At 34.6% G+C, this 58652-nt stretch overlaps 1 protein-coding gene across 1 annotated transcript; it reads left to right on the top strand.

Annotated features, from left to right (window-relative positions):
• Nucleotides 1–14048: 14048 nt before the first annotated feature.
• LOC114759721 (senescence-induced receptor-like serine/threonine-protein kinase) lies at nt 14049–55791 on the top strand. Its single transcript, XM_028948959.1, has 13 exons — nt 14049–14366; nt 34429–34981; nt 46862–47363; nt 47547–47656; nt 53033–53105; nt 53193–53198; nt 53386–53438; nt 53527–53602; nt 53926–54258; nt 54410–54536; nt 54623–54685; nt 54812–55001; nt 55268–55791. Exons 1-13 carry the CDS (start codon nt 14243–14245, stop codon nt 55665–55667), a joined length of 2610 nt encoding a protein of 869 aa, XP_028804792.1. The 5' UTR covers nt 14049–14242; the 3' UTR covers nt 55668–55791.
• The last annotated feature ends 2861 nt before the right edge of the window (nt 55792–58652 follow it).

Below are 58652 nucleotides of genomic sequence, written 5' to 3'. Positions count from 1 at the left end.
TATCTAGATTCTTATGTTATGGAGTCACAATTCAGGAAGATATTAATAAATAAAAATAGATCCTTACACCAAATACAAGTAAATGAAAATATTGAACAAATTATCCTCACACCAAATACTGCTAGGCACTATTTGAATTTGAACCTAATACTGTTTGAAAAAAAAAAAATGGTGTGCGGGAGCAGAATCTTATCTTCTATTATTAAAAAGACCGGTTCAACCAATTTAAAGACAGTCGGTTCGAGTGACTTACTTCATGGCTAATTTCGTGGTTCAGATACTATTAAGAAAATTAAGGCCACAAACCATGTATATAATATAGTTAAGTTTAATGAAAGCATTAAAGTAAATTCATCCCGTGCGAGGAAACTCTAGTTAGATTTAATTCTAAATATAATATCTTACTACTTTGTTTTTTGTATTTATTTTTTTCCAAACTAATTTATTCTGACTTACAAATTAATATATAATATAATTGTATCCAAGATTACATTTTTTATAATTAACCAATTTACGTAATTTCTTTAATCTGCCTAAATAGATTAAATAGCTTTTATATTAAGTATATGAATATATATATATGTTTTCTTTATTTTATGATACTACTTCCGGTCTTTAATCATTAGTTTGACTTTTATTTTGATGATAAATATAAGATCTTAATCTATTTTATTTCTCATATTTATTTATTTTTTTAAAGATAGTCTTTATAATAATGGTACTCCTCCGGTCCTTAATATAGGACCCAATTGTGAGTTGGTTTTGGTCCTAAATATAAGACCAATTTCTCATATTTATCAATTTTCTCTAAATTACCCCTATGGATACTCTTTCAACTATAATCAAGTAGAAGAAGAAAATGAGGTATTAAAAAAGATGATTATGGTATTTTAGGAAAAATGTGTCACATTTCTTATAATTAACTAACTTACCTAACTTCCTTAATTTAATCAAATTAGTTAAATGGGTCTTATATTAAGGACCGGAGGAGTAGTTCTAACCAATACACTTGATTAGCAAGAATATTTTTAGTCTGGTAAGGAAAAAAAAATATTTTAAGAAAAACCATACCTATTTATTACAAATAACTAACTTAACTAATTTTGTTAATATACTCAAATTAGTTAATTGGCTTTTATATTAAATATGAGAAGTGGTAAGTTGGAGAGGAAGACGACTCTGCCGATCAACTTCAGTGATAAATACAACTTGTTGCAGAAGATCAGATCAAACTGTGAGTCGGCAAAAGTCAAGTTGTCTCTTGCGTTCTATCACACAAAACCCGTCCCCCCACTTTCTCGAGCTCCATAAACACGCTAAATTATAAGAGGTTGACGAAAATTAAAGGTTGGCTGTGTGGCTCGTTTCGGTTCAACTTAACGAAGCTGGAACACTGCGTACAAATCTCAATGACCGTAAGGTTGGATCCAAAGCTTTTAGTCAACTATCATCTTTTCGGTAGCTACGCACCAAAATATGGGTTATTCATTTCATAGGATTTTCACATGAATCAAACTGGGCCTGTTTGGTGCGAAGCATTGAAAATAAAGGATAGAGATTGAAATTGTAATTAAAAAAATCATTAAAATAATATTGGGGAAATTGCAAATAAAGACCCTCTAATATATAAACTAGCTATCAGGGACCCTGAATTTGGAAAATAGCTTCAAAGGACCGGGTCCCAAATTGCAAATATGAAATGATGGTAGAATGTCCAAAATGCCCTCTGTTTTTCTCTCTTTCTTCCTCTCCAGATCATCTTCTTCCCGACCTTGCCTCCTCATTTTTCTCTCTCTCTTCGTTCTCTCTTTCCTCTCCAAGTTTCCTTCCCTCTCCTCACTCTTTTCCCAAAGTATATGGAACTCACAATGTCTTTCGGTGGTCCTCTCCTCATTGTCATCCCTCGTCACTTTCTTCTTATCTTGCTTACCTGCTCTTTCGTCAAGAATGAAGTCTCTTCCATCATTCTCTCTGTTGCTGTGGAAGGAGAGGAGAGTCGGGAGTTTGAGGGAGAGTGACAGTCATTTGCAATGCTTGTAATGTTTGCTTGCAATGTGTGCGGTGATTGCTTGGTGCTGAGACAACACCCAATAAATCTGGATTTTTATTCTTCATTTCTATTTTGATTTTCAGCTTGTGTTCGTAATTGAAAATAACGAGTTTGATAAGTTGTTGAAAATAACAAGTTGACAAGTTCTAATACCCAATTCACGACAAGTTCAGTAATGCGAATAACAAGTTTAGCAAGGCGAATAACAACTTCTGATAAGCAATTCATAGAAATTCGAGTTTCTCTGTTAAAATGACAGCATTTTCAGATTTCTTTAGCAGATGACAAGTTCTGATACACAATTCATGACAAGTTCAGTAAGGCAAATGACAAGTTTAGTAAGGCGAATGACAACTTCTGATAAGCAATTCATAGAAATTTGAGTTTCTGTGTTAAAATGACAGGTTCCCAGTAGGTTTTCATACTTTTTCCTGTTAAAATGACTGGATTTCCACATTGATTTATCAAATGACAGGTTTACAATAGAAAATGACAAGTTTTCATAAGATTTTTATGCTTTTTTTTTTGCTGGAATTACAATTTGCACATTTCTGACAGCAACAACTTCTGATAAATACGAAATAACAAGTTCAGAATGAAAAATGACAAGTTAAGTATAGCAAATGACAAGTTCCCACAATGTTTTCATACATTTTCATGCTTTTTCTCCTAGAATTACAATTTGCACATTTCTGACAGCACCTACTTCTGATAATTGCAAACAAGCTCTAAATTGTGGAAATCAAGTATGATGATTGTATTTCGGTGGAAAAATCGATCAAGGTGTGGTATGTGAGGAACAAACGAGCCCTAAATACAGTGCTAAACGAATAAAGTTCTCGCTTTATATGTAGAATTTGATGGTTTCTTGTTCATATGATATGGCAATTTATATTTGGGATTTCATGGTTGAGGATGCACTTGTGAGTGGATATGATCATCGTAGAGAAACTCGAATTTCTATGAATTGCTTATCAGAAGTTGTTATTCGCCTTGCTAAACTTGTTATTCGCATTACTGAACTTGTCGTGAACTGGGTATTAGAACTTGTCAACTTGTTATTTTCAACAACTTATCAAACTCGTTATTTTTAATTACGAACACAAGCTGAAAATCAAAATAGAAATGAAGAATAAAAATCCAGATTTATTGGGTGTTGTCTCAGCACCAAGCAATCACCGCACACATTGCAAGCAAACATTACAAGCATTGCAAATGACTGTCACTCTCCCTCAAACTCCCGACTCTCCTCTCCTTCCACAGCAACAGAGAGAATGATGGAAGAGACTTCATTCTTGACGAAAGAGCAGGTAAGCAAGATAAGAAGAAAGTGACGAGGGATGACAATGAGGAGAGGACCACCGAAAGACATTGTGAGTTCCATATACTTTGGGAAAAGAGTGAGGAGAGGGAAGGAAACTTGGAGAGGAAAGAGAGAACGAAGAGAGAGAGGAAAATGAGGAGGCAAGGTCGGGAAGAAGATGATCTGGAGAGGAAGAAAGAGAGAAAAACAGAGGGCATTTTGGACATTCTACCATCATTTCATATTTGCAATTTGGGACCCGGTCCTTTGAAGCTATTTTCCAAATTCAGGGTCCCTGATAGCTATTTTATATATTGGAGGGTCTTTATTTGCAATTTTCCCAATAATATTCAACATAAGTAAATACTTGTTATATGGGATTAGGTAAACCCATAGAGGTACCCATGGTATTTTTCAATCTCATATACATGGGTTTGGCTAATCTCATATAATAAACAATTATCCGTGCTAAATACTTTTTTAATTGATGTTTTCGATCCCAATTCCTACTCCTATCCCTAATTTGTTAATGCATCTTACCAAACAGGACCAATGAGTTTGTTTGGTTGAGGATTAGAAGGGGTGAAAGTAACTTTTAGAGAGCAAGAGTCAGATTGAGTTATTTTATTATATGTCTGACGTCATGTTTCGATATAAGCCATTTTGCTTAAAAAGTCACTTTGAGTTACAAGTTAGTAATTTTTATGGTTTATGCCTTATCTGACTTGCGCAAAAGCTACTTTTCAAGATCAATTTAAAACATTTTAATCCATATGTTTATGTTCTCCTTATACTTCTCTGTACATAATCAATGGCGTCCCAACCATTTTTTTAGTTATTTATTTTTAATACTCTTCTAAATAAAAATAATTTTTAACAAAATTTTTATAATATTTATAATATTTTTTATTTTAATATAAATTGCACAAAGTCATCCAATTAATTATGTAATATTATTTGGTTAAAATATTTTCACATTATTACTATAATTTTTAATTTAAATATATTTTATTTATTATAATAATTTAAAATTATTATATTTTTGTAAATTATTTTTAATTATTTTTAATTATTTAATAAAAGTCATACCCATTTTAGTCATTCTACAAACTAAATTTACTTATCCAATCATAATTCAAATAATTTTTTTATTTTAGAAACTAACTCTTGTAAAATTAATCCAAACATAAATAACATTACTCAATCTAATTTTTCTAAAAGTTAGATTGGAAATAAGTTACTTTTTATAGCAACCCCAACGAACCCTATATCTGAGCCACTCAAAATTTTAAAATCAAGTTTATGAATTTTTTTCATCTCCTACGTATACACACACATGTATATCTCAATAAACTGAGCTTTATTTGACACTTTACATCCTAACAATTTTTTTCTTAACAGCACAAATGAGCTTCCTAAAAACGTCATAAACGGTAAGTTTTTGCAATATGTGAATCCTTGGGCTAATTAACATAGACCATAAATTCATACTTGAAAATCTATACTAGTTGGTAAATGCTATAAAAAGAAAGAAAGAAAGAGAGAAAGAGAGAGAGAGAAGAAAATATATTTTAAAAAAAGAAAAACAGAAAACCTAGTTTAAATTTTAAAACTAAATATTAAAGCTGTGCCAACTACGTATGTTTTTTTTTTTTGCATGAAAATTTTCGTATTAATGTAAAACCATTAATATTTTACTATAAATTTTCTTCTAATTTGTTGCGTGATAAGAATAATGGAGGTAGTTAAATGTCAAGAAGTATTAGATTCCAGAAGTGTTAAGCATTTCATCTGACAAATGAAAAAACAAAGATTCGAAGTCCTTTAGCGTGTGGAGCAAGGGTCTAGATTATACAGATCTAGGGGAAATAATCCGAGTACACCCGGCAAATATTCAAAGTTTGATGTGTTGACTGAGCAAGTCAACGTTCCAGCCAAGTCAGCCATAGAGCTTTTCTTTTCTTCTTCACTTTTTTGGGGGGGGGGGGGAGAATAAAAGCAAAGCCCCTTAAGTTTTCTTCGTTTACTTGGACCATGTCAACCCATATATATGCATGCATGGCTACCATAACAAGCAAAGCAGGTCATGTGCGATTATTATTTTCCGCTACTTAGTGTGCTCCTTTAAGTTTTTTGGTTTCATGTTACAAACTATCCAACTAAAAAAAAAATAGTTTTGATATTAATAAATAATTATTTAATTACTTTCACCCAGCAAACTATGAGGTTTTTATAGTTTCAAATGTGACAACTAACAAAACACATACAAACACAACTACATGATTCACACAAAGAATATTGAAAATGATAAGCCTCCCATACACTCAAGTCAATCTGTCTGTTAGATAGAAAGAGTAAAAGGGAAAATCATACACCAAAAAAAAAAAAAGATATTGCTTCATTTATATATTATTTTTGTTATTATTATTTAGACTTGCATTGTGGTCTTGAGACGGATGAACCCCAATCCAAGCACTTTTGACGTTTTTTTCTTCCTTTTTTGCCAACACTTTGACTTATTATTTAGAAGTTGAAAATCAACATACTACTTTTAGTCCTCAATGTAAAATCTGTTTGACTAACTTAGAAAGATTAAGAAAGTTATTAAATTACTTATTAAATCACTTTTACTTGGATGAAGTCGACCCTGCAACTGCATGGCTACGATAATAATTAACCAAAGGGTACCATTATTATTATCTCTAAATGCCACTACTACGTTAGAAGTTGTCAAATTAAAATTATAAGAAATAGATAATTGTAGTCTGCTAAATATCTAAATGATGATTTTGATGGTTTCAAAAATGATACTAAACAAAATGTACCCACAACTAGAGCTGATAACACGGGTTGCAGGTTGGCCAATGACGGGTTAAGATTAGGCAATATGGGTAAAAAATGCCTATGTTGTAACTTCCCAAAATTTCTGACTCAGGATGAGCAAAAAAAAAAAAAAAAGAGAGAGAGAAAGTTCATTAAAATTATTTAATGGCTCAATCACAATTGGAAAAAATTATGGAATATTGATTTTTCAAGGTTTAGAAATATTTTGGAGAAGTTCATTCCCCAAAAAGTGGCTTAAATGATTTTATAGCTATTTTCATAGCAAAATGGGTTATCTTCTTAGAAAATACTTAGAGGTTTCTAATTAACTAGAAAATTTTAGGGAAATTATCTTATGAGGTAAAGAAGTTATTTGAGGCATAAAATCCTTAAAATGGGTTAAGGATTAATTTCTGGAATTAAGGGTTATTTTCTTGAAAAATTCAAGAAAAATAGTTATGAGTTAATTTTTGACCCAAAATTTTTAGAGAAATTATTTTATGGATCAAAGAAGCTAATGGAAAGAAAGCTCCATATAACACATGGTGGAATAATTTTTGGGTTTATCTATTTATCTCAGAATTATAGAGGAAGGATGAAAATAAAAGAAAGCATTGAGTGTAAGGGCAAAATGGTCCAAGAACTTTGTAACACACGTGCTGCCTTTTCTTTTAGCCACCTGATTCACTCCTCCATTTAACAGCTGATCACCCATGCGCTTAATTCATTTCGTTCAGTGTCCAAAAGAAAAGAGGGATAGAGACGGAGAGCGAGAGAGGGAGAGCACGGGAGAAACTGAGTTGGCAGAGCTGGAGGAGTGACCGGAGGTGGTATCCATTGCATGCAAGATTGGATCTTGCACAAGGTGAGCTTCACGAGTTTATTGCTGTCTTCATTTTCTGGTTTTGGTTCACGTTACCGGCGAAGTTGACGAGAGAGAGAGATGAGCTTAGAGAAAGAAAATGAACCAGTGAAGAGATGGATCGATGGATTCGGATTCTATGGGTAGATTGAAGTGTATGATGCTTGTTTTTGAGCTTGCATGTCCCTTTCTTTGCCTCTGCGTTACTGTCTGAACAGAGTGTGTGGGGGTATATGCTCTATGGTTCATAAGCTTCGAGTTTATGGAGCTAAGTTGAAGGCCGAAACTGATATAAGGATATAGACGTGCATAACTCTTTTCCAAACCGAAACAGGGATTAAAATGAGCCTCTGGTTGGTGTTGAAACTTAGAGATGGAAGAAAGTAACAACATGGTATTTATGCATGTGCAATTGCTGGCTGTATGCGAAGTTGCTGCTATGTTTCGAAAATGGTGATTCAAAAACAGAATTTAAGTTGAAAGTTGATGCTGGGAAAATTCCAAAACGGTGACGGAATGGGGTTGTTGTTTTCTGAGAGCGTGTCTGATAGGATAATCTATGGGGCGCTAGAACCGTGAAATATATAGATATATATGTGATGCTTGTGTCCGAATGCTTACCGTTGGATATTGCTCTATGATGGTCGAACAGGAGTTTAAGTTTCTGAATGCATAGGTGTTGGGAATGATAAGTAAGAATAAGTTTAAAATATCTAGATGCAATACAGTAGGTGTTTGTTTGTGGAAGTAATGGTTAAACTTAAACTTCCTGTTTTGTTGAGTGTGAAGTCGGGTTTTTAATGGATTGTTAAGTTGGAATTTAGTACTATGGGTTGTGAACAGGCTAGAGCCTGGGGTTTTGAATGGAGATATTGCAGAAAGATTTTGGGAAAGGATTAACAGAATAGTAAGGAATAGATCAATCGTAATAGAAAGAAAACAATAGGAAGTTTTAAAGATTAAATGATTGAACTTAGGAATTAATTTGGTGGCTGTTTTGAGGATGAAGGGAATTAAGCTAGGAATTGATTTGAAATTCATTGTTGGGGTTTGTTTGAGGTTTCCAAATAATGAATGGACATTGTAAATGGGCTAATGTTTATGATGTTTGGAAATTATTTTAAGGTATGGGTTAACAAGTGACAATCAATAGAAGTTATTGGAAAGGTGGTTGGAGGAATGTTAGATCAAAGATTTAAGAAGATCAATAGAAGGTTAGAAATTGAAATCTCTTAGCTTGGAATCAAATGATAAGTATTAAGTTAATTGTGAATAAAAACTAAGAGAGCTTATGGAATTATTTTGGAAAAAAATGAAGTTAAATGAGGATTAAAGTAATACACATAAATATGTGTGTGTATATATATCTTTACTTTTTCCATGATACCAACCACTTAATAGTAGAACTTAATTTGGAATTGGGGACACGGAGTTACCCTTAAATGCAATAATTAAAGATAATATATTTGATCAAGATGACTAGTTACTAAGTAAAGTAGCATTATGGGTTGAGAATGGGTTAAGATAAGGGAGGAAGCATTCCAAAGATAATGGTTTAAACAAGGAAAAAAAAATTGTCCAAGATGACCGGCTACTACGAAAGGGTAGAGATTAAAGAAGATTTGAGATTTAAAGAGTTACTTAATTTATGAGATACAGTTGGATTAAGTGTTAATCTACCCTTACCAATATGATAGGTTTATATATTTGCTCAAGCCCACCAAGAAGTAGAAAGAAAGGAGAACGGTAAGGTTTGATTTGGAGGGAAGCGGCCTAGGTAGTAGTTCTTTCCTACCTTACACTTGTGTATGATTACTGCATGTCTGTTTGTGCCATATTGCTATTTAAAGCATGAGAACATGTAATCCTTAATTCCTTGCATGGATTATTTAGCCGCGATCACGTGTAGCTATAGACATGGGGCAGTATCTGCCAATTATTTGCGCATTATTTAGTCAGCTTGTCTATCTGTCATAGCGCAAAAATGTTTAATTGCATTAGCTTGCAAGGTTATGTTCCACTTTGGCTTGTTTTGCATGCTTTATGTAATATGCACATTTGTTCGATGGAAATTACTATTACGGGTATTCTTCGGAATCTCACCCTCCAATTTATGAAGAATAGTGAAGGCTAGTAGCTCGAAGGACAAGGAGGTTGTTTAAGAAGAAAATGGGCTGGTTGAAGAGCAAAGATACCTGTTATAATTCTGTAAATTGTATAGCAAAATATATGGGCAAGTAACTTCACTTGCTTTATGTAAATATTATTTTATATCCTTCATAAGTGGAAGAGCACTACCAGGTGCAGGTATGTGCAGTCAACCAAAATGGTTGCTATATTTTTAATATAATATTATAAGATTGTACAGTATGAAATTATTTTAGGTGATAATAGATTAAGTTGAAAGCAAGGTTGATAGTGGATCACTCTTTAATTATTCTAAAGGTTTGCAATTTTTGATCAATGAATTTCAATGTTAAAAAGAAAAAAAATTCCCTATCTTTTTCCTAGGTCGGAAACCTGGCATTAGTGATTTCACAGACATTAAAATGATCCTATTAATATATAAAAGTTAGGTGTTGTAGCCGGTTGGCTTTTAGCTAACTCTAGCTTGCCATGGGGATTGACGACCTGTCAACTGTTCAACTATTATTTACTTTTTAAGAAAAAAATTGATTTTTTCTTTATATAATGATATAGGTATTTTTTTAAAAATTTTTTTAAATATGATATAAAATATAATAACATAATTATAATAATTAATAAAATAAGAAATAAAAAAATAGATACAGGTTAGCCCGCGGGTTGGTTGGTTAACCTGAGGTGGGTTGTGGGTATTGGCATTGAAAATGCTAGTTTGTTATTGAGTTGACTTTTAGTCAACACTAACTTGTCATTTCTTTGCGGATTGACGAGTTAGACCTATATTACCAGCTCTACACACAACCATGTAATTCTGCACAAGTAAATTTAAAATGATGAAATTTCCATGAGTCAAGTTAATTTGTTACGCTAGGAGGAGTGGAAACGGAAAACACACCAAGAAAAGATATTCTTTTATTTAAATAATTTTTATCATTATTTTGTTGTAGTATTATTATTTAGACTTGTTCTTATTCAACGTTTTTGCCTTTTTTTTTTAATTTTGAAAATAGTTATGTGGAAGTTTCACAGGAAAAGTATGTACAAAACTATAAATAAATATTTTTTTTACCAGCAAATAAATTTAAACATTATTTACCAGGCATATTGAACGATGTTATATATAAGAATATTTTAAATTAATTTATTATTTTTTTGGTGAAAATACTTTTGCAATTAATATCAATGTAATGTAATTTTTGTCAATTAGCAATGAGCTAGTCAATTCCAAATACCGTAGCCAAAACGCTACTTCCTACTTGCATAAACACACAACTAATCACACCCCACTTTGCCAAAACGCTACTTCAGCTTTGGAGTATTGCTACTAGAGATTGTCAGTGGCAAGAAAAATGTCAGTTTTGTTAAATCTGAACATTCAATCAACCTCATCGGACATGTAAGTATACATAACATTCTTCCATCCAATATGCATCTCTACATGCAAGTTCAATGTTTGTTGATTAATATACACTGAATATGAGCTTGTTTTAGGCATGGAAGTTATGGAATGAGGAAAAAGCCTTAGAGCTAGCAGATCCCTCACTAAGGGGAACATGGAATGCTGATGAATTATTGAGATGCATTCATATTGGTCTCTTATGTGTGCAAGATCAAGCTAAAGATCGACCTGATATGGTAGATGTGGTTTCTTATCTGTCAAATGAAACCATTTTATTAGCTGAACCTAAGCAACCAGCCTTTTTCATTAATGCAAGAGAAAAAAGTGCCACATCATTTACTAATGTCGCAGAAAATTGTTCTGCGTGTAATGTGACAATTTCAGATTTTAACGGCAGATAATATATGTAAATCTTCCCAACTGTATGTTAACTGTTAGACATGTTAATTTGGAAAATACATCGTCAATTTCCTAATCTAATTTTCATGTCTGATTGTGTCTTCATAGTAAGTTATACATTATATCAATGTTAAATGAAATGGGTAGTGTAAATTTGTTGTTTTGACGTGATAATTAATTAAATTATCCTCTTAATATATAATTTTTGAAAGAGAATTGGTTGGCAAAAAAAAAAGAAAGAAAGAAAGAGAGCAGTAGCGCTACAAGTAACAATCATCTTTTATTTCATTGCCAGTCGTTCTTAAACACTACGGATATGATCACATCAAACTAAAAGGCCTAACCATATTATGTACAAAAAGATTTTCCGTTTAAGCAATGACAGTGCTTTCAAGCTTATAGTATATATAAGCCTTAACTTCTGGCTTGAAAAAAAATATAATATCAAATGAACTCTGTAAACCACGTGAAATTTTGTATACTCAATAGTCAACCATAATACTAAACTCGGTAGACATACAAGATAATTTATAATTTGAATTAGAAAAAGCAATAAATTCATAAATATATTCCATGTGTTATTTAAAACCGTGTAATGAAAATGAGTTTTGAAATTCCAAGGGATTGGCCTGAAATTTCAATGGATTCAACGATTGGTATAGTACATCTGAATTAGACTCTTCCCAAATACCAATGCAAAATTCGTGTATAATTAACATAAATTAGTAAAAGGAAATATATATATATATATATATCACAATCAATAAAAAATTTATGGTTCTCGTACATCCTTCGAGCGGAAGTTTTTGTTTAGAAGTTGGGGAGAAAGAACATTTCCTTGCACGCGTCTTTTTTTTTTTTTTTTTTTTGGGATATATTGAGATTCTTCAAAGGCGAAACTGAGCTCAGAGTCTTCAATCCTCACTAAGATTTTTATTTCAAATTTTATGACAAGTTGGAAACGATCAAACATTCAGTGGTCAATTAAATTTTATTTCTTGTATTTTATGATAACGTTACCCCTTTGTTTTTTTCTATTTTTATGAGCACCACAAACACCTAAAAAGGCGTACGAAAATTCAAAGTTGGAATATTTCGCTCTAGTGAAATATGACGGATAGAGAGAGATACTTGGGGCAAAAGGGATAGATGGAAAACTACAAGTGTTAATCTTGTGTTAATATAAACAAAACATGATTACGTTCCATGTGTTAATCTTGTCTATATAGTATATAAGCACAAGAACAAATAATAATGAAGTCAATTTTCCTTGAGGTTGATTAATTAGCTTATTATTTAAGGCTTGTGAGCTCAATTTACCCGTCATATATAGAAGCTGGTGAATATTCGAAGTTGATGTGTTTATTTTGGAAATTATTGTGTGGAAAGCTAGAGGTGTATTATGGCATTATTTGTGGTAACTGAACATCTATATTGGAAAATGTGCATTATTCTGAAGGGCCCGTTGTGGACGTTGCCTCTGGGGAAAATGAAAACACAGTTGATGGAGGGATTAGGGTGTTGAGGATGAGAGTTCAAGAACAGTCACAACGTGACGATGATTCTTTTTGATGTAGCTTAAGCTACTTTGATGTAAGTGAAAAGTATTAATCGATTGACTGAAATATGAAATTAGTAATTAGTCCGCAAATAAAGCAAATAAGAGATATAAAGTGAGAGAAACGCAGTAAAAACTTGTTCATCCCATTCTATGGATATATGTGTGTATATAAGTGAGCTTGATACCATATCTTAATCTAAAATCTGAAGTTTATATCTCATTTATAGATATATATATATATATATATAATAAATCGAACTTTATTTGATGTGAAAGTTCTTATATCAAGTAAAGTAAGCACTTGACATCCGAACAATATTTTCTTGGAAGTTTTGAGTCCATTACTGACAATATTGACAATATAAACGAACTTACTCATACTGAAAATGCCACAAACACCAACACTTCACAAATATGTGAATCTTTAGGCTAATATAGACCGTATTCATACTTGAAAGCCTAGGGTTGTCAAAAGCCATAAAAAGGAAGGGGGAAAGAAAGAAAACCAAAAAATAAGAAGCATAGGTCAAATTTGAAACCATTCGTATTTTATTACACATTTTCTTTTGTTGCATGACAGGAATAGTATAGGTAGTTAATTAATGTCTATAAATATTAGCTTCCAAGTGTTAAAAGACTTAAACTTTCTACATACATATATAGGTACACAAGAACAAAGATTCGAAGTCGTTCCCTGTATTAAGGATCGACGGTCTGGAGATTATATAGACTAGCTAGAGAAAATAATCCGAGTCCACTCGAAACACATCGTGGAATTTTCATCGGTCACACTTAAGCCATTGAATTTGGCTGGCGAATATTCTGGGTTGATGTATTCTTACGGGAAAATTGCAAGAAACTGCAACTATCAAAATTAAAGGGGAAAGCTACAGCAGTCAATTATGAAGGACCACAAAGTCGTCTCTAGTGGCACTGTGTTTGTGTTGACTGGGCAATTCGACGTTCCAGTCATGTCAGTCATAAAGCTTTTCTTTTCTTTTCTTTTCTTTTTTTAACTCTCTTTTTTCTTGGGGGAATAAAAAGACAACCCTAATCTTGAACAAAGCATCGTAACCACAAGAGTTTGCTTCGTTTACTTGGACCAAGTCAACCCATATGCATGCATGGCTACCATTATAACCAAATCAAGTCAATTTGTTTAGGGTTAATCAACACGGCATATGGATTCCAAAAACAAGCGCTAGCAACTAAAGGATCCAAGTGACCAGACATCCATTGGCCAAGTCAATTTGTTTTCGATCGTTTGTCCCCTTTTGAAGAGAGATGTTGTCTCAATTAGCATTTAAGAACTTGATAGGATATTTGAAAGCTTCAAAACCCCGCAAAGAGGTTCATTGATTTTCTTTGGTCAGCGAAAAGGAAAATATAAGGCCCATTTTAGGTGTTGCGTATTCCATTATTCATGCACAAGTGACTTGATTGTATACATATACCCCCCCCCCAATCCACACCCACCCTCATAAACACAATCAAAGACAGACTCATACTATTCAATGTAGAGCTCATGTTTGGTTTCAGTAAACTTGCCTGAATTTTTAAGCTTCTAGCGAGTTCATCTCTATATTGTTCTTTTTCTACGTCTTTTACTAAGTTGTTCATCTTCTGTGTGTGTTGACCATGAGTGATAACTGATGAATTAGAGCTAACTTCCTTATACATATATTTGCAGATCAGATCAAATGGAGGGACCAAAATTGAATATGCTTTTAGGCCTGTGTCTCGTTTTCATCAAACTCCTGTTTCATGTTGGCAGCACAGTGGGAGATGGTCCGAGGGAATTCACCACAAACGACAAGAATTCCGGTAAATTAGCTAATGCTTTTTACATAGTTTTTAATGATCAGTGAAGTCATTCACATGCCTTTATAAACCTGATTTTTCACGTAAGTTATAATTAAATTACATCAAGAATCCATATCCCCTCCCTATCCTGTCAAGCCTCTTGACTCTTCCATCTTCATCCAATTCTTCATCTTCACTCACCCTTCTTCTTCTTAGTACCCTGTCTCCTTCACACACAGCCACAACTTCCAGCTGCATCTCATCCCATATTTTCACGTCCTCTTGCATATCAGGAGTCAACTTTGCAAGCAGATTTGCATATGAAGCTTCAGATCATACCTTCAATGAGTTTATTTCGATCAATTAAACATCTGCAAAACAGGTCGATCATGGTCTCTGTTCTTCTTCTTTGCCTCAATCGTCGATCCTCTCTCACACTTTCTCTTAGCTTGTTCAACTAGTTACGACGTCGATCACTCTCTTCCCTTGGAATCGGCGGCCTTTAGACCGACGGTGGGTCCTCCATTGGCGAAGGCAAGATGCGACACATAAGAACATGGGGAGCAGTGAGAGAAGAAATCAAAATATGAAGAAGATAGTAATTAGATCTGAAAAGGGAAGCTCTGTTGAAGCTTCTTTCTCGTTCTATGGCTCCTATCACAGATCTGAACTGGGAATATTTTTTATTACGCATTGTTTGCATTAACGGACGTTTTCATGTCTGTTAGTAAAAGGGTGAAATGTTCCATTTTTATTAGTTTTGGAGCAAAATTACACAAAGAAATAGTTTAGGGTGCTAGATACACCTCGAAAAATAGTTTGAGGTTTTGAGTGTATCTTTACTCTAAATTTAATTAAAACATTACTCATTATATTGTTATTTTTGGACTACTTTTGCTTAGGATTCATCAGCGTCGATTGCGGTGCACCAAATGATTACTTAGACAGGGCGACGGGCATATGGTATCAGACAGATACAAACATTGTAAAAACTGGTACAATTTCTAAGGTTCTCCCGAGCGTAAACGTTGATTATTCTTACTTTGGGGGACTTCTAAAGACGTTGAGAAGCTTTCCAGAAGGAATAAGGAATTGCTACACTCTCAAACCAAAACAAGGCAAGCACCATGCTTATCTAATTAGAGCTTATTTTACATATGGAAATTATGACGGCAAAAATCAAACTCCAACCTTCGACTTGTACGTTGGCGTCAATCGTTGGGAGACTATTACTGTGGAAAGACGTTATTACATTGCTGAGATTATTCATACTCCCACAATAGACACAATTCATGTGTGCCTTGTGAAAACTGTGGTTGGAGTACCTTTCATTTCTGCATTGGAGCTTCGACCTCTTAGCAATTCTGTATACCAAACTCCATTACCTTCTCAATCACTTTTAATCAGCCGAGGTCGCTTTGATGTTGCCTCCACCAGTTCCGCCATACACAGCAGGTCACTCCTACTTCCCTCTTTTTCTTACTATCTCTTTATTTCTGCATGATATTCGTTGACTCCAAACTGGGATTGTCTTTTCAAATTATATTTGATAGTTCCTTTCTTTTTATAAACACTAAAGTACATAACTTTATCACTACTGGTCAGATAAGCATTTACGGCATCATATCAATCAAGTAAGATTAGTGGAAAAACTAATTTGTTTAGGAGGAGACTAGGTTTCTCAATTTTTGATTTGGAGGATCAAGCAATAAATTTTGTTATCATGCATGTACCTAGATTATAATTTATTATAACAAGAGAAATCCTCCAAAAATTCTTGGAATATTAAAGAAGTATAAAAAATAGGATGCAATCTAATTAAAGCTAATGAATACTAAGGTTTGAGCTCTATATGGAAGAAAAAACGTTGAAAATTTTTTTTCACTTCAATTAAGGCGACTTCGAATCTAGATAAGTCATCATTAGTACTTAATTATAAATAATCAATATTCTAAATGGTTCGTCGAAAAAAGTTAAATGAATAGTAATATATATGTCTCATAAATTTTCATAGGACTGTAATAAAAAAATTCCATGCACAGCCACCGCCAATCTCTCGTTGTATGGAGAAGTAATAATGACAAGAAATAACTATGTTTACATATATATATATATATATATATTTGAGTGTGTGTGTATGTTTGCATGCAAGTGCAGGTACAAGGATGACATCTATGATCGAATGTGGCGCGAAATCGATTTGTCATGGGGTTGGTACCAGATTAATGGGGCTGTAGGTATTGATCCTTCAATCCCAAACAATGATTATGAGTTGCCGTCAGAAGTTCTGAAATCTGCAGCCCAATCATCCAGTCTCTCCTATGGATTAAAATTTGACTATGAGTCTGGATGGAAAGACCCCGACAGGTCTTCTGAATATTACGTCTATTTTCACTTTTGTGAAATTCAGCAACTTCCCCCGGACCACAAAAGAATACTGAGTACTATTATTACTGTTGATGATGAATCCGTTTACACCCAAACTATAGTTCTTGAATACTTGGAACCACAAACCATTTCTCCTAAAATTAAAAATCAAGGTTTGGTTCTTGTTAACATCACCGCAACATCAGAATCCGATGCTCCTCCAATCCTTAATGCTTTTGAGGTTTACCGGTTCATATCACCTCTACCTTCCCCAACAGACCAAACAGATGGTACAAATTTCATTTGTTCATTCCTTATCCAACCATTTCCAACGTAATTCCTTGAAAACGTTATTTTTTTCCATGTTTTGTTTTGTCTTCTAAGACCTTAATTACTTATTATTCGTAATAATAGTGGATGCTATCATGGGCATTAAAAATACATACAGCATCTCCAATCTAGATTGGCAAGGAGACCCATGTGTCCCAAAACTCGCTTGGGTTGGACTAAGCTGCACTTCTGGTATGAATGGTAATGATGCAAGGATCAGCTCAGTGTAAGTCATTTACATCTCAATTAATTTAATGCCATTGGATCTATACGCATTACCCTTGTTTTTATTAATCATAAGCATCCTTAGCCACGGTGTAAATTTGTGAAGCATGTCACTCTATATGTGTTCTTGACGTTTGATACTCAAATGGAAAAATCATATAGTTCAATTTTACGTTTCCCAAGGTCATTAATTGGCTATTATTTAAGCTATAACCATCCAAAACTTCATATCACTTGCCTTTAGTTGATGTTAAAGTTTATGACTAGCTATTGAAAGCCTGATTCACTCAAGCAGGAACCTAAGTGCGACCAACTTGACGGGGCAAATAGCTACTTCATTTTCACAACTGACAGAATTAGAGTACTTGTAAGCGTATATAGAGTGATTTAATAATGAAAAATCAGTTTCAGCAAAAATATTTCATTAACATGTGAATTACTGCTTTGTTTCAGAGATTTATCATTCAATGACTTGTCAGGTTCGATACCAGAATTTCTAGCTTTCCTGCCGAATTTAAGAGTTCTGTAAGTTACGTTGAGCACCACATAAGTAGTATCTATACCTTTATATATTCAGGCTCAATAAGAAGTAAATATATTTCACAATATTTTGTAGTAATTTACGTGGTAACAAGCTCGTGGGTTCCATTCCCAAGTCTCTTGAAGAAAAGTCACATGCAGCTTTGCAATTGAGGTTTTTCTTCAGTATATATTTCTGCTAGTTCCATTGTAACTACCCTTGTGTGAATCAAAATTAACAGCAATGTATCTTATGTGTCCCTTAGTTTGGCAGATAATCCTGACCTTTGTCTTGGGCATCGATGCAAAAAGCATAAGTTTGTTATTCCACTTGCTGCTTCTGTTTCTGCTTTGGCCGCAATCTTTCTGGTTTCTTTAGGAGTTTGGATCTGCAAACCCAAGAAACTAAAAGGTACATATAAAATTATTCTCATTATTGAGCATCGCTTAAGAGCCATAGCAAACATTTCTTAAGAATTTTATGCGACTGTATATTTTGTCATTGATTAGAATCTCACTCTCATTCTTCGTCCATTCTTTGCTTTGTGCTAAAAGCATCTGAAAGTTGGTGTAACGTAGGCCCCAAAAATTTAAGAAGTAGCGAGCTCAGAATATGAGATACTTACATCCCTTAAACCTAAAATATACTACTCAGGTCTTTAATATAAAACCAGTTAACTAATTTAAAAAGATTAAAGAAGTTACTAAATTACTTTAAGGTATTTATATTTATCTTGTTTTCTAATTAATTTGCCTCACTTATAAATTGAAATATAATCTAATAATATATAGGAGCATTTTAGAGAGATTACGTAACATATGCTATAATTAAATAATTTAATAATTTTTTTAATCTTTTTAAATTAGTTAACTAAGTCTTATATTAAGAATATGTGCATGATAAAATTTCCCACACAAATATGTACGTGCATACAGGGAAAGGGGCCTCTCCGATCTAAAGTCTTTGGATATTTTAAGCTTCTCATAGAAATTTTGGCAAAATTTTCCTATAAATGGGACCTCTCAAAAATTCTATAATCACAATATCAGCAACATTTAGTCGGGGGGGAGGGGGGGAAGCTTCACCCCATACTGATAGATATAAGAAACATTCCAGGAGCACCTAAATAACAAAAATAAATTCAGAAGTTTATATTATAAACTTCTGATTTTATTTATAAGTCAATTTTAACATATTTTACATAAACTAAAAAACATTAAATTTCCTCAACTTTGCCTTAAAATTTAATTACTTTTTACCTTTATTCCTATTTAATATACATTATACCTCATGAGAATAAAATTATAATAATAATTAAAGTATAATTATACATTTATATAAAAAAATTCAACGTTGTGATTTATAAATAGGAAAAAAATTCCTTCTATCAACCACAAGAGTATTAAAAAGGAATCTTTTACATTAATGATGCTTCAACTTCAAGACAGCAATAGATGCCTTCAATGATCAATTGGAGGAGCACGGTGAACTACACAATCTAGAGCCAGATTTTTTTTTCCCCTAGTGAATATTGTCTAATTAAGAAATGGTGAAATACCGAAAGAAATAAATGAAGCAAATATACCTTTACACATTAAAAACATTAAAATTTCCTTGTAAAGATATGTGCCCACATTTAGTATCCCACAGTGACTATAATAGGATTACTTCAATAGGAAAATAACTATGCCTAACCAAAAAAAAAAAAAAACATTACAATTATTTTCGACTTTTAAAGTATATGATTGTATACATAAATGGAATTATCTAGAGATTATTAAATGAAGAAGATTAAATACATGACAAAACATCTTATTGATACAAAAATAAGTTCACGAATAATCTAGAATAATCTAGAAACTCATTCTTCAAGAGGATTTACATTTTAGACAGAACCGAGCAACAAATGTTGACAGCCAGTCCATGAGATAACCAATGAAGTGTTGCCAAATAGCACCAAAAAAATAAAATAAAAATTTTCCCTTTCCTGGTTGAACCAAAGATGTAAAGGGAAAATACCTTCCCCAAAGCCTTCAGATTTAAGTCGGGTCGGCAAATAGTGTACCTTCCACTGCAAGAAAGGAATGAAGCTTAGCCCGGCCCTTACAAAGCCCACATAACGTACATGGCAAAAGAAAGCAGAAGGAGAGAGAAGTTTTGATAAACAGCACCCACACAGACACGGAAAACGAAGGAGAAAATTCGAACCTACCACCCTCACCTCGGCGCACTAAAGGAGAAAAAAGAAGACGAGAAGATTCTGTGATGCAGAACCGAGCCCGATCTTAAGAAACAGCAGATCGAACACGCATTCACCCGGAAAGAAGACGATGACTTTGGACAGGGAAGGGGATCGAATCGCCTGAGAAGTCTCGCTAAAAATTTTCTTCCCTCCGCGTTGCTGGGTTCGCCGATGGAGAGAGGGGAAAAGAGGGGGTGAGGGAAAAAACCTGATTGGGATTTTATTTTTATTTTGAGAGAAAAGAACTATATATGCTAATTTTATAACAATAAATCAAAATAAAATACACTTTGATAAATAAAGAAAATTCAAACCCAAAACCGAACAGCAAACAACCACACTAGCACCAATAATATAAAAGACGATACCACCACCAGTTCAATATATATATATATATATATATATAAATGTTTTTATGACAAATAACTAAAACATTAGTTAAAAACAAAATAATTATTTTATATTATTTTTAGGGACATTACACAACCCACCAACATATTAAGATCAAAACTTATTTAACTAATCGCTCATAAATGAGATTGATTTGTTTTGTATCCTGCTCTTTTGATTTCTTCCTTCATACCTGGTGATGAGTAGGGCCAAAAAGATTGAAACAGAAGAAACTATTACATGAAATTGGAGATATTGCGATCCCATTCGGTGCAAGCGGCAAACAGAAGTTTGGTAAGAGCGATAACACGGGCCATGAAATACAAATATTCGATTTCAAAAGCATTGTTATAGCATCAGAAAACTTCTCCTCCACAAATAAGTTAGGTGAAGGTGGCTTTGGACCTGTGTACAAGGTAATAGCTAAACATTTCTCATTGTAATGTTACCTTGGTAATGCCTAATGACGATGAAAATGAAAGGGAAAAAATGAAAATGATTAATTGATTAGAGTGTTTTAATCTTCAGGGAAGATTGCAGGATGGTCGAGAGATAGCGATCAAAAGACTTTCTAAATGTTCAAAACAAGGCCTAATTGAATTCAAGAATGAAGTTAAATTGATCGCTAAACTGCAACATACTAACTTGGTAAGACTTTATGGCTTCTGTATCGAAGGGGAAGAAAAGATGTTGATATATGAATATTTGCCCAATAAGAGTTTGGACGTCTACCTTTTTGGTAAGCGAATTTTTACCTTTAAATTATAATAATGCTTTACTATCAAAATGGATATGTCATAACGTGCTCCTCAGAATTTCATTGATATAGACCACAATAATAGGATTTTATTGGATTGGAAAAGACGGCTCAATATTATTGAAGGCATAGCTCAGGGACTTGTCTATTTACACAAATATTCAAGGTTGAAAGTGATTCATCGAGATTTGAAACCAAGTAATATTTTACTTGATCATGAGATGTGTCCAAAAATATCTGATTTTGGCATGGCAAGAATATTCGAGTTAAAAGAATTTGAGCAAGAGAATACGAATCGAGTGGTTGGAACATAGTAAGTAAAATTCTATTACCAATTCGATTATTTGATATCACTTGATTGATGAAATGCTAATTACTTTTCTTCCTTTATATCAATTATTATCTTAGCGGGTACATGTCCCCGGAATACGCTCTTAGCGGGATTGTCTCAGTGAAAACTGATATTTTCAGCTTTGGAGTATTGCTACTAGAGATTGTCAGTGGCAAGAAAAATGTCAGTTTTGTTAAATCTGAACATTCAATCAACCTCATAGGACATGTAAGTGTATAAAACATTCTTCAATTCCATCCAATATGCGTCTCTACATGTTGATTAATAGACACTGAATATGAACTTGTTTTAGGCATGGAAGTTGTGGAATGAAGAAAAAGCCTTAGAGCTAGCAGATCCCTCACTAAGTGGAACATGGAATGCAGATGAATTATTAAGATGCATTCATATTGGTCTCTTATGTGTGCAAGATCAAGCCAAAGATCGACCTGACATGTTAGATGTGGTTTCTTATCTCTCTAATGAAGCCATTTTATTAGCTGAACCTAAGCAACCAGCATTTTACATTAATGCAAGGGAGAACAATGCCACATCACCTGCTAATAATATAGCAGAAAATTGTATATGTTCTACCTATGATGTAACAATTTCAGATTTCAAAGGTAGATAAATTATGTAAATCTGCCCAAATTGTTCACTATTAGACATGTTATTTTGGAAAATACATTGTCAATTTCCATAATATAATTTTCATGTCTGATGACGACGTTCTCGTAAGTAACATATACATTATATCGATGTTAAATGAACGGTGGGTAGTGTAATTTTGTCATTTTGACGTGATAGTTAATTAAATTAACTTCTTAACTATATATTTTTCGAAAGAGATAAATTGGGGCAGTGATGAGAATATCACCGTTCACCAAAAAAAAAAAAAAGGAAATAGAATATCACCATGCAAAAACGCAAACTTTCCAGTCAGGCCAACCCAGATAAATTATCCATGCTTACCGTAATAGCCAATTGTGCAAAGGCAAGTAACATCAGCGAGGTCGCCTTTTGTTTTTTTTTGTTGTGTTTTTGGGGGGGGGGGGTTGTCGTGGGGGATTAAGGAAGTTGTGGATGAGAATTTAAAATTGCAAACACAAAAGTCAACTTGTGTTTGAAATCAAAGAAAGCAACCATTGGTTTTCTTCTAATATGAGCTCATCAATAACAGAAAAAAAGTGACGAAAACACAAGGGGGAGGAGAGGGCATTTTCTTTGCGACGCCAAGCAACACATTTTTTTTTTAAACCATATTTTCAAAGATTCATAACTTATTTTCCCTTGAAATGTCTAATTATGAATTCTATATAGCGGTATGAAAAGCTTAAAATATCTAATTTTCAAGGTTAAATTAATGTAAAAAGAATTACTCAAAATCTTATTATTTGTTCCTTGAAATTAATAGTTTGTAAGACAGCTCAGAAAAGCCTGAATGGTTAAAACTTATTTCCAGTCAGGTCAACACTCATTCGGGTAAGCTTATGTAAGACACTGTTGAAACCTTAATACTACTAATGACTTGCCTTTAAAAAGAAACCAAAATAAATAATTTTCAATGAATATGATGAAAATAAAATTATGAAATTTTATAGTCTAAATAAAGATTAATAAAATTTATAATATATTTAAAAGTTTGAATATATAGATAGTAGAATTACTTTTTTAGTTTTATAAATTATTTTGGAAAATATAAATGTTTAAATCATTATTATGTCAAAAAGGCCATTTTGGTCAAAACAAAGTTTAAAAGCTAAACTTAACGGTCAACTAATAGTTTAGATGAATGGAAATAAAATCTCAAATATATACAGGGGTTTGTGTAACATAAATTTTGATTTTAACATAGCTTTATATATGTTTTCAAGATAGAAGAAAAGTTTCTATAACTGAAGTAAAATAGAGCGACAGTTAATATATTTTACTCTATTATTATTAAAGGAATATATATAGCACTGATGAATTGATATTACAAGCAAAATTGAATGCGACCCCCACTTATTGAGCAGATTTCATATCATTAAATTACAAGCCCATTAGTAGCATGTAAATATCTTTAGAAAAATTACACACAGGTCCCATAGAATACAATTAATTTTGAAAAGTCCTTCAAAATCCTCAAATGCTTCCTTGGTCCCCAAGGACCTTGACAAACTCAATTATTTTTATATATTTTGGTATCTTTTATATGAGTTTTGTCAGCTTAATTGGTCCTTTTTTGCCTTAATTGATTTATTTTATTTTATTTTGAATTATTATTTTATAGGGGCAAAATTGTCATATTTTGATTTAATTGTGACTAATTGATTTTTGAGGACAATTAATGCTACCTTATCCTTGAATTTTGCTTGCAGGTTCTAGGAAGATTTAAAAATTAAAAAAAAAAGGAAAAGAAAAGAAAAATAAAATTAAAAAAATAATAATAATAATAATAGGTGGGGCAAAACGTTGCGTTTTGCCCCACCCTAATAATCCAATATTCATCATCACCAGCGCGCGGAGGGAGAACACGCAAGCGGCGCTGGAAAAACAGAGCAACACGCACACACGCAGAAGCGGACGCCGAACGGAACAGGGAAGCGAGCTGGGGACGGTGCGAGTCCAAGGAGCATTCCTCATTCTTCGCCGTTGAACCTTCCTGGTGGCAGGGGGCGTGCGACGGAGACGAAAACACACACACGCGAGGCGCGGCTGGAGACGAAACAAAGAGGAGGCCGAACGGAAGCTGAAGACGCACGCCGGACGGAAGCAGAGACAACAAGCTGAGGCGGCACGCACAGAGCTCGACGGCGACGGAGGAACAGAACAGAGCGGCGGCGTGCAACGGAGACAAATCCACGAGCAACACAAGGACCAGCTTGCGTTCCGTCTTCTTCCATGGCTGACCGTAGCAAAATACTATTGGAGGCAGTATTTTTTATGGCAGTCCGTGGCTGAGGTTATGTGATTCTCTGATTCAACAACAATGGCAGGAGCTTGGATCATCAAAGGGGAGTTCTAGTTACTTTAATTTCCTACTCAATAATTGTTTAACAATTCCTAGGTCTTAGGATAGTTTTTCTGATTATTGGGATAATTGTATTGCTTAATCTGTTTATTATTTGGGGATTATTGTGACTGAATTATTGCTTAGTATTTGACATTGGGCTGTTTATAGTTTTGATCTCAATTATAATGTTGTGGTTATGACATTTGTATTGATTTTGGAATTAATATATTGTGATTTTCTAAGGTGACTTAGAATTTTGGATCATATAGTCTCTTGCTAGCTTTAATTCTGTTATTTTGGATTTAAGAGTTCTAATTAAGCATTGGTTTTTAGCATCCTTAATCCCATTTTACTATTCTGGTTGCAGTTAGTAAGTTGGGATTTTAGGAAAATATTTTGTGGCAACTCGAGGTGGCTCGGTTGTTGGATCAAAAGCTTAATTATAATTCTTAATTCATTGTTTTTAACTCCCACATCTTTTAGAGTGATGATTGCCTGCGTTGTTGAATTGGAGGATTGATTTTTATCAGTGTTATCTGTGTCTCTCATTTTCATTTCTTTAATCTTCATTCATTTTAATCACTTTTATATAAAAACAAAAAAAAAGTATTTTAATTTCAATTTGATTCGTAGTATTTAATTAACAGCTTTTCAAAATCAAAAATCTCTTTTTATAGTTTAGGTTACTTGCATTCATTTACTAGGATTTAATTTCGTTTTCGGCTCCTCAAAGTGAAACGACCCGAGTTTTGCACTATATTGCATTAATTCGGTTAATTTTTGGAGTAACCCCAAAGCGACAATTAAGGGCAGTTCAACTTCAAGCAAAAAATTAAAATTGTGAAATTACCTACTTGCCCTCATTGACTGAAAAGGTTGTGATTGGCTGCTGTGTAGGTTGTGACTGTATGCTGTGCATGTTGTCATTCGATTGAATGTGGGTTGTGATTGGTTTCTGTGCATGTTGTGAATGGCTTATTGATTAAAAAGGTTGTGATTGGCTGCTATGTAGATTGTGACTATATGCTGTGCATGTTGTCATTCGGTGAGGGCAAGTAGGTAATTTCACAATTTTAATTTTTTGTTCTGAGGTCCTTGGGAACTTAGAAAGCATTTGGTAATTTCGATGGATTTTTTCAGAATTAATTATCTTCTGTGGGACCTGTGTGTAATTTTCCCAATATCTTTTTGTGGTAAAAGCATGTAAACACTTTGCTTGTAATTCTTTCCCCTTTTTTTCTCAGATAAGAGCGCAATAATTATCTATGATACGTCATTAGTAAATAGGAAATAGTTAGTGTAATAGTGATAATTAATGTTTTGAGATGATAATGTAATTCCCCAAGTTTGTTTGTGCAAGTTGTTTTGAGGTTCTCATGCAACGGTAGATTGAAAAACCATTTTATGAGAAGTGGGAGAGGAAGAAGATTTACTGGTCCCATGTTGGATTAATTAGTACTATTAAATACTCTTCCCGTCCTTAACATAGGACCTAATTGGGGAGTTGATGTTGTCCTCTATATAATACCTAGTTCACACATTTATCAATTTTTTTTCTAAATTAAATCTATTGATATTCTCCTAATAATAATTAAGTAGGAGAGGGAGGGAAGGAATTAAGAAAGATTATTAAGGTGTTCTAGAAAAAACACATCATATTAACTAATTTAACTAATATTTTTAATCTATTTAAATTAATTAATTAGGTCCTATATTAAGTGAGGAGTATCTTGAAAGAAGAAACCTGACAAACTCAATTATTTTTATATATTTTGATATCTTTTATATGGGTTTTGTTAACTTAATTGGTCCCTTTTGGCCTTAATTGATTATTAATTGATTTAATATGTTTTATTTTAAATTATTATTTTATAGGGGCAAAAATTATCATATTTTGATTTAATTATGATTAATTAATTTTTAAGGACAATTAATGCTACCTTATTTTTGAATTTTAGTTGCAGGTTTTTGGAGATTTTAAAAATAAAAAAAGAAAAAAAAGAAAAAAATTAAAAAAAGGGGAGAGCAAAACGCACGTTTTGCTCCCTAACCTAATAATCAATTAAAACTATTCATCATCTTCAATGGAGAGCAACACGCGAGCCGACGGCGTGGGAAAAGAAAAAAAAAAAAACAAAGAAAGAAAACGGGAGGGGGACTTGGCGGAAGGTGAGTGTGACGGCATTATTCATCTTCATTCTTGAACCAGAGGACGCGAGGAGAGAGGTAGACGGCGAATTCCTCCTTTTCATCCATTATCATCGACTTCTTTGTTCCTTCTCCTCAGCGTGACAGAGCCAGCCACGAGCAGGGGCAGAAAACATAGTGCCAGCAGCGTGAAAGATCCAGCGTGAACAGTATTCTTCCATGGCAGACCGTAACAGAGTATTGATCACAGCGTTTTTTATGGCAAACTGTGGTTAGCTTCATAATTCTCTAATTCAACAACAATGGCAGGAGCTCGGATCATCAAAAAGGGAGTTTAGTTACTTTAATTTCCTGTCTAATAATTTTTTAACAATTCCTAGGTCTTAGGATAGTTATTCTGATTATTAGAAAATTTTTATTGTTTAATCTGATTATATTTGGAGATTATTGTGACTGGATTATTGTTTAGCATTTGATATTGGGCTAATCTGATTATATTTGGAGATTATTGTGACTGGATTATTATTTAGCATTTGATATTGGGCTGTTTATAGCCTTAATTTCAACTATAATGTTGTAGTTATGACATTTGTATTGATTTTGGAGTTAATATATCATGATTTTCTGAGGTGCTTTGGAATCTTAGATCATTTTGTCTCTTGCTAGCTTTAATTCTGTTGTTTTGGATTTAAGAGTTCTAATTAAGCATTGGTTTTTAGTATCTTTAATCTCATTTTACTATTCTGGTTGCAGTTAATAAGTTGAGATTTTAGGAAAATATTTTGTGGCAATTCGAGGTGACTCGGTTGTTAGATTAAAAGCTTAATTATAATTCTAAATTCATTATTTTAACTCCCGTATCTTTTGGAGTAAAGATTGCCAGCGTTGTTGAATTGGAGGATTGATTTTTATCATTGTTTACTCGCATGTTTACTTTCATTTCTTTAATCTTCATTCATTTTAATCATTTTTACATAAAAACAAAAAAAAAGGTATTTTAATTTCAATTCATGGTGTTTAAGTAGAAACTATCAAATCAAAGATCCTTTTTATAGTTTAGGTTACTTGCATTTATTTACTAGGATTTAATTTCATTTTCGGCTCCTCAAAGTGAAACGACCCAAGTTTTGCACTATATTGCATTGCTTGGATTTATTTTTGATTGGGAACTCCAACGCAAATAACAAAGGCTCTCATCAAAACCAATGGAGCTTAGCGTCTCCTCAATAAGATTGATATATGTCTCCCATATTTAGTGATAGGTTGGAGAAGAAAGCGACTATACTTGTCAACTTCATAGCGATAAAGACAACTCAAAAATGATATTGGAAAGTTCCAAAGGATGAAACTTTGAGTCGTCAAGTCAATCTGTCTCGTGTTTTATCACACGATACCTATTCCCCATTTGCTGAGCACCACGAAAACACGCTAAATTATCAGAGGCTGGCGAGAATTTAAGGTTTGAAAACTACGTATGTACTAATCTCGATGACCATAAGAATAATATATATAGTCATCAGCAACTTAAAGCTCACAGACGCCCATGCCCAAACGAAAGACCGCACGCCCTAAGGGTTATTCTCGCAACAGTTTGTCAAGGATACATACATACATACATATATATATATATATATATATATAAAACACGTGACCGTCCCATGCCATGGGATTCTCACATGAATCAAACTAGGCCAAGAAAAAGTTTAATTTCGAAGTCGTTCCCCATAAGGATGGAGGATCTAGATAGATTATATAGACTAGAGAAAATAATACGAGTCCACTCGATCGAAAAATACAGTGGAATAGTTTCATCGTCTCAGTTACGCCATTGAAGCTGGCCGGCGAATATTCAAGGTTTGGTGCGTGCATGTAGTCTCACTGGAAAATTGCAGAAAACTACAAATATCAAACGAGGAAAGCTACAGCAGTCAATTATACATGAAGGACCACTGTTTGTGGTGACTGAACAATTCTACCTTTACTTGGACCAGTCGACCCTGCATATGCATGGCTACCTTAACAATTAACCAAAGAAGGTCATATACCATTATTATTATTATCTCCAAATGCCACAACTATTTATGGCTTTATTTAATTTTACGTTAGAAGCTATCAAATTAAAATTAAAATTTCGGTGGAAATAGGTAAGTATAATCTGCTAAATATATAAATGATGATTTTGATGGTTTCAAAAATAATACTGATTAAATAAAATGCACACATAACTAGAGTTGGTAATACGGGCCAACCTGTGAGCTTAACCCATGGCGGGTTAGAGTTAAGCAGTGTAGGTAAAAAAAACCCATGTGATGGCGGCCTAACTTTTAGCCAACCTCAACTTGTAGTGGGAAATTGACATGCTAACCCGCCAACTATTATTTATTTTTTTAAAAAAAATTAATTTTTTTCTTATACAATATAAATAAAATATAATGAAATTTTTGTTTTCCTTCAAATGCTTGATTGAAAACACCAAAGAAATAATATAGGTATTTTTTTAAAATTTTTCAGATAGAATATAAAATACTATAATATAATTATAATAATTAAAAAAAATTTAAAAAATACGGGTTAGCTTGCGAGCCGGGAGGTCAACACATGATGGGTTGTGAGTTTAGATAGCGATGCAGGCTGAAAATACTTGTTTATTAGCAGATTGACTTTTAACCAACTCTAACTAGTCATTTTTTCATGGGTTGGCGAGGCAAACCCATATTACCCGCTGCCCCACGCAAAAGCACACAATTTTACACAAGTAAATTCGAAATAATGAAATTCCAATTGGTCAAGTCAATTTGTTATGCTAGGAGGAGTGGAAAAGGAAAACACACAAAGAAAAGATATTCTTTTATTTAAATGATTTTTCTCATTATTTTGTTGTAATATTATGATCAACCCCATAATTCAAGCGCTTTGACGCTACCACGTAGAAGAAACTGACAAGCATTCAACGTCTCCTCTTCAAAAAAAATTTGGTTATCGAAGTTTCACTGGAAAAGTATATACAAAACTATAAATGAACATTATTTACCAGGTATATTGAATGATGTTATAAGAATATTTTAAATTAACTTATTATTTTTTGGGTGAAAATACTTTTGCAATTAATATCAATATAGAAGTATTACTTCGGAACTTTTATCAGTATATAATATATAGTTAACTATTATTTTTTTGGATAACTTGCTTAATTAACTATTATTTTAATTTAGAGTAAAATACTCTAACCTCTCTTACATTTTGTCTTAATTATACCAACCTATCTTCTATTTTGAAAATATATACTTGAGACCAAACCATTAACTCTGTTAACAATATTCTAAAAGGATACATTTTTAATTAAAATTTATCTTAAAATACTTTTTATTTATTGACTTACCCTTCATAATACTAAATCCCCAAATTTTGTCTAAAAAGGTTTGAAGAATTTTAAATTTTTCCTTTTCCTTAATTTTATTTTTTATTTTTATCAATAATTATTTGTTTAGTGTTTTCATCATATTGGGATGAAAAATTAATTAATTTAGTTAATGTAGACATTAAAAACCTTGAATGGAAATTTGATTAATTCTTTAAATAAATATATCATAGACTAAATATGTTATAAATGTTTCCAACAAAATTTTTATTTAAAAAATTTAAATTATAAATTTAAATGATTTCTATAGTCTCTCAAACTTAGACAATATATATTATATGATGAAAAATATTTATTTAATATATTTTCCAGCCATTTACAAAGAAACCTAAGTAAATAAGTTTTGTTATGCAGTAAATAAAAAAAAATTATAAAAATTTATAATATAATCAAACCAGTTAAATAGGGACGAACCAGTGAAAACCAGTTTGAATGATTATGTTGCTATTGGTCTTATTTTTTTCTCATTTAACTTCTAATATCTCAGTCAATATAAATTTAAATAAATTTTAATAATGATTTTGGCATCAATTATTATTAATTTTAGTTATTTGGGAATCATAAAGATCAAAATTCTCAATGTTATTGTGTTTTGTTATTGTCACAATCAAATTATTGTTGTATTTTCTTATATTTGTTATTAATTATTATTAATGTTGTTTTATTTTATTATTTTTAATTAAATTATATCATTTTAATATGACCGGTTTGATTTTGAGTTGACCCTAGTCTGACTTACGAACCTTTGCATTACTATCTCAACTAATTTAGCGTCTGATTTGGTTTTTTATTCCTTGGCTATTCCTATGGTGAACTGCTTCTTCATGTATTTTCATGAATATGATACACCCCCCCCCTCTCAAACTTTACCCTTGTTTAGCTTTATCGGTGAGATATTCAAGAATCTACAGAAAATACAATGAGCAACTAGCACAATATTTTCTGGTAATATCCAGTATTTTAAACTAATTTTTTTTGGGTACATCCACAATGCCTTTTTGGTAGTATTCAGTATTTTAAAATAATTTTGTTTACGCATCCACAATCCTCAAATATTTTTTAGTAGTATTCAATATCCTAAAATAATTTTTAGTACATCTAGCACCCTAAAAATATCCTAAATTTAAGGTTCTTATTACTATTTTAAAAAATATTTTAAGAACAAAATTGTACTAAAAATTACTTTAAAATAGTAAGTGCTACAGAAAAATATTTTAAAATACTAAATACATCAAAAATTACTTTACGATATTGACTATTATTAAAAAAAATACTTTAAAAAAAAATACTTTACATATACAAGCCTTCAATTTGCGTAAAATTCCAAAATTGATCAATCATTGTGCTTCCAAAGTACATAATTTCAAAGGAAGCACTCAATCTTAGAGCTGAGTCAATTGAATTATTTTTACTTCGAGCCTACAGCACGCATGTGAATACTAGTCTCGGTGCTCATCATTTTGATGAGCATTCTAAACTCATCAGATCTAAACTGTCTATATCTGATTTGAACAGTTTAGATTTAAAATGTTTAATTAATTATGTTTAAATATAAAAATATATTTTTTAAAAAAAGATAATTACAAAATTATTTTTATTTTAAATTTTATACATATTAAAATTACAATGTTGAACAAATAAAATAAAGAAGAAATCAAATCTGAACCATCCAAATAAAATATGAACAGTTCAGATATGATGAGGTTAGGATGCTCATCAAAGTGATGTGCACCGAAATTGGATCTTGTGAATACTTTGCTTGTAATTCTTTTCCCTTTTCTTCTCAGGTAAGAGTGTAATTATTTTATGATACATCATCGGTACATAGTAAATAGTAACTAGTGGCATAGTAATAATTAATGCTTTTGAGATGATAATTTGATTCACTAACTTGTTTGTGGATGTGGTTTTTAGCAAGGTTCTAATACATTAATAGATAGATAGATTGGAAAAAGATATTACAACAAGCGGCCATGTTGTGATCTAGTTGCTTTAATAAGTGTGGCAGATGAAACACAGCTTAAGTGTCCCCTCAATATATTTTTGTTGGCCAAAAAGTGTCCCCTCAATAAGAGATATATATATATATATATATATATTCCCCATATTTTATGGTGAGTTGGAGGGGAGGAAGACTCAGCTCGTGAACTTAAATGATCCTGGAAAGTTGCAGAAGATCGAACTTTGCGTCATCAAGTCAATTTGTCTCTTGCGTTTTACCACCCGTTGCCTTTTTCCCCCCACTTTCACGAGCGCCCTAAACACGCTAAATTATAAGAGGCTCACGAAAATTCGATTTCGGCCTGTTTCGCTTTGACTGGATAGCTAGGGTACTCCGTACAAATCCCATTGACCATATAAGGTTATGCATCCAAAGCTTTTAGTCAAAGATCATCTTTTCTGTAGCGACGCACCAAAATATGGGTTATTCATTTTCTTTCTTTTTTTTCCTCCCCTAAATATAGGTATTTCTTATTGTAGGCAATCTTGTTCAAAGTACTGTCGGACACTAAATGTGGATACTTTTTCTAGTGAGAATTCTTACTTTAGTTCGTCACGTTATGAGGTACTAGTAATTTCCTATAGATTTAACTCTTGTTAGATAGTTATTCATTTTCTTTGATCATGTCAAAGTGAAAAAGAGTAAGCAATGAAATTATAACCCGCAAATAGAGCAATTAAGAGATGGAGAGTGATCACAAAAACGCAGTTTAAAAAAATCCCAATCTAATTCCAATACTGTGTATGCCCTCACATCTTTAAAATAATCAAGAATTTTTTGTGTGGCTATTATAGAAATAGTAGTTGCACTGGCGAATATTCAAGGTTGACGCAGTCTTACTGGAAAATTGCAGAAAACTACAAATATCAAAAGAGGAAAAGCTGCAGGTGTCAATTATGAAGGACCACAAAATCGTCTCAACACTATTTGTGATGACCGAACATTTCGACGTTGCAGTCAGTTCAGCCATAAATTCTTTTTCCTTTCCTTTTTTTTTTTTTAAGAATAAAAGAGCAGGCCCAAGCCTGAACAAAGCAACAAATATAGCGATAAAAGCTTTCTTCGTTTATTTGGACATGCCAACCCATATGCATGCATGGCTACATAATCCAATTAAAGCAAGTCATATAGGATTATTATTTGCCTATTTAGTGCTGCTTTGTTTGGTTTTATGTTAGAAACTGTTAAACTAAAGTTACACTTTTGGATGACTTACTGTCCATATTTTCAAAAAGTATTATCATTTAATCATCCAAAATTAAAATTTCTAAGACAACTCAAAAAAGCCCCCAAAATACGATAAAGCAAATAATTTTCAACCCATCTACCATTTAAATTTACTTAGTTAAGCATGTTTAGGGGATCGTCTACCTTCTAAATCAAGTTTTAATCATTTAAATTATAATAATGCTTTACTATCAAAATGGATATGTCATAACGTGTTCCTCAGAATTTCATTGATATGGATGACAATAATAGGATTGTATTGGATTGGAAAAGACGGCTCAGCATTATTCACGGCATAGCTCAAGGACTTGTTTATTTACATAAATATTCAAGACTAAAAGTGATTCATCGAGATTTGAATGAAGGATGGAAACCAGTATTTTCAACCTGTGTAGGACACCCTTGAAGAGTAGATTGTCTAGAAGGAAGCATGGAAGGGTTCTAAAGACAAATGTAGAAAATTCTCATTTTCCAATGCATTCGCTGTTGGTTTGCCACAACGAATGAAAGGTAAATGCAGCCCAAGAGGGGTAAATTTGTGGTTGTTCACTGTTGATTCACCATAGCCAATCCACAGCGAATGAAGAAAATATGCTACCGTGTGTTTTGATTACAGATGCACTGTTAGGGTTAAATGGAAGGAGAAATGTGATGGCTAGATATTTTGGACTGTTGGGGCTATCTTGGAAGCTCTTTGGTGTGCCAGGACAAGGATTTAGAGATTGAGTTGGGCCTTTAGACCGACGGTGTGTCCTCCATTCGTGAAGGCAAGATGCAACACCTAAGAAAATGGGGTGCAGTGAGAGAAGAAATCAAAATATGAAGAAGATAATGCTTAGATCTGAAAAGGGAAGCTGTGTTGAAGCTTCTTTCTCGTTCTATGGCTCCTATCACAGATCTGAAACTGGGAATTTTTTTTAGCATGTTGGCATTGACGGACGTTTTCATGTCTGTTAGTAAAAGGGTGAAATGTTTCATTTTTATTAGTTTTGGAGCAAAATTACACCAATAAATAGTGTAGGGTGCTAGATGCACCTCTAAAAATAGTTTGAGATGTTGAGTATACCTTTATCCTAAATTTAATTAAAACATTACTTATTATATTTTTATTTTTGGACTATTTTTGCTTAGGATTCATAAGCATCGATTGTGGGGCACCAAATGATTACTTCGACGAGGCAACGGGCATATGGTATCAGACAGATACAAACATTGTAAAAACTGGCACAATTTTTAAGGTTCTCCCCAGTGTAGACGTTGATTATTCTTACTTTGGGGGACTTCTAACCACCTTGAGAAGCTTTCCGGAAGGAAAAAGGAATTGCTACACTCTCAAACCAAAACAAGGCAAGCACCATACTTATCTAATTAGAGCTTATTTTACATATGGGAATTATGACGGCAAAAATCAAACTCCAACCTTCGACTTGTACCTTGGCGTCAATCGTTGGGATACTATTACTGTGCAAAGACTTTATTCTGTTGTTGAGATTATTCATACTCCCACAACAGACACAATTCATGTGTGCCTTGTGAAAACTGTGGTTGGAGTACCTTTCATTTCTGCATTGGAGCTTCGACCTCTTGGCAATTCTGTTTACCAAACTCCATCACCTTCTCAATCTCTTTTAGTCAATCGAGGAAGATTTGATGTTGCCACCACCAATTCCGCCACACACAGCAGGTCACTCCTACTTCCCTCTTTTTCTTACTATCTCTTTATTTTTGTACGATATTCGTTGGCTCCAACCTGGGATTTTCTTTTGAAATTATATTTGATAGGTTCTTTCTTTTTATAACTGACAAACTCAATTATTTTTATATATTTTGATATCTTTTATATGAGTTTTGTCAGTTTAATTGGCCCCTTTTTGCCTTAATTGATTTAATTTATTTTATTTTGAATTATTATTTTATAGGGGTAAAATTGTCATATTTTGGTTTAATTGTGACTAATTGATTTTTGAGGACAATTAATGTTATCTTATCCTTGAATTTTGTTTGCAGGTTTTTGGAAGAAATAAAAATGAAAATTAAAAAATAAAGAAATTAAAAAAAATTAAAAAAATTTAAAAAAAATTTAAAAAAAAAAGGCGTTTTGCTCCCCCCACTGACAACCTAATATCCAATAAACCACACACACACGACGCCGAACACACACACGAAACAGGGGAAGCGGCACAAAAATAAACCACACACACACGACGCTGAAGACGAGCTGAAGCAGAGAAAGACGCAAGCACAAACGGAGGAGAGCTGAACACGGCGAACGGGAGAGAACAAAACCGAAGAGCTGGGCGGCGGCAACAAAAGGGAGGCGCAAGCAAAACAGAGACGTGAACCATTCAGCTTGAACAGTGTTCTTCCATGGGATCCTGTAGCAAAATACTGATTGCAGCGAATTTGATGGCAAACCGTGGCTAATTCCTAATTCTCTAATTCAACAATAATGGCAGGAGCTTGGATCATCAAAGGGGAGTTTTAGTTGCTTTAATTTCCTACTCAATAATTGTTTAACAATTTCTAGGTCTTAGGATAGTTTTTCTAATTGTTGGGATAATTGTATTGCTTAATCTGATTATATTTGGGGATTATTGTGACTGGATTATTGTTTAGCATTTGACATTGGGCTGTTTATAGCTTTGATTTCAATTATGATGTTGTGGTTATGACATTTGTATTGATTTTGGAGTTAATATATTGTGATTTTCTAAGGTGGCTTAGAATCTTGATCATATTGTCTCTTGCTAGCTTTAAGTCTATTGTTGTGAATTTAAGAATTTAATTGAGCATTGGTTTTTAGTATCCTTAATTTCATTTTACTATTCTGGTTGCAGTTAGTAATTTGAATTTTAGGAAAATATTTTGTGGCAACTCGAGGTGGCTCGGTTGTTGGATTAAAAGCTTAATTATAATTCTTAATTCATTGTTTTTAACTCCCACATCTTTTAGAGTGATGATTGCCTACATTGTTGAATTAGAGGATTGATTATCATCAGTGTTATTTGTGTGTCTCATTTTCATTTCTTTCATCTTCAGTTATTTCAATAATCTTTTATATAAAAGAAAATAACAAAAAAAGTATTTTAATTTCAATTTAATTCAAGGCATTTAGTTAGCAATTTTTCAAACTCAAATAAAAAATCCTTTTATAGTTTAGGTTACTTGTATTTATTTACTAGGATTTAATTTCGTTTTCGGCTTCTCAAAGTGAATACGATCCGGATTGTGCACTATATTGCATTAATTCGGTTAATTTTTGGAGTAACCCCAAAGCGACAATTAAGGGCAAGTTAACTTCAAGTGGCGCCATTGCCGGGGAGCCAAGAAATTGGTTCCCTAGTAATTAAGTGTCAAGTAGCCTTAATTGGGGTTCATTTGTTGAGCCTTTTTAGTTTTTATTTTTGTTAGTTTTTGCATTTTCTTTAGTAGTTTGCATTTGTTTCTTTTGATTTTTCATAGCATTCTTTTTTCTTCCTTTGCATAAAAAAATTTCAAAAATACAATTAAATATCTTGATTTTTCATTCTCATACACATACACTTGCATTGCACTGCATTCATTTGTTTTCTTTTGCTTAATTGCTTCTGGTTGATTGATTGTTTATGCCAAGAAAGGGTAGGTCTAAAACCCTAGTTCCTTCCAATCTTGAGCTTCAAAGTTCTTTAAGAGAAGTTAGACAAGACCAAAGGGTAGAAAGGACTAGTGAGGTTGAACTAGACAATTTAACTGATCTAGATTTGGTGGTTGACTTAGGTGACATAATGGAAACAGTTAATAATCCTAATGGTAACAACAATGGTGGTAATGAGAGAGGGGGCAATGGACATAATGGGGAGCATTATAGAGTAGGAGAGAATAATGGAGATAACCCTAGAAGAAGAACCATTAGGGAAGCCACTACTTCTGATGCAAATTATGATCCTTTTAATGTTGCATGCCCTAATGTTGATGTTAATTTTGAGATTAAAGGTCCACTGCTTAATTATTTGCCTAAATTTTATGGTTTGACAGGTGAGGACCCGTACAATCATCTGAAATCTCTCTCTATGGTATGCGCTAGCATGAAGCCGGTTGGGGCTAATCTGGATGAGGTTCTTTGGAAGGTATTCCACTTGTCTCTGGAGGGCAAAGCGCGAGAATGGTACATGAGCTTGCCTAGTTATATGGCAGATGCCTACCATAACTAGAACAACCTCAGAAAAGCATTCTTGGAGAAGTATTTCCCTGCTTCCCGAACTTTTACATTGAGAAAAGAGATCTACTCTGCAAAGCAAGATTATGATGAGTCACTTTATGACTACTGGAACCATTTCCAGGACTTGCTTTCTAAATGTCCACACCATCAGATTCCAGATGAGCAGTTAGTCCAATACTTTTATGATGGACTTAAGACCCAAGATAAGGGGATGTTGGATGCTGCCTCTGGGGGTTCTCTTATTGATTTAACTGCTGAGGAGGCATGGGAACTTATCAAGAAAATGGCATTGAACCATCAACAGTATAGCATCAGGGAGTCTAAAAATATCAATGCAATGCATGCTAATCCTTCTTCAGTCCACATTCCTCAATTGGACATATTCACTTCTCAAATTGCTGCTTTGACTACACAGTTGAATAAGCTTGCATCTCACACTCCCCCTGTTGACACTCAGACTTCTAATTCTATGGAGATGACTGCACCTAGTTGTGAGCATTGTAATTCTGTTATGCACATCTTTGCTGCTTGCCCTCATAGATATGAGGAAGTTTCTGCCATGTATCAAGGAAGGGCCAATCAATCTAAGCAATGGAACCCATACTCAAACACATATAATGAAGGATGGAAAGCTCATCCAAATTTTCGATGGGGAGGATGTGACAATAGGCAGGTTCAAGAGGGGTTTCAAGGGAATATGGTTCCTCAAGGGCAATCTTACTATGGAGGGTTACAAGGAGAATCTTCTAGAGCCATGTCTACCCTACAGCAATCACAGTCTAAGGATGATGAGCGGTTCTCTCGAATACTCAAGGGCATTGAGGCAATGACTGAGCACATATCTAAGTCTGAAGCTAAATCTGAAGCTAGATTTGCAGGCCTAGAGAATAGGATGGAGCAATGGGAAACTAGAACCTCTAATTTGACTTCTTATGTCACTAAGTTGTCAAATGGTGTGAGTGAACAGCAAGCTAAGGCTAGTGGTTCAATGCCTTCCAACACGGTGATAAATCCTAAATCTTTGAATGCAATTACATTGAGAAGCGGTAAGGAAATTGGTGCTAAGAAAGTGCAATTCAAAGAAGATGAAGAGGATGAAGAACCGGTTGACGAAGAGATAGAAGTTGAGTCTCCTCCTTCTAAAACCACTCAAGACATTCCCAAGACTACTCAAGAGACCTCCATTCAATCCAAAGAGCCAATAGAGAAAGGATCATCTTCCAAAGGTGATGAGGTAAACATTTCTGACTTGCCTTTTCCTCATTCATATCTCATGAGTAAGAAAGTTGTTGAAAAGAAAGATAATGATGAGCTTTTTGAAATGTTTAGCAAACTTGAGGTTAATGTGCCATTACTTGATTTGATTAAGAAGATGCCTAAGTGTGCTAAGTTTCTAAAAGATCTATGTACAAACAAGAGGAAGTATAGGCATAGTGAGAGAATCCAATTGGGGTCTAGTGTTAGTGCTATCTTCAAACCACAGCTGCCTATTAAGTGTAAAGACCCGGGTTCCTACACTATTCCCTATACCATAGGCAAAACAAACATTTCACATGCCTTACTAGACTTAGGTGCAGCCATAAATGTTATGCCTACCTCTATCTATGAGAGTTTGGGTATTCATGCCTTGAAAGACACCAGTGTTGTGCTAGGTCTAGCTAATAGGACTGTGAGACATCCTAAGGGCTTTCTTGAGGACGTTCTTGTGCAAGTGAAGGGTCTTGTGTTCCCAGCTGACTTTTATGTGCTAGATATGACTGATGAGATTAAAGCCGATAGCACTTTGATTCTAGGAAGACCTTTTCTTAGAACAGCCCAAACCATAATTAATGTGAAAGACGGGGTCATTACCATGGGCTTTGGGGACCAACAGATTACCTTCAACATTTCTGATGCAATGAGTAAGGTTATGCAGATTGCTCTTACTTGGGTGTTAATTTGATTGATTGTGCTGTTAATGATGTTGATGATTTGCATGAATCTGAGATGCATGAACATGACTGGTATGGTGAGATTGTTGAGCATGATGATGCATTTACTTGTTTATCTACCCCTCATTCTTCTTCTTTTTGCTCATGTTATGGTAACGTGGTGTGTGTTAACTGTTTAGAAGTTGATCACCTCCTTTCCATCTCTCATGATTTTGATGCATCATCTTATCTTAACTGTGATTCTGCCTTGAACATTACACTTGATGATAGCCTTGAGAAAGGCGAGTTTGTTGATTCTGCAGGTACTGATGATAAAGGAGCTGTTGCACAAGCTATACCGGTAGCTTCTCCTTTGAGTGGTGTTGGAACATTAGAAGAGGCTAGCAATAAGATTGCTACTTACTTAGTCACTTCTAATCCCACTCTTCCTTGTGATTTACTTAATGTTTCTACTGATAAGATTGATACCGATCCTTCTTTTTGTAGGTCATCCAAGAATGGCACTGAATTGGGAAGTGGAGGACATACACATCATGATGAGCTTATATCTCCTTCCCAAGCCACATGGACATGCCGCTTGCATGGAATGCACTTGACATAAAAGAATTAGTTCCTTCTGTTGTGCAACCCCTGATTTAGAACTGAAACCCCTCCCCTCTAATTTGAAATATGTCTTCTTGCTGCTGATTCTAAATTGCCTGTTATTATTTCCAGTTCTTTGAGTAGTTCTGAAGAAGAAAGACTAATTTCTGTATTAAAGAGTCATAAAGGGGCTATAGGATGGTCTTTAGGGGATATTCTGGGGATTAATCCCTCAGTTTGCACACACAGGATCCTTTTGAATGAAGGGTCCAAGCGAGTTAGGCAACCACAGAGGAGATTGAATCCTCTCATTCTGGATGTGGTTAAGAAGGAAGTCTCAAAGTTGTTAAGTGCTGGGATCATCTATCCCATATCAGACAGCTAGTGGGTAAGTCCGGTACAAGTAGTACCAAAGAAGAGCGGTATCACAGTAGTGAGAAATGAAAACGATGAACTGATTCCAACTAGGGTTCAAAATGCTCGGAGAGTGTGTATAGACTATAGGAAGTTGAATGATGCTACGACAAAGGACCACTTTCCATTACCTTTTATAGATCAGATGTTGGAAAGAATTTCAGGAAAGTCTCACTATTGTTTTCTTGACGGTTTTTCTGGCTATTTTCAGGTGCCTATCGCTCCTGAAGATCAGGACAAGACTACCTTCATATGCCCTTTTGGTACCTTTGCTTATCGAAGGATGCCATTTGGGTTGTGTAACACTCTAGGCACCTTTTAAAGGTGTATGATGGCGATATTTAGTGATCTTCTAGAGCAGAACATGGAGGTTTTTATGGATGACTTCACTGTTTACGGTGAGAGTTTTGATGAGTGCTTGAATAGCCTAGAGCAGGCTCTTGAGAGGTGTATCGATAAGAAATTGGTTTTAAACTTTGAAAAGTGTCATTTCATGGTTGATAAAGGGATAGTCTTAGGTCACCTCATCTCTCAAAAGGGGATTGAGGTTGATAGGGCCAAAATTGAAGTTATTTCATCCCTTCCTTATCCTACTTGTTTAAGGGATTTGAGGTCTTTCTTAGGGCATGCAGGTTTCTATCGGCGCTTTATTAAGGATTTTAGTAAAGTTGCTCTGCCTCTTTCTACCTTATTGAAAAAGGATACTGAATTTAGATCTGATGATAAGTATAGACATGCTTTTGATACTTTGAAATCTATGCTTGTTTAACCTCCTATTCTCACCGCACCTAACTGGAATTTACATTTTAAGTTGTCTTGTGATGCTTCTAACTTTGCAGTAGGTGCCATGCTTGGACAGAAGGAGGAGAAACAGTCTAGAGTCATCGCATATGCCTCCAAGACGCTTGATTCCGCTCAAGTGAATTATACCACCACGGAGAAGGAACTGTTTGCTATTATTTTTGCTTCGGATAAGTTTAGACAGTATCTTATAAACTCTCAAGTGGTTGTTTTTACAGATCATGTAGCGGTTCGGTACCTATTTAAGAAGCCTCAGTCTAAACCTAGACTGCTGAGATGGGCTTTGCTGTTACAGGAGTTTGATATCGAGATTAGAGATCGAGCTGGAGTGGAGAATCATGTAGCTGACCACCTTAGTCGGTTACCTGAAGGCACACAGGGAGTTGACTATTCTGATCTTGTTATTGACTCATTTCCTGATTCTGCACTTTTTGCCTTGGCTGTTCATGAGCCTTGGTACTCTAATATAGTTAATTATCTTGTCACTGACCTTATACCTCCTTCTATGTCTAAGTTTCAGATTGATAAGCTGAAGAGGGAGGCAAGATACTATATCTGGGATGCTCCAATCCTGTGGAAGCAATGCAGTGACCAGATCGTCAAACGCTGTGTTCCAAATAATGAGATCCACTCTATCCTTACCTTTGCACATTCTTTATCTTGTGGGGGGCATTTTAGTGCTAATAGGACTGCTAGGAGGGTTTTAGAGTGTGGTTTTTATTGGCCTTCTCTATTTAAGGATGCTTATTCTTTCTGCAAGTCTTGTGATAAGTGTCAGAGGTTTGGGAGTTTGGGTAGGAAGCATGAGATGCCTCTAAGACCTATGCATTTTTGTGAAATCTTTGATGTGTGGGGTATGGATTTTATGGGTCCCTTCCCTTCGTCTTTTGGGTTTTCATACATATTACTTGCAGTAGATTATGTGTCTCGATGGGTAGAGGCAGTGCCAACTAGGAAAGATGATGCTTCTATTGTTGCCAAGTTTTTACGTTCTCATATCTTTTGCAGGTATGGCATTCCAAGAGCAATCATTAGTGACCAAGGAACACACTTCTGCAATAGGACCATCAAGTCTCTATTGACTAAACATGGAGTCAATCACAAGCTGGCAACTCCTTATCACCCTCAGACAAAGGGGTTAGCTGAAGTCTCTAACTGGGAAGTGAAGCGAATACTTGAGAAGATCGTGAAATCGTCCCGTAAGGATTGGAGTGAAAGGCTTGAGGAAGCTCTTTGGGCTTACAGGACTGCCTACAAGACCCCTATAGGCATGTCCCCCTTCCGGTTGCTCTATGGCAAGGCTTGCCATCTGCATATGGAGATCGAGCACAAATCTTATTGGGCAATCAAGGCATGTGATGCAGATCTCGAATCTTCACTTGTCAATCGGAAGATGCAACTCCAGGAACTTGAAGAAATGAGACTTGAGTCCTACGACAATGCCAGAATCTACAAAGACAAGCTGAAAATGATTCATGACAAACAGATTCTGAGGAAGCAGTTTTATGAAGGTGACAAGGTTCTGATGTTTAAAGCCCGGTTGAAGCTGATGCCCGGGAAGTTTGTCACCAAGTGGGAAGGTCCGTTTAGAGTTACTAAAGTATATCCCTTTGGCACGGTAGAGCTCGTAGATGAGGAGACCGGTATAACTTCACAAGTCAACGGCCATCTGCTGAAGCACTACCACGAGGATCAAAGACCCCCCTGATTACCCGGTTGTTCCCTTCCACCCTACTCTTTTACTTTCTATTGTATTGCTGGTGATATCTGTTTGCTGAGATAGTTAGGAGTAAGTGTGGGGGAGGGAACTTTTCCAGTAGTTGTAGTTGTAGCTGTTTATTTCTGTTTAGTAGTTGTTTGTTTTGTTTCCTCTTGATTCTGCCATCTCTTCTGATCACTTGATTTATACTTGTCTATTTTCATTTCACATTATCTTATCCTACCTCTCCCTTCTCTCTTCCTCGTGATAGTGATGTGTTGTGCTTCGATTTCAAATCGGACTTCACAACTTCCACTTCACTCGAGAGTTTAGGTTAAGATAATGTTGTTTTTCTTACATTGAGGACAATGTATTGATCAAGTGTGGGGGAGGGATTATTGTTGAGTTGTTGAGCTGTTTTTGAAAAAAAAAATTTGCCTTTGAATTTGCTCATGTTTCCTAAGTATTGCTGCTATAATTGCTCTCTTCTCTGCCTTATTGGTTGATTTCTGAATTGCATCGCATGATTTGAGAGATTCTTGCTTGGGAATTTTACTGCTGGTTTCTATGTCCTCCTGTTTTCACTTGCCTCAGTGTTCTGCACTGCTGTACGGGCGAGTTGCTGTTTTCTCTGATGCTGACTTGACTTTTGTAATCCTTGGACATCTCTTTTAAAATCCTTTTGCACAATGCTTGTGAATATTGCACAGCTGAGTTTGATTGCATTTGATTTGAGTGATTTCTGTTCTTAGTTGATTAGCATAGTAGAATGCCTTTAGTACAGTGTTATTAACCTTGTTTCATAGCTTGATCCTTAAGGAGGAAACATCTTGGAGAAAGCCTTGATGGAAGGATTGTTGAGCCATATATTTTCGCATATTGTGTGATTCTCACTTAGTTTTGGTCAACCTCTAGAACTTGTCTAGATTCTTTTTCAAAGCTGCTTTAATACCTAAGTTTATGAAGATGATAGGGGCATTCATTTCTAAACCTTTACCCAAACACAAACCACTTCATTTAACCTTTGTTCACCCCTTTGAGCCTTCACTTTCATTCCATTCACTACTTTTTTTAAGCAAGTGTTTTGCATGAGTTACATTTGGATTTTTTTTTTAATTTTGAAAAGTACATCAATAAAGTCTATATCTTTGCCTTCTTGGGTTTGGATGCCAAGAGAGAGAGAGAGAGAGAGATAGAAAAAGGCAAGAAAGAGAAGAAAATGTTTAGAAAAAGCCAAAGAAAGAAAGTAAAAAAAAAAAAAGAAGAAGAAGAAAATAAGTTGCAACAAAAGAATAAATTTGAAATAAGGCATTCCATGATGGTTTGAAGAGCAAAGATTTTTGTTTCAAAAGGTTAAAATCTGGACATTGGTGTTGTTTCATGATTGTACTTTAGCTCACTTTGAGTTGATTATTTACTACTCATGCATTTCACTTGTTAGTCCATTTCATTCATTTGGCCATAGTTTCCAACATTACAACCCTTCAAGTCCCCTTGATCATGAGTCTAAGGTATGTTAGTGGTGGAGATATTAGAATTTCTACAAGCTTATGGTAGGTGCTAATCTAGGTGGATTGAGTGAAATTTCTCCCATTTGAGAGATGAGTGAAACACTTGTACCCTATGTGAGCTCTATTATGTTTCTCCTCTTTTATCCTGCTATGTTTCTTGTGTTAATTTCTTTGCACTGAAGTATTCTATGATTGTTGATTAATTAAGAATAAAGGTTGCTTGAGTTAACTGCACATTCATGCTTAGTTAGTTTTATGTTTGCTTGCATTGAGTGTCTCTATTGGATTCTTCTTTAATGATGTTTTGCCCAGGAGTGCAAAAGGCTAAGTGTGGGGGAGTTGACAAACTCAATTATTTTTATATATTTTGATATCTTTTATATGAGTTTTGTCGGTTTAATTGGCCCCTTTTTGCCTTAATTGATTTAATTTATTTTATTTTGAATTATTATTTTATAGGGGCAAAATTGTCATATTTTGGTTTAATTGTGACTAATTGATTTTTGAGGACAATTAATGCTACCTTATCCTTGAATTTTGCTTGCAGGTTTTTGGAAGAAATAAAAATGAAAATTAAAAAATAAAGAAATTAAAAAAATTAAAAAAATTAAAAAAATAATTTAGAAAAAAAGGGGAGCAAAACGCAACGTTTTGCTCCCCCCACTAACAACCTAATATCCAATAAACCACACACACACGACGTCGAACACACACACGAAACAGGGGAAGCGGCACAAAAATAAACCACACACACACGACGCTGAAGACGAGCTGAAGTGGAGAAAGACGCAAGCACAAACAGAGGAGAGCTGAACACGCCAAACGGGAGAGAACAAAACCGAAGAGCTGGGCGGCGGCAACAAAAGGGAGGCGCAAGCGAAACAGAGACGTGAACCATTCAGCTTGAACAGTGTTCTTCCATGGGATCCTGTAGCAAAATACTGATTGCAGCGAATTTGATGGCAAACCGTGGCTAATTCCTAATTCCCTAATTTAACAATAATGGCAGGAGCTTGGATCATCAAAGGGGAGTTTTAGTTGCTTTAATTTCCTACTCAATAATTGTTTAACAATTTCTAGGTCTTAGGATAGTTTTTTCTAATTGTTGGGATAATTGTATTGCTTAATCTGATTATATTTGGGGATTATTGTGACTGGATTATTGTTTAGCATTTGACATTGGGCTGTTTATAGCTTTGATTTCAATTATGATGTTGTGGTTATGACATTTGTATTGATTTTGGAGTTAATATATTGTGATTTTCTAAGGTGGCTTAGAATCTTGAATCATATTGTCTCTTGCTAGCTTTAAGTCTATTGTTGTGAATTTAAGAATTTAATTGAGCATTGGTTTTTAGTATCCTTAATTTCATTTTACTATTCTGGTTGCAGTTAGTAATTTGAATTTTAGGAAAATATTTTGTGGCAACTCGAGGTGGCTCGGTTGTTGGATTAAAAGCTTAATTATAATTCTTAATTCATTGTTTTTAACTCCCACATCTTTTAGAGTGATGATTGCCTACATTGTTGAATTAGAGGATTGATTATCATCAGTGTTATTTGTGTGTCTCATTTTCATTTCTTTCATTTTCAGTTATTTCAATAATCTTTTATATAAAAGAAAATAACAAAAAAAAGTATTTTAATTTCAATTTAATTCAAGGCATTTAGTTAGCAATTTTTCAAACTCAAATAAAAAATCCTTTTTATAGTTTAGGTTACTTGTATTTATTTACTAGGATTTAATTTCGTTTTCGGCTCCTCAAAGTGAATACGATCCGGATTGTGCACTATATTGCATTAATTCGGTTAATTTTTGGAGTAACCCCAAAGCGACAATTAAGGGCAAGTTAACTTCAATAACTTTATCACTATTGGTCAGATAAGGATTTACGGCATCATATATCAATCAAGTAAGATTAGAAGAAAAACTAATTTGTTTAGGAGGAGACTAAGTTTCTCAATTTGTGATTTGGAGGATCAAGCAATAAATTTTGTTATCATGCATGTACCTAGATTATAATTTATCATAACAAGAGAAATCCTCGAAAAATTCTTGGAATATTAAAGAAGTATTAAAAAATAGCATGCAATCTAATTAAAACTAATGAATACTAAGGTTTGAGCTCTATGTGGAAGAAAAAACATTGAAAAATTTTTTTTCACTTCAATTAAGGCGACTTCGAATCTAGATAAGTCATCATTAGTACTTAATTATAAATAATCAATATTCTAAATGGTTCGTCAAAAAAAGTTAAATGAATAGTAATATATGTCTCATAAATTTTCGTTGGACTGTAATAAAAAAATTCTATGCACAGCTACCGCCAATCTTGTTGTGTGGAGAAGCAATAATGACAAGAAATAACTATGTACACACACACACACAAATATTTGAGTGTGTGTGTATGTTTGCATGCAAGTGCAGGTACAAGGATGACATCTATGATCGAATGTGGCGCGAAATCGATTTATCACCGGGTTGGTACCAGATTAATGGGTCTGTAGATATTGATCCTTCAATCACAAACAATCCTTATAAGTTACCGTCAGAAGTTCTGAAATCAGCAGCCCAATCATTCAATCACTCCTATGGATTAAACTTTGATTATGATTCTGTATGGAAACACCTCGACAAGTCTTCCAAATATTACGTCTATTTTCACTTTTGTGAAATTCAGCAACTTGCCCCTGCGCAAAAGAGAATACTGAATATCAATGTCACTGTTGGTGATGAATACGTTGTCTCCCAACCTATAATTCTTGAATACTTGAAACCACAAACCATTGCTCCTCGAAACGCAAGTCAAGGTTATGTTCGTTTTAGCATCAACGCAACATCAGAATCCGATGCTCCCCCAATCCTTAACGCTTTTGAAGTTTACGAGTTCATGTCACCTCTATATTCGCCAACAGACCAAAGAGATGGTGCAAATTTGTTCATTCCTCATTAAACTATTTCCAATATATTTTCATGAATTATATTTTTATGTTCGTTTTCATGTTTGGTTTTGTCTTCTAATATCTTAATCTTTTTTTATAAGCGTCTTCTAAGATCTTACTCATTATTCGTAATAATAGTGGATGTTATCATGGACATTAAAGGCGCATAGAAGATCTCCAATTTAGATTGGCAAGGAGACCCCTGTGTTCCAAAACTTGCTTGGGATGGACTGAGCTGCAGTTCTGGTTTCAATGGCACCAATTCGAGGATCACCTCAATGTATGTCCTTCGTATAACAATTAATATCTAGTAATGTCATTGTTTCTATGGGCTTTGTCCTAGTTTTTTATTTGATACTTGTAGAGATATGATATGATTTGATATGTAAATATTATGTAATTATGATTAGGATTTGATAGGATATGATATTATCATAATGAGCCATTAATGCAGAGGCTCCTCTCACTTGTATATATATGTGTATATTCTGATCAATGAAATACAAGGAAATTATTTTCCACATCCCTTTTTCTATATGGTATCAGAGCGTACAACCCTTTTTTCTTTTCTGGCTGTTTATTTTTGGTTGCTACAGTACCGAAAATAAACGTGTGAGTGTGTGATCCTTCCACGGAGCCGTTTTGAGTGACACCGCCATGCCCAAACATCTCCCCTCCTCCAGATCGGCCAAACCCCAACGTCCGACGGCCACCTGACCAGCGTGTGACCTTCACGCACCACCTACAGATTCACCGGAGATTCACGTGCCGGCGAGTAAGGGCGCGTGGCACGTCCGTTTCAGCGGCAACCTCAACGACGGACGGCGACTCCTGTTTTCCGGCGAGATTGTGGTACCCCCTTGGTGTGGGTACGGCGGGTGATGTACTGTTCGTTGATTTTCCGGTGATCTGCATTGTTCATCCGTGTTCTGCACTATTCATTGGCCTTTCAGCACTCTGTTTGTGTCATTTGGCTCTGTTTGCAGCTCCCTGTGTAGCTGTTGGCCTATTTCACTTCTCTGGTATTCATTAGGTAATCCAGGTATCGTGCTTTGTGTCCCTGTGTGACAATCTTTCGCGTTTCTTTTGTTAGTACACTTCATCTATGGCCAAAACTAAATTTGTCTCGGAGCTTGTCCCAACTGTTACTAAAATTACTGATCACAAGTTGACTTGGGTAAACTATTTGGATTGGAGTAAAACTATTCGTCTCTATTTGAGGAGTATTGAGAAGGAAGACCATCTGACTGATAATCCCCCAACAACTGATTCAAAGAAGGCCTGGTTGAGGGATGATGCGCGGCTATTTTTTCAGATCCGTAACTCTATTGACAGTGAGATTATTCCTTCTATTAATCACTGTGAATTGGTTAAGGAACTAATGGATTATTTAGATTTTTTGTATTCAGGAAAAGGAAATATCTCTCGTGTTTACGAGGTTTGCAAAGCTTTCTATCGTTCTAAGAAACAGGATCGCCCTCTCAAAGCCTACTTTATGGATTTTAAGAGGATGTATGAAGAGCTGAATGTATTGATGCCTCTCACTGCTGATTTGAAGGTTCAGCATAAGCAGCGGGAGCAAATGGCTATCATGAGCTTTCTTACTGGCCTCCCACCTGAGTACGATATAGTTCGCTCTCAAATCTTATCCGGATCTGAGATTTCTGACCTTCAAGATGTGTTCTCCAGAGTAATGAGAGCTGAGAATCTCTTGCCACCAGCTGCTAGTGCTCCTACAAGTGCCTTGCTCAGTAAGGGCGTTTATGAGACTCGTAGTCCCACTGATAACCGCAGGGGTTCTACCCGTGGTGGTTTAAAGCAAGGGGGAGCCCCTTCTGACTCCAGCGGAATGGTGTGTTATTACTACAAAGAACCGGGGCATACAAAACGCACATGTCGTAAACTTCAGAATAAACAACAATGAAATAACTCTGCCCACGTGGCTACACAAGCCAGTGACACAGTCACGATTTCTGCCGCTGAGTATGCCCAATTAAAATCTGCTACGCCATCTGTGAGTGCCGCGGCTACAATAGGTAATAATGCTACTACCCTTGCTTCTTCTTCCTCAAAGTGGATCATAGATTCTGGGGCTACTGATCATGTGATAGGTAACCGCTATCTCTTCTCCTCTTATAATGCTTTTGCTAATCCGTCAAGTGTTTCTATCGCTGATGGTTCCCAGTCTCAAGTTCTCGGTTCTGGCACTGTTAATCCCACACCCTCTATTCGTTTGTCATCTGTGCTAAATGTCCCTAAACTTGCTTTTAATCTCCTATCTCCCAGTAAACTCACCCGTCAACTAAACTGTTAGGTCTCACTTTTTCCTTCTCATTGCTTGATATAGGATCTTTTGACGAGGTGGACTATTGGTAGAGGTTATGAATCTGGCGGGCACTATATTCTGGATGATCGGGTGTCTCATGCAGTAGCTTGCACTAGCAGTCATACTCCCTTTGAAGTTCATTGTCAATTGGGTCATTTGTCTTTAGCTTCTCTTAAGAGAATTTATCCTCAATTTCAGTATTTGTCGTCTTTAGATTGTGAGTCATGTCAGTTTGCCAAGCATCATCGTCTTCCCTTAGTGTCTCGTGTCAATAAACGGGTTTCATCCCCTTTTGAGTTAGTCCATTCTGATGTTTAGGGTCCTTGTCCTATAGAGTCCAAAGCAGGTTTTAAATACTTTGTTACATTTGTTGATGATTATTCCCGAACAACTTGGTTATATTTAATGAAACATCGTTTTGAATTGTTTTCCCATTTTTGTGCCTTTTGTGCTGAGATTAAAACTCAGTTTAATGTTTCTATTTGCACTTTACGAAGTGATAATGCTAAAGAATATCTCTCTACTTCGTTCCAATCTTACATGCTTCAAAATGGTATACTTCATCAGTCGTCTTGTGTTGACACACCAGCTCAAAATGGTGTTGCAGAAAGAAAAAATCGCCACCTACTTGAAGTCGCACGTGCCCTTTTGTTTCAAATGCAGGTTCCTAAACCATTTTGGGTTGACGCGGTTTCCACTGCATGCTTTCTTATTAATCGAATGCCTTCCTCTGTTCTTGATGGTAACTCTCCTTTTTCTACCCTCTTTCCTTCTAAACCTTTGTTCCCTATTGATCCTAAGATATTTGGGTGTGTTTGTTTTGTGCGGGATGTACGTCCATCAATTTCAAAGTTAGACCCCAAGTCTCTTAAATGTGTCTTCCTTGGATACTCCTGGGTCCAAAAAGGTTACCGTTGTTTCCCACCTACTCTCAATCGTTATTTAGTATCTGCAGATGTCACCTTTCAAGAGTCCACACCATATTACTCGTGTTCTTCCCCACCTGCTCTTCCTGCGGAGGAGGATGACATTCTGATATACTTTGTCATTTCACCATCACCATCATCGCAAGCATCCGCTCCTGCACCCGTTCAACCATTTGATCATGTGTATACACGACGGTCAAAGGAGATTACTACCGCCACGCCAGCTTCTATTCCTCCCTTGTCCGCTTCGCCATCGGATCTTGAGTTGAGCAATACTGAACCTCGTTCTGACCCTAACCCTGAGACACCTCCTGTTCCAGACCCGGATGCCTCTCTTGATCTACCCATTGCCCTTCGCAAAGGTAAACGTACTTGTGCCCATCCTATTTCATCTTTTGTTTTCTATGATCACTTGTCTCCTGTGTCCAGTTCTTTTGTTGCCTCCCTAGATACTATCTCTGTGCCCAGAACTATTCGTGAAGCCTTGGCCCACTCAGGTTGGTGTGCTGCAATGGAAGAGGATATGGCGGCCCTTGATCGGGCTGGTACATGGACCCTGGTCGATTTATTGGGTGTTCACACTTGATCGCCTTAAGGCCATTGGTTGTAAATGGGTGTGCACTCCGAAAACTAAGGCTGACGGCACACTTGATCGCCTTAAGGCTCGCCTTGTGGCTAAAGGCTATGCACAGACCTATGGCATTGATTATTCCGAAACCTTTTCTCCTGTTGCTAAGCTCTCATCTGTTCGTCTATTCATCTCTCTGGCTGCTACTTATGATTGGGATCTACATCAGTTAGACATTAAAAATGCCTTCTTGCATGATGATCTCCATGAAGAGGTCTATATGGAGCAACCACCTGGGTTGGTTGCTCAGGGGGAGCGTGGGAAAGTATGTCGCCTTAAGAGGTCCTTGTATGGTTTGAAGCAAAGTCCTCGTGCATGGTTTGACCGGTTCAGTACTGTTGTACAGAAATTTGGCATGAGCCAAAGCAAGTGCGATCATTCTATATTTTATCAAAGAACAGCGGCTGGCATGATTCTCTTAGTGGTGTATGTAGATGACATTGTGGTCACAGGCAATAATGGTTCGGGCATCTCGTCCCTCAAGTCCTTTCTTAATTCCCACTTTCAGACGAAGGATCTGGGCTCTCTGACATACTTTCTAGGTATTAAAGTTATGAGAAGCAAGAAGGGCATATTACTGACACAGCGCAAATATCTTCTTGACCTCCTGAAGGAAACTGGAAAGTTGGGAGCAGCACCGACTAAGTTTCCTATGGTTCACAACCCACTCCTTGACGCTGATGGGAGCATACCACTCGATGACTCTCTTGATGATGAGAAACGGATGCTTGAGGCTCAGAAGAGCAAACCATTTGAGAATCCTGAGAGGTACAGGAGAATGATTGGCAAGTTAAACTATCTCACTGTAACTCGTCCGGATATTACTTATCCAATCAGTGTACTAAGCCAGTTCATGGCATCCCTGACTGTCAGACAGTGGGAAGCCTTGGAGCACGTGTTACATTATTTAAAGGGATGTCCAAGTCATGGGATATTATACAAAAATCATGGCCATACAGACATTGAGTGCTTCTGTGATGCGGATCATGGTGGATCAAAGGCCACGAGACGGTCTACTACAGGATACTGTGTCTTTGTGGGCAGGAATCTGGTGTCCTGGAAAAGCAAGAAATAAAATGTGGTGTCCAGATCGAGCGCAGAGGCAGAATACCGAGCTATGGCACAGTCTGTATGTGAGATAATTTGGATATATCAGCTATTAAAGGAAGTTGACCTCAAAACCACTTTGCCAGCAAAGTTGTGGTGTGACAATAAGGCTGCCCTACATATAGCTTCCAATTCTGTGTTCCATGAACATACTAAACATATTGAGATTGATTGTCATTTTATCAGAGACAAGCTTAAGGAGAACTTTATCTCCACTGGATATGTGCGTTCTGGTGATCAATTAGGCGACCTTCTAACTAAAGCTCTAAATGGGACTCGTGTTGATTATCTGTGTGACAAGTTGGGTATGCTTAACATTTATGCTCCAACTTGAGGGGGAGTATAGAGATATGATATGATTTGATATGTAAATATTATGTAATTATGATTAGGATTTGATAGGATATGATATTATCATAATGAGCCATTAATGCAGAGGCTCCTCTCACTTGTATATATATGTGTATATTCTGATCAATGAAATACAAGGAAATTATTTTCCACATCCCTTTTTCTATAATACTCAAATGAAAAAATCATATAGTTTAGTTTTACGTTATCCCAACTCCCAAGAGTATTGATTATTAATGATGCCAAAGTTCATATCACCTGCCTTTATTGATGTCAAAGTTTATGACCAAGTATTGAAAGCATGATTCACTCAAGCAGGAACCTAAGTGCGACCAAATTGACAGGGCAAATAACAACCTCATTTTCACAACTTACAGAGTTAAGAGTCCTTGTAAGTCTGTCTACAGAATGATTTACTAAGGATCAATTATTAGTGGGAAAGTTTTACTAACATGCAGAACATGTTGCTTTGTTCTAGAGATTTGTCATTTAATGACTTGTCGGGACCAGTACCTGAATTTTTAGCTGAACTACCAAAATTGAAAGTACTGGAAGTTTTGAACTATATTGTTTATGATTTATATTTAATAACTTCTAGCTCAACTAGTAAGTGAATATATACACATATATATATTTCACAATGCTTTTGTAGTAACCTGACTGGCAACAAGCTCACAGGTCCCATTCCCAAGGCTCTCAAGGAAAAGACAGATTTGCAATTGAGGTTTTTCTTTTTATTAATGTGTCTTGTTCAATTATGAAACATACCCTTATGTGACTCAAAAGTAACAATGATACAACTTGTTCCACAGGTTGGAGGATAATCCTGGCCTTTGTCCGGAGGATTCGTGCAAGAAGCAGAAGTTTGTCATTCCACTTGTTGCTTCTGTTTCTGCTTTAGTTGCAAGCCTCTTGATTTGTCTAGGAATATGGATCTTCAAAACCAAAAAAATTAAAAGGTAGGTATAAATATATGCTTGGTTATGATTAAGCATTTGTCTTCATGATCAGCTTTTCTTGTCAGTTTTTTGCAATTAGTTTTGTTCTGTGTCATCTATTGGATGCCACTCTTCCCATTAGAGACTGCTAGATTTCTTCTTTAGTCTATACTTTGTTTTATAATACAACATCTGAAGTTTATGCCCAAAAGAAAAGAAGAATCATTATCGAAGTATATTTATCTTATACTGTTGATATGGATTATTTAAGAGTTCATAGAAACACTTCAAACATATAATCTTTCTCTCCATATATCTCGCGAGCTATGTTTATTTTGCCAATTTTCTGGGTGCTTGATAGTTCATACTGTTTGTATTAACATTGCAATGGTTATAACTGTTTCTACAAATGAAGAATCGTTGCACCCAAAAACTCGAGCAGTTTCTTACTCCAGAATTCTCAGAATCACTAATAATTTGCAAGACTTAATTGGAGAAGGAGGATTTGGAAAGGTTTATTATGGCGCTCTAAGAAATAATACTCAAGTCGCTGTGAAATTACTTTCTCAATCATCAATGCAAGGTTTCAAAGAATTTCGATCTGAGGTCAGATACTTAGACGATGAATCAAGTCAAACACTTAGAGTTTTCATTTTTTTGGTGAATATAATGGAAACTTTAATAGTGGTGTGAAAACAAGAAAGATTAAAATTAAATATTAGCTCACTCTTGATGGTTAATTTGGATTGCATTGCAGGTAGAACTCTTGATGGTTATTCATCATAGACATTTGGTTTCTCTAATCGGCTATTGTGAAGAAGTTGGTGTGAGGGCATTAATTTACGAATATATGGCTAATGGCAATCTCCAACAGCATTTATCAGGTATTTAGCCATGATAGACCCTCTGCTCAAATTGAACAATCTCAAAAGGAAAATATAGAATAAATCTATCTATGCTCATCATGCAGAGGAAAACCCTAATGTCTTGAAATGGAATGAGAGGCTTCAAATTGCTTTGGATGCTGCACATGGTAAGCAAAACCCTTTTTTATTTTTACTATTATAGTAAAACTACAAGGATGTGTTTTTTCTTTTTTCGCTTATTCTTCTTTTCAATTATGCTTATAATATATTTGGCCACTTAATTAAAAATGCAGGATTGGACTATTTGCATAATGGTTGTAAACCACCAATTGTCCATAGAGATTTAAAAACTTCCAACATTCTGCTAAATGAAAAGATGCAAGCCAAGATTTCAGACTTTGGACTATCTCGAGCTTTTGCAACTGATATTGACACTCATGTATCAACTCGTCCAGCTGGCACATTAGGTTATCTTGATCCTGAGTAAGTTATTTCAACAAATCAACAAAATAAATTACAATTTACCTCATATTAGTTGGGTTAAAAGTTTGATGGTTCAATATATAGAGTGGATTCCACGTTGTGGCCTTGCAGGTCAATTTGATTGTAAGATTGCTTAGACAAAGCTGAACATACGTTCTTTTTCTTAATCTTGCCGTGAAGTGGTTGTACATTTTGGCATTCTGCAATTAAACAATTTGGAAATTTTCACTTGCGTTTTCAGATCTAACAGTTGGTTATTTTGACAGGTTTCAGAGTTCTGGAAACCTGAATAAAAAGAGTGATGTTTATAGTTTTGGGATAATTCTACTGGAACTAATCACGGGTCAACCAGCAATAAGGAGAGAGCATGGCACCATCTGTCATGTTCTTCATTGGGTTACCCCAAAAATTGAAATCGGAGACATACAATCCATCATTGATCCAAGATTACGGGGAAATTGCAGCACCAATTCAGCTTGGAAATTATTAGAGATTGCTCTGTGTTGCACTCCACCATCTGCAATTCAAAGGCCTGACATAAGCCATGTAGTTGCGGAACTAAAGGAATGTTTGGCTCTAACCGAAAGCAAGGGGACAATTTCAACCAGTTCCCTTGATAGGTTTTCTTTCAGTTCTGATTCAGGGCTTGTTCCATATGCTCGGTAGGTAGTTATTAGGACTTTCATAACGTTGAACCGCGCAAACCAAATGTCGTATTTACATTGTTTGTATATATGTTTGAGTCGAACGGTGGTTCTTCTTGTTACTGCTGCTGGCGGCTGAGCTTGCCCTTTTTTGTTTAATGTTGGTCCTTTCTGTGTTCCTCTATTCTGTATTTATGAATTTTACTTTGACATTGTTGAACCCATCAATGTAGTGCTTATGAGCACATTTTTGTTTCTTCATATGTACTTTAAGATTCCATTGGTGAGATATTCAAGAATCTAAAGAAAGTTCAATTATCAGACGGGAGAAAAGAAATGGACCCGCTAGAATATTTAGCACCTAGCTTTTGCTAATCCAAGGCTTTGTTTGGCATAAAATTTCAAATTGACAATTTCTTGTGCTTTCAATAAAGCACGTAATCTTTAGGCCAAAAACAAAAGAAAAAAAAAGAAAGATTCTCAAATAGCCACCCAAAAAAAAAAAAGTTCTCAATTAAAGCCTAGTTGAGTTAATTATTTTGGATACAGGTGCACGTCGAGTGAATTATCTTAGTATAGCACTCAGTTAACGTTTTAATCAGAACGAGCCCAATTTATAACATGCATTGTGGCTTCTTCAGCATTTCTACTTTCTACAGCACGTGAACTCTTTGCCTGTAATTCTTTTCCCTCTTCTTCACAGGTAGGGGGTAATTATTATGTGATACATAATTGGTAAATAGTATCTAGTTCACTACCGCAGGGAAGAAGCTTTTAAGGTGATAACGTGATTCACTAACTTGTTTGTGTAAGTTGTTTTAAAGATCTCATACATTAATTAGTACATTGGAAAAAGAATTTATGTGAACGGGGGAGAGAAAGAAGATTTCCTTGCACCATGTTTTGATTTAGTAGCATTAATAATTGTCTTTGCAATTAAACCGAGCTTAGTGCCCTCTCAATAAACTTAAACTCCTCCCGGTCTCTAGCATAAGATTCATGGGAATCAGATTTGATTCCAAATATAATATCTTACTACTTTGTTTTTTGTATTTATTGTTTTCCAAACTTATTTATTCCAACTTACAAATTAATATATAATATAATATTATCCAAGGTCACATTTTTTATAATTAACCAATTTACATAATTTCTTTAATCTGCCTAGATTAATTAAATAGCTTCTATATTATTAATATATATATGTTTTCTTTATTTTATGATACTACCTCCGGTTCTTAATATAAGAGTTTGTTTAGCTTTTATTTTGGTCTTAAATATAAAACTCTAATCCATTTTGTCTCTTCTATTTATCTCTTCTTTTTTTTCAAGGCAGTCCTTATAATAATAATAGTTCTAGCGAATATACTTGATTAGTAAGAATATTTTAGAAAAGATAATACTTATTTATTACAAATAACTAATTTAATTAATTTTCTTAATCTACTCAAATTAATCAACTAGCTCTTATATTAAAGACCGAAAGTAGTAAGTTGGATAGGAAGACGACTTTGCCGGTCAACTTTATAGTGATGAATACAACTTAAATGATCCCAGAAAGTTGCAGAAGATCAGATCAAACTTTGAGTCGGCAAAAGTCAATTTGTCTCTTATGTTTTATCACACAAAACCTTTCCCCCCACTTTCTCGAGCTCCATGCCTCCATAAACACGCTAAATTATAAGAGGCTGACGAAAATTAAAGGTTGGCTGCTTGGCTTGTTTCGGTTCAACTTAATGTAGCTGGAACACTACGTAATCTCCATGACCGTAAGGTTGGATCCAAAGCCTTTAGTCAACTATCATCTTTTCTGTAGCTACGCACCAAAATATGGGTTATTCATTTCATAGGATTTTCACATGAATCAAACTGGGCCTTGACACTGTGAGTTTGTTTGGTTGAGGATTGGAGGGGGTAAAAGGAACTTTTACAGAGGAAAAATCAGATTGAGTTATTGTATTATGTTAGCCATTTTGCCTAAAAAAGTCACTTTAAGTTATAAGCTAATTTTTATAGTTTATGCCTCATCTTACGCAAAAGCCACTTTTAAAAATCAATTTAAAACATTTGTATCCATATGTTTATGTTCTCCTTATACTTCTCTGTACATATTCAATGGCTTCCCAATCATTTTTTAGGTATTTATTTTTAATACTCTTTTAAATAAAAATATTTTTTAACAAAATTTTTATAATATTTTTAATAATATTTTTAATAATATTTTTACTTTATATTTACATAAATTGTGCAGAGTCATCCAATTAATTATGTAATATTATTTAGTTAAAATATTTTCACATTATTACTATAATTTCTAATTTAAATATATTATATTTATTATAATAATTTAAAATTATTATATTTTTTGTCAATTCTTTTTTTTTATTTTTTTTGATTATTTAATAAAAGTTATACTTATTTTGGTCATTTTACAAACTAAACTTACTTATCCAATCATACTTGAAATAGTTTTTTTACTTTACAAACTAATTTTTATAAAAATCAATCCGAACATAAATCACATTACTCAATCTAATTTTTCTAAAAGTCAGATCGGAAATAAGTTACTTTTCATATGTCAATCCAAACCAACCCTATATGTTAACCACTCAAAATTTTAAAATTCAAGTTTATGAATCTTTTCATCTCCTACATATATATACGCACACATATGTATATCTCAATAAACTGAACTTTATTTGACACTCCACATCCTAACAATTTTTTTTTTTTTACAGCACAAATGAGCTTCCTAAAAAGGTCATAAACGGTAAGTTTTTGCAATATGTGAATCCTTGGACAAATTAACATAGAAAATAAATTCATACTTGAAAATCTATACTTGTTGGTAAATGCTATAAAAAGAAAGAAAGAAAGAAAAAGAAGAAAATACACTAAAAAAAAAAAAACAGCAAACCTCGTTTACATTTTAAAACTAAATATTAAAGCTGTTTCAATTACGTATGTTTTTTTGGTATGAAAATTTTCGTATTAATTTAAAACCATT

This window comes from Neltuma alba, unplaced genomic scaffold (genome assembly GCF_004799145.2).
Source record: "Neltuma alba isolate B1F8T4 unplaced genomic scaffold, ASM479914v2 tig00001614_pilon, whole genome shotgun sequence".
Lineage (NCBI taxonomy): Eukaryota > Viridiplantae > Streptophyta > Magnoliopsida > Fabales > Fabaceae > Neltuma > Neltuma alba.
Note: the sequence above shows the minus strand (reverse complement) of the source record. Positions and strands in the feature narration are given on the sequence as shown.

Coding starts and splice junctions, on each gene's coding strand:
- LOC114759721 (XM_028948959.1), top strand. CDS start 14,243: ATGGAGGGACCAAAATTGAATATGCTTTTAGGCCTGTGTCTCGTTTTC. Junction 53,603..53,925: donor TCATTCCACTTGTTGCTTCT/GTTTCTGCTTTA, acceptor ATTATTTAAGAG/TTCATAGAAACACTTCAAAC. Junction 54,686..54,811: donor TGCTTTGGATGCTGCACATG/GTAAGCAAAACC, acceptor TTAAAAATGCAG/GATTGGACTATTTGCATAAT.